Genomic DNA, 72,089 nt, shown 5'->3' with positions numbered 1-72,089 from the left:
TAGCTGTTCATTTATTTTGTTGTTGGATTTGGGTTTTGTTGGTCTGGGTTTTTTTTTTGTGTGTGTGTTTGTTCTTAATTTGATGCAGACTTGTGGTTTTGTTTTGTTGTGGTGTTAGGTTCAATTTGGGTTTTTTTGCTTGTTTGGGGTTGTTTTGTGTGGAGTCATATTTTTGCCTTGGATTTTGGGGTACTTTTGCTTTGGTTTGCAGCTTTTGTTTATTTGGTTTGATTTGGGCTTTTAACAGAAATATATAGAGAATTTTTTTTTAACTTATTTTATTTATGTCTTTGGAAGGACTATGTCTTTTTTCTCCTGGCAGTGTAATAGATTTTGTGAGTCACAGAAGAGTGGGAGGATTTGCTCGTTCATTTCCCTAAAATAAGTAAAAAAAAAAAAAAAATAAGATTGAAAGTCTTAGTGTCAGACAAGAGAAGAGTCATGCAGCTACAGCTACTATTCATGATGGAAAGACTACCTGCTGTAGTGATGCTAAAAGTGTTGGGGTATTAGTTGGGAAGTAGCGATATGTCCCTTAAAGCTAAAGGAAGTCTGGCTTCTCAGTCCGAGGTTGTGACACAGGAGTTGTCAGTATTCTGTAAATTCTGAAGGATTTTTTTAAAATGAAAAATATTTGGCTTTTCACAGCTATGGCAAATCATCCCATCTGTGTCTAACTGTATCAGTTTTATGCCTTGAGAACCTGCCAATTAGGTAGCCTGTGATATCAGGCTTCTGACAGTGGTGTCATGCTTTGTCGTGTTGGTTACAAAAGTGCTGGAGTTTGTATTCCAAGAAATATTTCTTACCTTATATTTTAATATGTAATTGTAAATTTTAAAGCAAAAATAGCTTTTCAAAGTTTTGGGTGGTTTTTCCTAACTTTCCTTACCTCAGTCCTTTCACCTCTCTGATAATCTAGAATACTAGTTTTTCATAACTTCCAAGAGCCCCTGGCTAAATGCAGAGCTAATTATGAAGGTGAATGTATTTTCAAGGTTATATCATCCAGCTGAGTGAAAAATGACTCTTATCTTAGGTTATTTAAAACTCAGGAGGAGTAACAGGAGCAAGTAGTAGCATAGGAATCCAACCAATTTAGTTGAGTACTAGGACCTGTGCTTAAGTACTGTGATTCAAATACCTAATTTCATCTTATACATAATATTTGGGGGACTGGGATCACAGTTCAAGTTTAGAAAAGGAGGGAGAAATAAAAACTGAATGCTTAGTGAAGAACATTATGACAGAAAGTTTTATTTTGTATAAATGACTTGTATTTAAAAGAAAAATGTGGTTTTAGTTTTGATAATGCCTGACCAATGAGAATCTTTTTCAAGTTACTGTGGAGTGGCCTTAATGCTGTAAATAATCCAATTGGCCAAGTCCCAGTACAGTGCCGATGAGAAAAGGATGTAAGAAATTCTGTTGTTTACACATGTGTCTGTTACACTGAGAAGAAAGAGGAGCCCAGCAAATTCAGAGGGTAAGGGGTCTTAAGCTTGTGGGTTTAATGTTTAATTTCTATAAACTCTGTAATTTATAAGGTAGTAAAAAAAGCATGAGTTATTATCATGCTAATGCTAAGGAGGAAAACAATCTGAAATGCCCAGCAAAAGTACTGAAGATCAGAAAACAGTATCTGAAGTATGTGGCTAAGTTATATCTGACTACATTCTTCTCTTTGTTTTTTGCTAGTGTCATGTAGTATTTCTTCTAACATCCCATTAAACATAACTTGTTTTTCAAGGGTACTAGAATGCTTACTTACCAAAACCGGGTAAGTTTTTAAATGTTTCTAAGTGACAGGTTTTTTAAAAATTATTTCTTAGTTTTGATTAGAAATTAGTATAAATGCAGACATTTCACAGATTATACAGTTTTACTATTGAAAACCTTTTTAAACTTAATTTATGAAATGCAGATGTAATGAAATAAGCTACTAAAACATTGGTACCTTTAAATGGGTGTGGTATTATGGACGTAAGTGTTATGAAAGTATTGTTATGAGTTTGCAGAAGTTCGTACTGCATATTTTTGTTGGAAAGCAGTGTTTTCACAGTGTTTCTATTTTCATAACTTATGCAACTCAATAATGAGTTTTATAATTCTAAATTCCTTCAGAAAATAACCAGAGATGGGATAAGAAAAATGTGTTCTTAGCTGTATGGTATTATTCTGATGGAATGAAACATATTTTTTGATACTATGTTTTGTTGATGCTGGAAAAATATATTCAGTCTGTCATTATTTTAAAGGCAAGTATCAGAGATCGTGTGAGACACTGTGGATGATCCTTCAGCAATGAGAACCAAATATCAAAAGCAATATTCATGAGTTTAATAAGCAGATATTGTAAATGGTACTAATGGGCTTCCTAATCCAGATATCTGTATTTTGTTTGTATCAGTTCTCACTGATTCTTACAAACATTTTATGAAGCAGACTCTGATATAAATAATCATATAGCTAGACTCCTAGTTTTTTGTTGAGATTTCCTGTGTTGTCAGAAAAGTTATTTTTGTATTTTTGAATGCATTTTTTGTGTGATGTAATGAATATAAATTAATTTCCAAAATACATTAGGTATCATTCATAGAACTAGTCATATCACTTCCAGAGATGTCTACAAAAAACTGAAATTGAAAAATGTGAAATTAGATGTCTTATCACTTCCAGAGATGTCTACAAAAAACTGAAATTGAAAAAAGTGAAATTAGATGTCTGCATGTAGCCAGCCTTTAACTGGGGCCACTCAAGTATAAAATACTAACAGTAACCTCAGGTAAATCTGGAAAACAAATCACTTGAAAATGAATGTGCTAAAGGAGCTGTAAATGAGCAGGCTTAAATTTCTCTCATTTACTTCAACACAGGAGGGGTAGATATTGAAACCATTTGAAGTGTACAAATTTGATATTTATGGAATCATAGATTCATAGAAAATTTTGGGTAGGAAGGGACATTAAAGATCATCTAGTCCCAATCCCACCACTGTGGACAGGGAAGCCCCCCAGTACAGCAGGTTGCTTAAGGCACCATCCAACCTGGCCTTGAACACTTCTTGGGGAAGCCTGCTCCAATGGCTCACCTAATCTATTCACTCCTATTCCCTTTCTAGTCCATGCAATGATCTTTAATTGACTCGTTTATTATGAAGATGATCCTTCCTGAACAGCTTGATTCTTTGCTCATGCTAATTAAGTAATCTAGGTCTGATTTACACTGGGTTAAATATAACTGGGTTTTTGTCCAAGTTCATTCTTATTTAATGTGAATCACATTACTGGAGGAATACCAGAGAGGATTTTTCATGAAAGCTCCTATTGTTTTGAATGTTTTTTAGTGTATTTTCTGTTGACCTGGATGTGTCTCCATAGCTTTTTTAGGTGTCCATTTTTGCAAAAAGGGTGCCAACTACCCTTCTGCCATGCTGAGTAGTCACCAATTATTGAAATAATTTCTTCTCTTTTACTACATATTAGTAGTAAAAGACTACATATTAGTAGTAGGGACTACATATTAGCCTACAGTGAGTGGGCACCAAGAGAATAAATGGACATGCTTCTCCATGCATTTAAGTGACATCTAGGATACAACAGATGATACTTTGTTTTATTTGACCACTCTAGTAACTATGGAATCCAGGTTAAAGTCACAATGTGGATTATTCATTTTCCTCAAGGATGATTTATTGGAGTTGGGGTCATCACAGGATAATACCTTACAGCATTAAATCACACAAACATTAAATCACACTCTCTGAGCTACTGAAAGACATGAGATGCTGTTAAAATACTAGACTGGTTAGGGAAAAGAAGAATAATTACATACAAATGTCCAAAGAGCAATCTTTTTGTAAGAAACATTCTTAAAATAATTAATTATGGAAGATATGGCTTCTAAATCTGTTCTGATTAAACCAGAAACATCTCTGCACAACAGAATTATTAATTCTGATGCAACTATATCAGAGGAGTTGAACCAGCCAAAGGGATATGCTCTGACCCAGAGAAAAAATATTCATGAGTGTTCTCTCTTGTCTACTTATGTGGGTGGGAAAATCACTTCTTTCTAGACTCTGAGGGGTGTTTTGAAGAAAAATCGTCTTGTGCCCTAATAAGCATTGGAATGTTTTATGTCTTGGTCTGAAACAAATCATTAGATATTTGTGATTAATTTTCCCTTCTCTGTGTTATAAAATTTCTTTTAAAAATAGGTCATGTTTTGAACATGAAAGCATCATAAATGATTTAAACTCTAACAAGACAATTCTTGATCTCTCATATCATAAGGCATATGGTTTTAAGATACTGTTAAGGGTTTTAAAAATTTGAAGAATTTCTCAGAGTATAAGCAGGGGTTAGTAACTTAACTTTTTCAGGGATATGCCATTACATCTTCACACTTTATTGAAAATAAAATAAAATAAAGAAAAGTAAAAAACAAAAAAGTCACAACAGAAAAACCCTCTAAACTAAACACAACCCTCCCCAACTCAGTGAGTGGTTTTTTTTCTAGTAAGAAAAAAAAGCCTATAGATGAAAATGAAGCTATCCAGTTCAAGCTCACTTTCCAAATGAGTAACATAGAAGAAGTTGGAATAGAGGTAGAAACACTAGAAAATAAACTTGTGATGATTTTGTCTAAATAATGAAGCTTCTCTATGTATTTAAATGACCTCTACTGTTTGGATGAACATGTTTTAGCATTTCATGTGACCTAATTCTGTTCAGCAAAGTGCCCTTCAGAATGGTTAGTCTGTCTTCAGTTTCCTTTTTTAAACTTCCTTTTGAGGCTGAAAGAAGCTCAGCTGACCTGACCTGTAGCCCCATCTAAAAATGTGATAAAAATCCCACAGTTATATGAAGTCCTTAGTTGTGTTTGGGAGTAGTTGAGCCTCCTCAACTATATTCAATAAGAAGCTACAGTGGCTCTCCCAAAGAGGTGAATTTGGCTTTTGAACATAAGTAAATGAAACATAAAATAGTAGAATGCATAGTAGAATGCTAATGTTATCAATAGCTGGGAAAGGAATTTAACCCTTGAGAATTCAGTGTGATACAATGGTCTTTTATCCTAATCGTGTGCTGTAAGATTATTTATGGCTTATCTGCAAATATTTATGTTTCATATAGCTTAAATTGTTTAAATAATACCTTGGATGAAAATCACTAGCTGAATTAAATCTTTTTATTTTTCTTATCTTCTTTTGACTTTTAACTTACAGCCAGCTTTAATGCTTGTAAAGACTTCTAAGACCAATTTTGACTTACATGCTCAAAGGCAGGTCTAAGCTTGTGGATGATGCATAGCTTGGGTATTATTTCCCTACATTTCTATAGTCTGCAGAGTTCAGAGGAAATCCATGCAAGATACTCTTTGGTGTCGTGTTAAAGGGCTGCCTGTCAGTGTAAGTGAGACAGTTCATGTGTGCACTGGCAGGGCTCATATCCTATCCAGCACACTGGCATCTCAGATCAAGCTGACTCTTTTGAGATTCTCTGTTGTGGCTGACTACTGGTTCCCTTGTAACTAAGCTGAGTGGTGTAAGGAGCTACCTACTTATCCTACTTGTTCCCAGTAAAGGGAATGACCCTGTTAGCACTGCAGCTCATTTCAATGTGGGTTTAAAAATGTCTGTCATGATAAACACTCTCTGAAACTAACTTACTCTGCTTTCTGTGTAAACAGAGGAGGAAGACTCATGGACTTGGTTATTTTTAGTCATAGCTGTGGAACCACTGAAAACAAACAAACAAACAAACAAAAAACCCCAAACAGATACCATTTTAATGTGATTAAGAGCAAATTTCATTGTGCCTGCAGAACAAGATGCCTATAAGTGTTTCTGTAAATCACAGGAAGAGTTCATTTGTATCTTTAGCTATAAACATTAAAAAAGATAGTGTTTCATTATAGTGAACTAGTATTAATTAATATGAACCCTATTCTTTTGAAGCTATTATCTGCTTCAAGTTTGAATAACAGATTACTATAGTTCTAAAGAAATCTCTGTATGCTATTCAGAAGATACCCAGTAGACCAGACGTTTAGCTGATATGAATTATTTTGTATGAATTAACCATTTGAAGTACATATAATACAAATACATGTAATACAAATACAAATAATGTAAAGCCTTATTTTAAATACACTTTGAATCTGTTCTCAATTGAAGTTATTATTAATATTCTGATTCATAATCTGTTTTTCCTAATAATAATTCAGACAATATATTGCATGGAGATTACAGATATTCACGTAGAATCACTGACATTAGATTAGAATTTAGGGGACTTGGCTACTTGTTTAACTCAGAAGTTTACACTAGATTTTGTAAACCTGTTTGTAAGTTATTTACTCTGAAAGGATGTAAAACTTTGAGAGTTCTTAATTATCCTAACTAGGATAGGTTTATTTTGCCTCTTTTTTCATTGATCATATCCTAGTAAAAAGTGATAATCAAAGGGGAGCTAGCCAAATAAGCTGTCTCAAAAGCCACGGCTAACAATTATGATTGGATTATGACTGGTTTAGCTACTTCTTAGTATTTAGTTCTTTTTGGGACTGTCTGGGAAAGTTGTTTGTGTCACACACAGTCCTGTCCCTCCCTGCATAATCAGATTATACAATGTGTTTTTTCAAGTGTAGTGGCTGAGGAATGTGCATCAGTACTACAGACTTGAATGTATAAAAAATATGGGTGAAATGTTATGAAAGTTTGTAATCAAACAAAACATCCTTGGGGAAATGAAGTTATTGTAAATTATCTTTAAAGCAGTACTTCAGAGCTTCTTTTGGTCTTATGGGTAGTAAATGACAACATCTCTATGTACAAATATTTATCTTACACATATTTAACCCTAAGGATTTGAATACAACTTCAAAGATGTGAAGAAACATCAGCTTGTTGCTGTAAAAGGCTTTGAAAGATATTGCAATGATATGTATTAGGTCTATCTATATACATATACATGAATAGATGTGTTTAGGTCTACCCAGTAGACCTAAATCAGAGTAAGTGTGTAATTCTGGTTCTCATCTGAGGAAATATTATCCAAACTGTTCAGTTTATTAAAATTGGCAGCCAGAAAAAATAAAAAATGAAAGGCTAACATTTGTTCAGTCTTTCAGTTTATTGTAATCTGTGACTACCTTCCAAGTTGTCTTTTTTATAAATGTGTATGTTTATAGTATGTATATATAGTATGTACAGTATGTATGTAGTCTGTATAATATTATACAAGATATATTGTATGCATGTGTTTTAAAAAACAATTGAAATGCTGAATAAGATTTTAATTTAAAATGGATATTTAGACATGCTGAGAAAATGGTAAAAGATAAAAAGGAGACCACAGCAAAGTAGACCATGTCCTTTTTTTGGTGCATCCTTTTTCAGAGAGAATTACAGCATTTCATTCTGAGCAAGCTTTAAGACCAATAATCAAAGAAATAATCACTCAGTTTTTAAAAGGTTTGGGTCATGACAGCTATACCAGTCCTATGGTTAAATTCTCCTATTGTCATGGAAAGTTTCACTGTATTTTACAGAAACAATTCATACACTGAGAGAAATATAATATAATATATAATACCTCATGGTTAGACAAACCGTGGTATAGATAATCATTTCAATAAAAGCATCATTCCAAATGTAAAATTTTGTGAAACTTCATGAAGAAGTAAAGGTTTCCTGCAAGAGACTTACTGTTCCTGTTACCAACGTGTTTTTTCTGGATTGTTTCCACCTATGCTTAGAACTGACCTTCAGCCTGGGAAGTATCTGGAATGCTTGATTATCTTTTTCACCCCTTTCCTTTGTACACAGTGTTCTCATATCTGTAGCCTCTGTTGGCAGAATAGATTTGAGGGATAAAGCCTTTTTTTCTTCTTTTTCCATGTTCCTTACATCTAGTTCCTGACAAGGTGCAGAATTACTGCTTTTAAGTCAGTTAGGTGTTGTTACAAAAGGGGCTTATTTCTTGTGGCTCTTCCCTACTTACGTGGTATTTTGTGACCCATTTGGCTTAAAGTTGCGTATTCTGGGATTCAGAATTTGTGATCTTAATTTTGTCTCATTTCCTGGTTGTTGTGGCAACATTGTTAAAACTGGGAGAAAGAGGCTTCTAAGAAATCACACTGCTCAGAGAATCATGATGGGGGGACCTTTGAGATCATCCCCATTGCTCAGAGCATCATATTTAGGACTTCTACATGGCATGCCTTTGTTTCACAAGAATCTCTGTCACACTAGAGTTTTTTATTTTCTCTAAAATAAGTGGGGTGACTTACACCTAGAATTGTAAATCTTATTTCAAAGGATTGAAATAGGTCATGGAAAAGAATAGCAAATATGGACAAACTGGCAATGTGACTGGAGTGGCCAGCATAAGGGCCACTTAGGGCTACTCCATGGGTTTTTTTTTTGTTTGTTTGTTTTTTGTTTTTTTTTTCTTTTTAAGATATAAATTATATATATATATATATATATATATATATATATATATATATGCAATTTTACCCTACATGCCTTCATGTGAATTATTAAAACCTTCAGGAGAAGCAAACTACTATTAATAATAGAAAGGACTCTTTCTCTGGAGTCTGAGGATTTTGGTTATCGCAATGGATACTGGAATATCAAGAAACAGTATCCTGAATCCTGTTGCATAGTGTAAAATTATTTTTCCAGCATTATAGTGGTTGCTTTATTTTCCTTTAGATTCTGGATAGTCTGAAATAGAAAAAAATTAAGCCATTTCTGAGTCCTTTTGCTTACTGCTTCCTCTGTGGTTTATTGTCTTTCAGTCACTATCTTTACTGTTCATCCTTTACCTCTTCTGGGAATTTAGCTATACGTGGACAACTAATATAATGATGCACTTTCTGGGGTTACTTCAGAAATGCCTTGCATGTCACAATGTTTTGTATTATAGTAAAATGCAATTTCCCCTGCAGAACCACAATTTTCCTGAAGTTACTTTCTAGTTTTTAACTTTTTAGGCCTAATAGAGCAGATGGCAAATTTTGTTTGTGGATTTTGCATAGAAGACCAAGCTGAAACTTGGGTCTCTGCTTTTGCCTTCCCTCTCTGTCATATTATTCCATCTCATGACCTAGTGTTGAACAACTCAGAAGTGAGATCAGACTCCAGTTTTACATCTATTCTACTATCAAGGGCTTGCTTACATTTGGTTTTACGCCTTTTCTGCCTCTGGAGTTTTTTAGTGTCTCCTGAGATTAAATTGATTATTTAGTTTTCAAGGCAAAGGTGTCCATACCATAAAGAAATAATGAGGAAAATAGTGATATTCTGAGTTTCCAAGAATATAAATTTGGTCAGACCTATAAGAAATGTGGAACATTACTTGTCACTTTTCTCTTTACTGTTTCCTCTCAAACCTCTCAAATATTTTGGGCTTATGTTCTTCAGTTATTTTTTATTTATTTTTTTTATTTTTTTTTTTGTAAAGCATTTGAGTCTTTATCCTGTTCTTTAGGAACTTTGACAATTAAAGAACTTGGAAACTAAGATTTTGGCCTGATATTATCTCTTGCACTTAAAATATTCAGGTGGATGGTATGTTATAAATGGAAGATGAGGTTGCATAATTTTAGTCATGTATCGGGACATTAATGAATTGCTACTGTGATTTATTTTTATCTTAAAGAGACACTTAACACATCATACTATCCAAATTGATGTCTTAAGAAGAAAAGTTTTTTTTCAGGCATTTTTTAGATTTCCTAATTGGACAAAAAAAAAGCACAGAACAACAACTATGGCACCTCTCTGAAATAAAACCTAACAAATCCAAAACCACTTCTCTTTGTGAAGTTAAAAATGTAACTTTATACTTTTTCATTTTCATAGCACAACTGTTTTTAGTTATTGGACATGAGAAGGAAATAAATTAGATCTTTATTGATATTTTTATGTTAAAAGGAAACTAGAGAAGTATGGCTAGAGGGAAAAATTATCACATAACTCCTTATAGGAAGTAAACAATTAGCATTATTTGTCTCTTCAGGCCATTTTTTGGCTGATTTTTTGTTATGACACATGTAAGGAATACAGTGTTTGGAAACAGCAGAGCTTAAAATATACCATATGGTTAATATCGTTAGTATTTTTTAAAGCTGTTGAAAAAAAATAAACAGAATCATCTTTGGCTGTGCGTTATAAAGTCTTGAAAGCACTATCTTTTAATTTTCATGAAGTAGGATAATCTTTATATGATGTCATAGTCTGATTGGATCTCTTGAATTTACAGCACAATGTACTTTGTAAATTAAACTTTATTTTATGAGCTTATGAGCTCATGGAAAAAAAAATGAAATAAAATATTATGCCTCAAAGAACACTACCAAAACATAAAGACATCAACAATGGTGGAGTCATTTTTGTACAGACTAGCCAAACATATGAACACACTAATTCATTATTTCCCTAATTCACAAGCTCTCTTATTTACAAGTTCTCTAAATTGTATTTTTTCTGTGAACAAACTAGTTACTGTCTAATGTCAGTCTCATTCTTTCTCCTCTATCAAGGAGTGAATTTCCCCCATACCCCACCAAAAAGCACAAAGGCTTCATCAGTCACCCTACTGTTGTATCTGCTGCAAAAATGCTAGAGGTTATCTTAGGCATTTACACTCTCCAGCTCAGAAGTTTGGTCTGTAGCACTTCCATGAGTTAGTATCACCTGAAGAAGCTGCCAGGTAGTTGCTTTTTGAAGATGCAGAAGTTGTTGGCTGCAGGTAATATCAGCTCGTATCTCTTCCTATCCACTGAGTTCTGTGTATGGGCCCATTGACCACTCACATTGGCACTGCTCTCAGTATGTGTCAGACTCTAGGATCATCTGCTCATTATTGTTATATTTTTATTTTTCTTTCCTCTAAGAGTTTTCCAAGTAATTCTGGTTATCCTAGCTTCAGTGTCTTGTAATATTAAGAAATTTATTTGGAAGGATTTTGGTATCAATTTAATTTAGTTCTTATACCAATTTCACCCAATTGATTTTGAATACATACCTCTTTAACCTCCATGTCCTTTTGGCCAATGACTTTGTAGCTATCATCACAGAGATGGTCACTGTAATCAGTAAGGCTTTCATTCCATGCAGGAGTGTATACATTGGTTATGTTCAATGTATGTTCATTGTAATTAATTTTAGAGCCATAATCATAGGCTGTTGTACGTAATGCAACTGCACTGAGTGAAGGGCACTTTTAGTAAGAAGTAGGCTGGATTGTTTTTAAGATACGCATCAATGAGCTGTGTATCTTAATGGTAGCTTTATTTTTTCCATTTACATTGATTTGCACAGTGATTATTAGGAGTGTTTATGAAATAATTACTGTGTATTTTCTCATTGTGTACATATGATGTAAGTATGCTGTGCCACTAGTATATGATTGGTTTCCTTACATGACTGTAGTACCCCTTTTACTCTGTTGTTGTTGCAACCATGTACAGCTTTATGTCCAGTGTTAACTACATGTAGGTCATTTCAGGTTAACTTTAGATCTTAGTGTAGCATTACTGTCCATTGACAATACGTGTCCTTGTGATGTTGCAGATGATATTCCTTCTGTAACTAGTTTAAAAGTGGGTTGTTATGGTTCTGACAATACCTGAGTTGTTCCAAAATGCAGGATCTATTAAAGATAAGTTCTGGGTATATGTTCCAATTATCAATGTTGCCATGGTGATGCAAGAGGGTCACACTTTGTGTGAGAGAAGACACTCAAGTCTTGGACAGAATTCAAAACTCAGTTGTTTTTAACTTGTTCCCCTTTTTTATTGTAAAAGGAGAGGCACACAGATAACTCCTGAGTTGTATGTTTAACTGCAGCCTGATTATCTGGACTTCAGAAGGCTTTTATTTCTGTTTGAACAGGATTTTGGGCAGCTGCTGATATGAATTCCTTATCTGTTGTTCTTCTTGTGGGAGTTTGTCACTTGTGTAGCCAATTTACAAGTCTCACAGATACCATTCCCACACAGTATTCATAGATCCATTCTTGTGTATTTGCTGGTTTAGTAGTTCATTCCATCGATTTACTGTCCCACTGTTTTGAGCCTGATGCAGTAGCAGGAAAATCCATTGTACAAGATTTGAACTAAACCAAGCTTGTCCTACTTTATTCTTAAAGTGTTATCGATGCTAAGATTATATATCCCTGCATAAGGGAGAAGTAGCAAACCACTGGCTTAAAACACTTGTGAGCCCAGTGATATCTTAGGCAGGGAATATATTCTGACCACCACTATTTCTGTTCCTGTTGGGATTTCTTTTCAGCATCCAGGTGTTTGTGGTAATGCACATGAGAAGTTTCCTAGATTACCTTACCTTTTATTAAGTTGGTAGAATGTTGGAGATGTGCTGTACCATTTTTTTTTAAAAATGACACAAATACACAGTTTGTTTCACCAGAACTGTTGCCACTCCTCTTTTTTGTCATCCTCTCTTATTGCCTGTTGAAATAAATCCTGCACCCCTGTGTGTCAAAGCCACTCCTGTAATCAGGTACTTGTTCAGTTTTGTGCTATATTTTTTCTAACCAAATGATCGTCCTCCTGGCTGCATGTTGCCAGGATTTTTATGGGTTTGGTAGCTAGATACAATTTTTTATGTATATGTTTTTAGTCTGAGCTATATCATGAATTACTTTCCAGTGTGATTTTTTTTCACCATACATTTAAATCATTTACTTGGCAGTATTTTTCCATTTAGCCACTTGGTGGGATCCCTAAAGGTTATTAATTAAAACCAACTTTACAACAGGAACAGACACACAAAATTTATCTCCTCTTCTTGAGTTGATAGCTAGGTAGTAAGCAGCCCTTAATAAACAGCCACGTTTTCAAGGAGTGAGTTAAATCACTTCCTATATTCTTCCTATAACAACCACATCACCCCCGCCCATTTTCTTAAAGCCTTCTCTCTTTGTCAGGGTTTGTTGATGGATGAACTGCAGCAATACCATGGAAAGTTCTGACTTTCTAGTTACACTTACAAAAGAACATGTTCAGTTCTATGATTCATTTTGTCCTATTAAATTTATAGATTAGATAAAACAAAATTAACTGGTTTAATCTAAAGCAGATATTTTCTTTAAAGATAGAATAACTTAAAAAAAGTTTGGCGCTGAGGTCTTAATAATTAAGAGACATGTAACTAAGGATTAAATCATGCAGTTAGTAAAAGGATGTTGAAATTGCATCCTCAAGCACTTCCCTAGCTACTGAACTGACTGAAAAAGCTGAGTTCAGTGAGCAGGTATTAACATGAGGCAAGTGCAATAATTCTTTTATCTTCTGGTGATTTTGCTAATGGTACCACCAAGGGTGTATATACTGCTGTTTACCTAAAACAATAGGTTGCAAAAATAAATCAAGAGCTATTCTCTTTCTTACTGGTGGTCAGGATCATTAGGTAAATAGGAAAGGTTGCAATATAATTTAATATAGTTGAGACCTGTGTTCCTTGTTGTGTTCACCAAATATCTGTGTCTTTTTTTCCTCTGAGAACTATCATCACTCTGTTCTCACTCCTATCATCACACCTCACTCACATGATATAATGAATGTTGCTTCATATACTTTGTTCATACTTATTTTAAATTATTCCGTTAAGAAAAACAACTTTAAAAGGGATGTTGTGTTCCTTCTTATCACTCAGCTGATAAGCTGATAACTTATCACAAGTGGAACTATCAGAAGGCTTCACTGTTCAGAAAACCCACATTTTTATCCAATTCTCTAAGTTTATTTTATCTTTCCATCCAATTATCTTTTTTAAAGTAATTGTGTACACCAAGCTACATATGCTGTGCTAGCTAGTCTGTTGCTGCAAACTCAAGTAGTAGTAGTGACTACTCAAAGTAGTGACTTTAAAACTATCTCCACACAGTATTTTTTTGTTGATTTCAGACTTGTAGGATTTCTGATGTGAAGAGATCTGTCCAATGACAATAACATGGACCTTTCTTCTTTAAATTACCTTTAACATAAAAGTTAAAAATTATTATTGCTCCCTCTAGAACGTATATAGATATTTTATAGATGAGAGTTTTCAGAGTTCAATGTAGATATATGCTGTTTTCTATGAGGTGGTCAAATACCAGAAAAGATTTTTTTTTTTAATATACCACTGTAACTATAGAGATGATTAAAGATTCAGTATCAACAGATTCAATACCACAACAGTCTTCAGTTGGACTGTTGGACTTATTTTCATTATAATTCCATCAGTACAGTATTTTTGAGAACATGAAAGAGTAGATTGATATGAGCTATAAACAAGATAAAAGAGGTCCATCCTAATCATCCCTCTGGAACTGTGAGATTTTTGACAGTTTCAGAACTTTTACAATAAATAGCACACTTTTCTAATTTTTAAATCTTTGCTTCCTTTCAAACTATTTTAGTCCACTTCTTTAAATATGGATACAAGCACAAGTCTTCATAATTCATACTTTTTAAAAAAATCCTGTTACTTGTTTCACTTATCCAGCAAATATTTCTGTTATTTTTTGTTTTTTTCCTGCGTCAGCCAGTCACTGAAATGGGTTGTGCTGAGATCTGTCTCTTTTAATGAAAAAAATTATATTTTATTCTACCTCTTGCAATCTTAAAGAGGGCATCTCAAAACCTTTTTTTATTAGATTTTCTGAAAAGGACATAGGCAAGTCAATACAAATAGAAACACCTCCTTCTCTTTGCCACCTTAGAGTGAGACAGCACTTCTGTTTTCTGGAGGAGGAATGACTCCTTTTAATTTAATTTATTTTTTTTTTAATTTTTAATTTAATTTTTTTGAATTATAGGTACAGAGTTGGAATCACCTATTCATGCTGAAAAATGCAGGCAACATTCAGTCTATCATAAAATGATTAGAAGCTGAAGAGAACACCAGCTTACTGCACAAGGCTATTTCCATTATTATAGCTGTAAGTTTGATCTGACTGGCAGTGCCCCAGCCTCAAGAACACTTGAGCCATCACAGAGGAGGGGAGCAAAAAATCCGTGACCAATGTTTCCTTTTTAGTATCCTGTGATCTGTGACCTTAACATTCCTCCAGCTTTGGAATATCAAAAATGTCACCTCAAACCTGTAATGAAACATCAGCAACAGGCCATTCTGATTAATGAATAACTCAGGTCTTTCAAATTTTCAGTCAAAGAAAAATATTACCATTCTTATTTCTCCATCTTTTAAGATTTATAAACTGTACATCCCTAAGTTCTCTCTTCTTTTAATAAATATTCAAAGAAGATATCAAAATCCACTGAAAAAAACTACTGATTATGAAAAGTGTAATAAAAATTTCTGTAGATAACTACTACTTTGGGTCAGACACAAAATAAATGTAAGAAAAAGTTATTGTATTTTTTAAAAATCCAAAAGTTTCAACTATTTCATTATGTATTCATTACATTATGTAATACATTGTATGTATATATTATAATGCATCTAAAATTTACTGTGGTTTTGTTTGGCTGTTTTTTTTAATTAGAGCTTTAGGAATCAAAGAAATTGCCACAACCTAGCAGTTAAATTAACAACTGACTGCAAGAGTTTAATATTTAGTTACTTTGGCTCTACTGGGCCTCATACAAGTTTGTGGGTGGCAATATCTTTGTATTTTGGATAAGGCTTATTCAAATTAAATTGCTGGAAGAAGGTCAAGAAACAAGAAAGACTCAACCTTGATGAAGCTTTGGCAGCAGCTCTGCTACATCTGCGTAGTGTTGTTGTGGGTTTGATAGTACTACACTAGACAGTGATAATGAAGGGAACCGAGAGTCCTTCATTGTCCTTTTCCTCCTCTCATATCTGTACTCCACTACAACAATTCTCCATTGGCTTCTAACAAATGGCAAAAAAAATGTCTTGAAAATCATGGAAAAGTTGAAAACAGCTGGAAAACTGGAACGAAACCTGCAAAAGCCTCTATTCAGTTGAATTGAGACATAACTTAATCATGCTGCCAAAACTATCTACTCTTCAGTGTTTTGTAAGCAGCATCGGTCTTCTGCATTTCAAATGCAGGTGTTGGCACTAATTGCTGTAACATATAAACATGTTTTTTACAAATTAATATTGCAATATAAAAGCAATTTCTTTTTTACTTCTAACTACTTAGTCGTGTTGAAGTAGCAAGGTTTTTAAGTTTGTTTATTTGTCTGAATTCTGTTTGTTTGGTTGCTCTGTTTGTTCATAACATAATCAAGAGGAAAAAAACCAAGGAGTTATAAGTGTCTAGTCTCTACAGACTGTCCACATCAGCATTTTCTCCGCACTGGGGTAGGGAAGCAATTTCTGAGAAACCGTTTTCCTTCTGGGCCAAATAAGTAATAAATAATCAAAAGATAAATAATGAAAAAGAATGCAGCAGGATTTACTAGCTGAGTCATACCACTATGAGATAGGCTGTACAGTACAGTAGGATAGTGCTACACTTTCAAGAATATTGTAAGAATATACTACCTGTAAATCTTCTGGAATGCAGAGACCAAAATAAAACCCCCTATAAAAAATGCTTCATCTTTCTCTTGATAAAAAGGAAATACAAAAGTCACAGGGGTTTAGATTTTTTTTTTCTTAGGTATGCAAATTATAAGGCAAGTTTTGCCTAGTATGAAACCCCACAATTTAGGAGAGAAGGTGAGTGATTTGTGATTGTAGTTCTAGACAAATAACTTCCTCTTACTAGATAGTTAAAATACATATTAATTTAATTCAATCTTGTCTTGAAGGAAGAAAGCTTTTGTCTGTTTTCTTTAGAGTCAAACATTTTTGAGAGCACTGTGATTATTCAATAACTCTTCCTTTTCAAAAAAATCCTAGCCAAATAATAGGTATGTCTGTTTATGCTGTACTCAAAAAGTATTAAATAAACGATATTTGAATAGCTATTTCTTGTTGATAAAGCACGTTTTTAAAACATGAGCAGCATCATTAACTCATTATTAAAGCAGTAAAAGCTCCAGCATTGAAGGTTATTAATACAATACAATTAATGAAAAGCTAAATTATTGTCTGTCTTTGTCTTTTTTAGGAGTGAAATTAGATGATGAATCAAATAATGAATTTAGACTCCATGGAAGAGATAGAGGTTTTTGGGCCCCAGCGAACACAACCTGATAAATTAGATAGGTGTTGGCCATCTGGTGACCATCGGTGTAATTCAAATCTTCCATCTCAAAGTTTCTACCCAAATTCACCTCATTATGCACCTATGCATACAAATTACAGCAGTGATTGGGAAATTTTTGAAGCAGTAAAAATTCAGGAACTGGAGGAAGTCAAAGCCAGAGCTGCCCAAATGGAGAAGACCATGCGCTGGTGGTCAGATTGCACTGCTAATTGGAGGGAGAAATGGAGCAAAGTTAGAGGAGAAAGAAATAAGGCACGAGAGGAAGCAAGACAATTGAGAATCAAATTAGACAGTGTCATAGAAGAGCTAAGTCTGCTTAAGAAAATAAACCAGGATTTAGTAAGTGAGAAGGAAAATTTAGAAAATGGAACTGCTTGGAAAACCGAATGCTCCTATATTAAAAAAGACCAAAACCTGTTAATGTTTCTGGAACCAGAACCTCCGAAAGACCTTAACAGAATCATCAAAATTCCTGGGGCAGAAGACACAAAGAAGGTAAGAAGGGGAACTATTTTTTATGGTTCATGAAGAAGTGGTGAAGTATGGATATGTATGTGGAAATGGGATTTTTCAAGAATTTTTACCAAAATGCTGCCTGATCCATTCACTAGCAAAACCCTTCATCCCCCTGACCCCTCGTCTGAATATTTCTAATACAGAAAAATACAGAAAACAATTCATACCCTTGCCCTATGACTAGACATTTAAGGAACAGAGGCAGACTGTTATATCCAATAATTTACAATATTGTTTTGAATCTCTCTCATGTTTTACAGTAACAGGTTACCTCTCTTATCTGAATTAACCATATTTTGTATACTTGCATTCTTCCCTCCAAACAAAACAAATTAGGTTCTTGGCTTCTAAAATAAAATATAAATAAAATATTAATAAAATTCTCTCTGAACTTCTAAAGCATGGGAAGAGGTAAGGCAATTCTTTTACAAATTTGCAAGTCTTTTTGTTTGATAAGGAAAGCAATTAAGTCATGATATAGAATTAAAAATTCGGGTATCAGCACTGTTTAAAGAGCTCCTAGCTCTATACAAAAGATCCAGTTATATTCATCAAAAACTGAAGTTTTTGTTCATGTTTAACTATCTTTAATTCTGTACCTTGGAATGCACTATATAGTCTTCACAGACAGCGCCACGTAAAAAGTTTATTTGTTTTCTGATAGGTGGCAGTCATTGTAGGTATAGGCAATTTTTTCACACATTTCAGGAAAATGTTTTTCCCTGCATTGTTGAAAGTAGGAATATTTGTACTTCAAGGAAAATTGCCAAGATCTTAGATCTGAATGTATTCTGTTCAGAAATGTTATTCTCTAATGCATATTAATGACATTATATTCCTCTTAAATCTGAAAAAAAAAATAAAAAGAAGAAAAAGGTTATGTTAGTAACAAAAATAAATTTTGCCAAAAAAGCATGCTTTTCATATTTTCAGGCAGACAAAAGAAACGTGCCATTGGAAGGAAATACCACAAAATCTATTTTAACTATTTTTCCTTAGTATAAAATATTTTCTACTTGAAAACTGAAACTTTATATATCAGTGGGAAACATTCTTATCTTTTCAGAGGTTTCTAGTATTTTCTGATGTGAATTTTGAGCATTCTTCAAAAACCTCAAAAGAACAGAGTGATATAAAAGAGGATTGTCAGTAAACTGCTAAAATGAGATTAGCTTTGAAACAAAATTCCTCAGATATGGTAAAGCAAATACATTTCTAAGGGAAACTTGTTTATAAGTGACATTCAGTTTTCCTCAGAAATGTGTATTTTATTTTTAATTTTTTTCCTATTTTGGTATTAGTTTTTCTTATGTTTTGTATGCAAAACATCTATCTTCAAAATAGACTTCTATATACTTTGTTCCTTATGAAAAAATTGTATAAGCCTGCTTCAGCACACTTTACATAAAAAGTTTGAGAATTTATTGCAGGGTTTCTCAATACATTATTTGTATGGATAAATTGCATTGCTGGTTTTATTAGTTCCAGGATTCTGTCTTCACCAGAGTTACAGCCAACAAAAGAGAAATTGAATATATTTCCTTAGTAAAGACACATTAGAAATATTTTGGATATGAAGCTTATCATAACAGAAGCTGTGAGATATCACAGAATGACAGTATTCAAATGTACTGACATTTTTGTACTAACATTTTTGTACCTTCTACCCCTATACAGTCCAATTGTATAATAAGATATAACCTATTTCCTTTTTTCCTCCTATGTTCCTTAAATGTCTAGAAGAGCCTTGGTAGGCCTTGCTGGAACTATGTTAGACTTTTCCCTTCATTTATATTTTACTCAGGTGTCATATTTTTGTTTTCTCAGGGTGTAAACAAAGATCAAAGCAATGACAATAAAAATTTTACCCCAAAGCCTCCTGATTTCTTCGCCAGTGGACTTCCCAGCATCTATTTGGAGGAAGCTAAAATAAGTTTGGGCACTACAGCTAAGACAACAGAGAATGATTTAATACATGTATCAGTCTTAAATTTCCATTTGGCTGAAATGAGAAAATTCTTACAGAAGGAAAGAGAGTAAGTACAAAATATATCCTACTTGTGGAATTCTCATAGAGGGCTTGAAGGCAGTTTGTAAGATAAATATGGTGATGTTTGCATTTATACCTCGTATGTTCTAAGCTTCATTCACTGCTATTTAAAAAGCTTTAATAAGAATTTAGAGAAACAATTCAGCATAGAGTGTTTTTTGTTTTCTTTGGCTTGTCTGTCATTTAAATAAGAGGTGTTCCATGCAAATATGTACTTATTAGCAATTTGCAATGCAGTGATATCTAATATTTGTTATACCCAGTTATTGAAATGCTTTGTGTATAATAACAAATTTTCATATAAACTATCAGCAGACTTTGAAAGAGGCCAACTGCAGAATGACAAAGGCTGTTTTTGAATTCAAAATGTATGAATCAGCTGCAAAATGCTGTTAATCTTAACCTCTTCACTTCTAGCCAAGTCTGTGATAAAAGCTGGTAACAAAGAGGGAGTAGCACATTTATTATACACTTCCGTAGCATAGAAAACTTGCCTCACATAAATGCTAAATGTACATTTTGGTGGCCTAAGATAAGTTGTATGTTGTATAAATGGTCAATATTGAGAAAGATTGAATCTCAAAGAAAGGCTTTTCAAGGAAACATGCAGCATGTGAGGTATTATGATGTAGTTGCAGACTTCAGGCTATAATGAAAGGTGACCGTAATTTCAAGATGGGTTGAAGTTAATTAGAAAATTAAAAGGAAGAAAATTCCCTGTCTCTTGCAAATATATCAGTTCAGAAATGCAAAGGTAAACTGTGTTGAAGACTTTCCTTCCTGTCAGTTTATTTCACATTTCTTGCCTGTCAGTTTATTTCATATTTGTCGTGTAGATAGTACAAATCTGAGGTAAAAAAATCCTTTCAATTCCTAACTAGTATTTGATGTGGTTTTTTTATATTAAATAGATAGTTGCAGAAAGCATACAATAATTCTCTAGTTGAATCATATAGCAGAAGATGGCCATGCTCTCTCTCCTTAAAAAGTATTTCATTTTTCTGTGGCAGCAAATATGTTTGTGAGTTAGGAGTCTGATGCCTCAAATACCCAGTTTCCTGAGGCTGAAATATTTAGGGGCCTAGGTACTTCATCAGCAATCACAGCATGCATACATATATAATAATTTTCCTTTAGAAAATGGATAATTTTTCAACTCACTTTTAATCACTTCTCAGGCAAAACTTTAAGAGGTTTTGGTTTGTCTTTTTGTTTGCCTGCCTCTCTAACCAATTTTTAGCTGTTCTTCACAGAGACAGATTTTCCCATTTATGCCTAGATATATTCTAACTGTGGTATTAGACAATAAATTTTCTGGTGCACAGTAAGAATTGAGGCGCATCTCTAATATGCCACATGTGGCAATGGCAACCTCAGGCAGCAAAAATGCTCACAGAGCAGTGATTTCCACACAACAGTGGGGATTGCTACAGCAACTCCCTCTCCAGGAGGGCAACATTTCCTGCATGAACAGATGTTGTAAGCAGAATATATGCAACTTCTAAGTATGAAGCAACTGTATTTGGCAATGCAGACAGCAAATAGGAATAATGTTACTAGGGTAAGTAGTATCATAGTTGCCAGTCTCTTGAGACAGCTGATGCAACTTTGTTGGGCAGGCTGTCACCTGCTATCTCAGAAAGGGTTGGTCTCTACCGCTTAATAGAATTGGCTGATTTAGGCAAATTTCCAGTTTTCTCTCCTAGGTTTTATTTTTGCTCATGTCAGTGTTTTTACTCCTGTATTCTGGAGTTATTAGTATGACTATCTCAACAATCTCACCCCTGTTTGCATTTTTACTCCCCTTATCTTGTGTGGTTCTAGCTTAAGTACTTTCTCACAGTTTCTTTCTCACAGCTTAGCAATTTTCTCAGTGAACTCGAGCCAAGGACACACAGCTGTGCTGCATCAAAAGCAAACAGATCATAGACAGCTTGAACCCCAAGGCCAAAAGTTACTTTAGCAGTCAGTATGATCTTACTCATGCAGCACAGGACTTCTCAGCAGTTTCCTGGTTTACATGCAGCACTGAACTCTGACTGCATTTTTTCTAGAGTCAAGTTTGCTTATGCAAATTCAGTGTTTGAACTTTGCCCTAAGTTACCTAACAGTTACCTAACTAGTAACCTTCTTGGTTTCCTAACTAATCTCTCAATAAGATGTTTTGTTTCTTCATCCTGAGAGGACTTCTGCTTATTGCATTCTGCTTAGAGCTATCATCTGTAATGTTGACATAGCCTTATGCACACAGGTCAAGCTTTGTAAAGGACAAAAAAAAGAAAGTCTAAAAAAAATAATAAAAGTAAAGAGATGAAAATTTAAGTTTTGATGTTCAAAAAATATCAGGCTTGGGTTTGCAGTGTAAAATTACACACCAACATCCTCTATTTGGTACTAATAACTCATAGCGATTACACATTTAAGGTCCCATTAACATGACTGGAAATTACAAACCTTATGAGTGGCTCAGCATTTTGCATAATCATTTGCTTAAAATCTTTTTTCATCTTTTGGATCAGTGTTCGCCTCTAAATGTCTTCTAATTTTAAAACAGTAATTTGTTCTGTTTTGAACTTAAAAGTGTTTATTTCCTCTAAAACCAGAAGCCCACAGGCTAGCCCACTGATAGCTAATAATATCAAAGAGGAACTGCTTAAGACTGGCTGGGTAACATAGGTGGTGGATACAAAAGGCTGTGCCTGAACAACAAGAAATCCGTTTTTTTTCTGCAAGGATTACAGAACACTGGAAGCATTTTCCCAGAAAGATTGCTGAATCTACATCATTGGAGTTATTCAAAAGCCATCTGGACATGGTCCTGAGCAAGGCAGGAAATCAGTTCTAGGCAACCCTGCTTGAGCATGGGATTTGTACTAGATGATCTCCTTGGGGTCCTTCTCAACCTCAACCACTGTGTAATCCTGTGATTTAATTAGATAATGAATTAAAATCGCTCGTTACAAGATCCATGAAAAGATCTCTGAACTTGATTCTTTAACCTAGTAGTAAGCTGCTTCTGATGTCTGCTATATTCTTTCTTCCACTCATTGTTTTCTTTATTTAAATAGTAAACTTCATGTAATCAGAGTATTTTCTTTCAATAAGTGGTATCAAAAGGAGCTGATCTCCTTAAGAAGTACTGTAACACAAAAAGACCTAGTGTCTTCTAAATAAACAAAACATACTGTACATTGCTCTTTTACATTTCACATTAGACCATTACTGAGGGCTTTCATTTCATTCAGTACAGTCATTAGGCTAATATTCAAAGTATTGGAATGTCATCTTTCATGCTTTCACTTTCTACTGTATTAAATTTCCCACTAGTAATTCTCTTAGTTCCCCAACGAATTAATGATATAATTCCAACGAAATATCCCATTATTTGAAAGAAAAACTGTTGAGCTGAAATGCATCTTGCTCCACTTTGTTTTGAAAGTAATGGTGTTTATTTGATTTCTGCAATGTTATGGGAGTTCTAGGTGTTTGCTAAGATAAGCTGTGCTATATGCTAAAACTAGGCAGAAAAAGGAGATCCCTGATCCAAGAGCATCAGTTTTAGGTATAAAAGTAGGGAGAAGAAGATATTTCACTATAGTGGATTGCTTCATTAATGTAGCTGACATTGCTTCCAGGACCTAAGTCAATCCAGTCAGTAGCAACTCTTGTTATCTCTGTGCAAGCCTGCAGTCTGCTGCATAGAAATGCTCCAGACAAATCCCATCAATACACTTTGCTTTAAATCAAATTTATTTAATGCACTTTATTTAAACCAAATATTCTCAAAATATAATTCAAGTAAACCTGGCAATAACATCTTTGTTAAAAAGGTTGAAAAATTCTATATTAGAATAGAAAATAACTTCTGTGGCACACAACAGTTTTTTTTTTATGCCAGTATTGGAATTTTCTTTTCAACCATTTAATATTTTTCTCATTGTATAGGCATAGTACTTCTGCCCTATGTGCATTTTCCTAAAATTCTTCTAGAATTTTTTTCTGGGAGCAATTATTTTTTGAAATCTGAAATATACATATTTTAATAATGTTTTTTAACATTTAACATTAATCATCTGGTTTCTGGTCTTTATAGTTACATTTCCCTCTGTATATGTGTGATTAATCTTCTGCCTATACTTAGTATGAGTGTTGTGTATATGTGTGATTAATCTTCTGCCTATACTTAGTATGAGTGTTGTAATACCTTTTCTGTGAGGGTCTTCACTAACTGTGAAGAAGCTTGTGATAAATTGAGTGGCCTGAACCGCTAACTCAAGTCAAATTTCTTCAGTTTATCCCAACATTTTGTTTCATTTAAGTTTTAATTCTGTATACTGGATTTCTGTTTTCTCTTTAGCTATTATTTTTGGTGAATCTTTTGGAATAATTATGCAGTGATAATATAGGTTTTTAGAAAAGTTGAGATATACTATTGAGAAAGGCAGCATAATACAACTCAAACTATAAGAAGGAAATTCAAAATAATTTTTATTCTGTCAGCTTCAAAATTGTGCAATGCTAAATTTTAAAATACTTTTTTAGAATGAATGTTTTTCTGGAGAAAGAAATGGAAAAGATGGAAAATGAATTATTTCTTTGGAAATGGAAATATGAAGAACTGAGACAAACCAAGCTGGAAACTCTGAAACAGGTATGTTAGCAGTACATGGTTACCACATGGAATAAGAAAGAAAATGTAGACTTCTGACTTCTTTGTTGTAACTAAGAGTAAAATTGTGTCCAGGGTTTATGAATGTGATAAATCCACCATTTATCAATTATTATTCTGTGTAGCTAGGTGGGAGGGATATGATGAGGATATGTGGATGCTGCTGTGGCAGTACTGGTGCTTGGGAGCTGTGGGAGTGGCTCTAGGATGGCTCCACAGGCTTCCAGGAAGGGACCAGCCAGAGGAGGCAAGTTCTGGTGCTCCATCCCCATGTGTGGTGAGGCTGGTGCTCCTGATGTACAGGTATGTGTGATCAGGGCCCAACAGGGCTTGTGATCAGAGAGAAAGGGCCCATGTGGGGTAAGGGGGTGTTCAGCCACCCTTCCTGTGAGGCTGGAGCAATAGAACAGTAGAGGTGTAGAAACTGGTGGAAAAAAATGCATTGTTCCCATCGACCTGGGCAAGGAAGTAAGGCTGGGCAGGATCAGAGAAGGCAAAGAGGAGATCACCAGGATCTTCACAGGGACCCAGGGATAAGACAGTCTGAACCACACAGGAGAGGCAGCCAGAGGCTGTGAGTTTCACAGTGAATAGAGTCCCACAGTAGGAGGGCTGGAAAAGTATGTTCTCCAGCAACTGGAGGATGGCTCTTTTTCCAGATCTGCAGTTCAAAAGGTTCAAACACCTGGTAGTAGAATAGGAGAGGAAAGCCATGACTTGTGAGGCATCAGAGCCAGTTTTAACACAAACCACGCAGTAACATCAGGAGGAAGCAGCGAGTGGTGGTAGTAGGAGGCTTGCTCCTGCAGGGGTAGAAATCTCTGTGTTCCACACTTGCTTTTCTGAGGGTTATGTGGCTTGCTGTGGGCTAGGATCCAGAACATTGCAGAGAAATTACCAGGGTCTGTCCAGTCCTTAGTCTGCTATGCTACTGCTCACCCCTATGGGCACCAGCTAGGATCATATTGGGAATGATCACATAGCTCTGGGGTTGAGGTCATGGGGACCCAGATTTTGTCTCCTTGATCCTGCCAGCTGGGTAATGTCATGAGGAGAGCTTTGAACTAGGAAAGGAGTCAATGAGAGATTACAGACCACAGTGAAATGAAGAAGTGATGGTTGACTGGAACGTTAAGGACACAGGTTGATAAGAGCAAGAAAGACTTCAGGAATGATAAAACAATGTGAAGGGACACCTGTCTCAAATGTTAGTAAAGAAATGCACACATCCTAGGAAAGAAGCAGGGAGAATTGGAGCTGTATGTGGTTGCAGAAGTACAATAATGTTGGAATAATTCAAATACTGTGCCAAATCCATGCAACTGGAGTACTGTGAAGGACTTCCAGAAACACTGGTGAGGAAGGGCTGAGGGGATGGAAGTTGCCCTCAGATCTGTAAGCAGCTCAGATGTTTTAATGTCTCCAGAAGGATGGGGGGGTAATCAGACTTGTGACTCTAGGATCAGAGGAGAGGCGAGTAAGGGTGTCATTGTGGTAAGCGTTTGTTACAGACCACCTAATGAGGAAACAAAAAGTGTTTGAAGAACTCAGATCTCAGAGTTGTAAACCCCAGTTCTTATGGGTGACTACAGCTGCTAGAAAGGTAGAATAGTTGCTGCAATCAAAGAGATTTCAGTGTGTTTCAGGAATAAATTCTTGCTGGAGGTATTCAAAGGGCCAACAAGAAGTGATTAATAGCTGTATCTGCTGTTGAATAATATGATGAAAACTAGCTGGGGATGTGACGATGAATAATTTCCTCATCTGTGGAAACTTTGAAATAGCAGTGTTGGTCAACCTGAAAGACAAAAGGTGAGCAGCAGAGTACAGACCCTGAAGCTAAGGAGAGCAGGATATTGGCTTAGTAAGGGAACTGCTGGGAAGGAGGCAACTCTGATAAATAAACAAAGGAGTCAGCCAAAGCTGTCAGGTCTTGGAGTACAACACAGGCTTGTTCTTATACTCAGGAGAACAAGTGGATATACCAGGAGACTGATTTAGCTCAAGACGACACTCATGGTGGAGTTCTGATGACAGAAAGCAATGTACTTTTACAAAGATCAGCCTCGAAGGACAAATTTAGGAACATTGCCTGGTTGTCTCGGATTGGTGTTAGGAAATACATGTTCATTTCAATCTGCCATTTCAATCTAGCCATTTCAGGCTAGAAGAATAAGAAATATTTGTGTTGCAGTTTACAGGTTAAAGCTTTCAGGACGACGGATAGAGGACTTCTTTGATCCAACAAAACTCAAAATGTGTGTCTATGTAACTAAACATAGATAGTGAATTAAAAATGTCCTATGAATTAAACATCTCAGATTTGGAATAATGGAGGGAATTTAATTCATTTTCTTTAATATTCTGGAAAGAATTGCAAGCAGTCTATTAAATCTCAAGTTCTAGTTAATAGGTGATGCGTATGCAACACAGCAACAAACTAACATCTATCTTTCATATTTTAATTCCTTCAGATTTTAGTTCTTTATTTTCTGCTTGCTCATTAGGTAGGATTTTAGTTTGTTATACTTGTGCAAAACAGAGGAAGTGTAGAGCTAGTTGACAGTTTAGCATAAGAAATGTAATCTTTGTGAAAGGTTTTATGGCACTGTCATCAGGAATAGAACAACAGGAAGTACAAATTTTCTGAGAATTCATTGGAGATGATAGATAGATAGATAGATAGATAGATAGATAGATAGATAGATAAACAATATTTATGCATGTTCATGCCTACATACATGTGTTGCTGCTTTTTTCTTGGGAACATGCTCAATTACTTTAATTGCTAACAGGAGGTGATATTTTGAGCATTCTGTTAATCTTCTGATATTTATGGCATAAATCTCATTTTTAAATTACAGGAAAACACTGATCTGAATGAATCTGACTCATGTGAATGAAATTATTTCTATCAGTGTAATTCCTGGGGTTTCTGTAAGTGGAAACTCTCCCTCTAAGTGAAATAAACCAAACCTTGTGTGTTGACAGCACGGATGTGAATACTATTTAGTATATATTACTGCTGAGAAGTGGATGCTTGAACAACAGAGAAGATCTTTGACAGTGAAAAATTTGAAAATGAAAAGTAGGAAAAATTAAATAAAGGAAAGTACAGACATTTACTAGACTAAGCATGGATTCTGATTCCAGTGTACATCTTCAATGTTAAATCACAAAGGAATTTCTAGATTAACAGCAGATAGATCATTGCATCTACATTATTTTCATGTCCTTGACTAAATTAATCTGCTATTTCCTTTGGTATATTGCCTAACAGTCCCACTGTGAATGTGAAAAAAACTGCTTGGTTTGCAAGTGACAGTGCCACTGCAAATTAAACTATTTTTAGGAATGGATAGCTCTTCTAGCCTTTTGGAAGTTGGAGAGATTTTGGGGACTATTACAAGCTTCACAGCTGCCAAGACTTGATTATCAGTTCTCTCAGTAACTAATAACTTCCTTTAATTACTTTCATTAAAAGACAAGTATTTATTCACCTTGGAATAAACTGAATATTGAAAGCCGTGGTGATCTTGCTGATCACAATTTTTAAAAATTATCCATTCAGCATAAATTTGGAAGTTGTAAATAAGTTTTCAAAGAATTGAGTTAATTAAAAAAAAGTAGTAAAGTGACAATTTATGATCATAGTAACCATGAGTATTATAGGCAGCTTTGTGTGACACTAGCACTGATCTTGTCTATTTTGGGTCATAAATTAGATCGTTTAAACAAGTACAAAAGAAAGTTGCATTTGGAATTGAAATTGATAATTTCCCTTTTTTGTTCTAAGAATACTATTTGCCCATTAAAAGATGTAAACCACTGTTATTTTAAAAATAGGAAAGAAATTAGTATAAAATTGCACTTATTGTTGTATTTGCATGAGTATCCACAGAAAGGTAAAAATTGTTTTTTAGACTATTGAGTAAATAAAGGATATTGACATTAGACATAATAATGTTTAAAGTAAACACAACTTTGTTGGAAAGAATAAGAATCTCTAAGTTCTCTGAAGAACATGAGAATTTTAGCATCTGTAACTTTACGTGTTGAATATCCCCAGGAATCAGGTATCCAATTTTTTCAGATACAGTTTAGTTTACAGGCCAATTAACCATCCTTCAGATAAACATAAAAAGTATGTCTAAGTTTGATGAGTTAGGTCTTTGGACTCTAAAAAACAAAGCACATCCTTGGTGTGCTGCTGTAATGTTTGCAAACACAGAATTGGAGCGAGCAAGCCTGTTAAAGTTTTATGTTTTAGAATGATCATTTTATCTTATGTACAATAAAACATACTTGTCTATACTCATTGCAAATTTTCCTCAAAATTTTATATCTTTATAAATCCTGAAAGATGTGCTTTCCTGGTCATTTAAAAAATAAATAAAGTGGAATATTTACAAAACAATTTTACATTACACTGGAAATAGTAGAAAAATGCATGTACTACTGAATTCCACTGGTGTGCACTGTGGACTTACAAATGCCACTATAGGCAGTGACTTCTGTGCTGTTTAAAAGAATTTTCAGTTGGCTGAAGTGCAGAATGTACTCTTACTCTAGATTATCTAGTTCATTTGTAGCTAATGAAGGAAATTCCTATCCTAGTTTGTGGGATATGAGGCAAAAATTATACTAATTGGTACTTAAATATTTTTGGAGCATCAGTGATAAAAAAGTGTACCTGGATAAAAAGGAAATCAATCAGGCTAAATGAGCATTGTGTGTATTTGGCCGAGACATTTCTTCTTTTTTTTTCTTTTTTTTTTTTTTTCCAATTGAAAGTAAATTACCAGCTATTGATTTTGAGACAGAGCCAAAAAAAACCCCCATCTTTACACATTTTTTAAACAAGCCTTTTCTCTCTCTCAGTATATAGATTTTTTTACACTATATTACAATAATATATGTATTGTTACTTAGGACCATTACCTTTTTTAAAAAATTGTGAATGGTTCCCTATCTGTTGTTCCCAGGTGGAGGAAGCTCCACTCATGTGAGTGAAGCTTCTGGATAAATCATGTCTTTTACTATCACTGTAAACATTTAAATGCTCTTTAAAATGGAACAGCCTATTTGGAGGCTCAATTTGTCAACAGGTAGCTCTTGTTAAAGAGTCAGCATGATTTCTACTTTCTCCAGAAATCTTTATTCTGAAATTACCTTATAGTGTGATGGTGTTACACAGCTGTATACTTGAAATTGCTTTTTTCATTTACTTAATACGTATATGAAATAGAAAAAATTATACTCTTACAATCCTGCAGAAAATTTATATATATATATATATACATATATATATATATGTATCTAGTAAGATCATCCATTCTGTCCCAAACTCTTCACCTGAAGAGTATCAATGCTTGAAGTATAAAGCATTCTCATTGTCCCCTAAATCCTGCAGAAAGCATAATAATTATCAGACATAAACCAGTAGCCTGAATGGCTATACTGGCTACTGTGAATTTCTCTGTTTAATTTCTTACCTAATATGACTAGAAATGCTAAGTACTTTGCATGGCTATCATAGGAACAAAATTATGTATAAAAATAATTTTATAATGTTTTATACACTAGAGAATAGGTAGCAGTCTATTTTAGTGTGCTAAAGGAGTTTTTATTGAGCTTGATGTCAGAAACCTCAAGGCTGAGATTTAAAATATCATTAGGCAATTTTCTGTAAACAGCATCTGAATTATTTTAGAATGCAAATGGCTTTATAGAATGGAATCTTGGTGCAGTTAATTTTCCTGTAATAAAATCTCATTATTTTTTTACTAAGTCTAGAATTTTCACTGTTCCTTATTGGTTTCTATGCTTCATTTTTGGGGAGGCTGGTGGAATTTTCAGACTGACTGAAATGGGATGAAAATGTTGCTGCATATCTGACTCCTGGTTTGATAAAAGTACTTTCAATATTACTTTCAATATACACATTTTTCCCCATGTAAATTACAGTAAATGACAGGTGGTTAGAGAGTAAGGAAGTAATTCTGTATTGCTGCTTCAACAATATTGTTGCTTCAGCAGCAATTCTTGCCAAGTTAACTATTATTTCCACTGTTTTCATAAATCAAGTCCCCAGTCATATTTAGTTTTATCTCTGGAAATTACATACTTAATGTTCTTAGTGTCCAGCATGAAGTATAATTTGTCATGCTGCGTAAAATTAAGGCTGCATTTGATGTTTATTTTCCAACAAATCTAATCTGGAAAATGCAGGGTAGGTCTACAGTTTCATTGACTCTGCTCATACTGGCTTCTGACAAGATATTTAAACTCCATTGAGTCTTACTTGTCAATATTTTCTCTGTCTTCATTACACATTTTGCATTGAAAACACCAAGCAAGACCAGGATTATTTTTTTGTTTCTTTTTTATTTAAAGACAACTGAGAGATGAGAAGTTATTTCTGTGAGAAAGTATGTTCAGAAGAAACATGTGTGCATACTGAAACACATGTGTGTGTACACAGATTTTCTGTGAAAGGAACACCATCTGAAGAGGTTTGTTTAGCTTGCTGTTCTGCCACTGGCAGAAAGTAGAACTTGGTGATGAAATGAAGAAGTTGATGGAGCAATGTGCAAATACACACCCTTATAGATATGTGTGTATGTATGTGTTTGTGTGTTTGTGTACATGATCTTGGTCCTGGGGACTACTCAAAGGTGCTTCTTCCCAGAGCAGAGGGGTTGGATCTAAATGATCTTCAAGGTTCCTTCCAATTCAGGTCATTCTATGATTCTATGATTGCATCTTTAACAAAAAGAATTTTTCATAGTTCAGATTGAAAGGTCCAAAATTATGACAAAGTTTCATCTTAATAATGTATTTGTATGGTCAGTTGACCATATGGCTCTCTATATCAGAAATTAATTCTTTGCAGTGTATAGTTAAAAAAATACAACAATATCTGATTTTTAATATATGTTTAACTGTCCTGAATTTACCTTTTGGTATTATATTTTAGCACTCAGTTGTTAAAGTACGTATTTCTGCTAGTGTGCTTACTTGTTATTCATCCACATAAAATCAACTTGGGCTGAAATTACTCGAAAAAAATCACTGAAGAATTAAATGTAATGACAGGTAGAATGTTGAAAATTGATGACAAAGTTATTGAATTAGAAATGCAAGCATTTTGCTCTTAGTGATTCAGTTATTTTTTTTTCTATTCTTACCTGGAAAAGGATAACAATGTGTCACTTAAAAATTAGCCATCTAATTTGGGAGGAGGCTTGATTGAGAAAACAGCCTTAGATAATTTAATTCCACTGTTTTTGAAACAAAACTTTCTATGCTTACATTGGTGAAGTACTGCATATTTCTTCAAGTAACAGCTTGAGTGATACCTTGAAGTCAATGAGAAATCTGCTGATGTGAGTGAACTTTGGGTCAGTTCCTAAGATGTATAGTAACAGGTAATTAGGAATTGTAACAGAAGGTTCTTGAGGGACGCTTGTTACTTCAGAGTACCAGTATGATGTTCTATTGTGGGGGATGCTCAGATGAAAAAGAAGACATGCCATGTAAACTGCAAGCAGTCGAACCATTGCTACTGGCACTTGCCACCAGACCACTGCTCTATAGAAATTATTTTATGTAATTGCTTATCTAGGTCAGGTGACTAAAACTGCAAATTTCAGGCTCTTACTCTGCAAGGATAGCTGTTTAGAGAAATGTCCTATGCTATCTTTACCCAAACTCTAAGCAGCACATCACTTTTAAATTTGTTTGAAAGAAGTCATCTCTATTTCTTGAATCCTGTTGAACTTAAGTTCAGAAAACAAGCTTGAATACTTGTTTAATCTTTCCCTTTTAGCATAGGTTGTTAATGCTTAAGGATAAAGCTCACTGAATCAGAACATGACAGCTTTTGGAATTTGGTGTATTATAGCACCATTTATCTGAATTTTAAGTAACATTGAGTCCAGTACTAATCAAGGAGCCTTGATGCCATTTTGATTTTCCTGAATACCTCACACTATGTCAAATCAGACTTGCAAATTTTAATTAAATATGTTTGTATGGATGCCTTTCCAACAGGAAAGTAATGGTTACAAATTCTAGTGTGGTTTCACACTATTTAGTAGTCTAGTAATCTGACATGTATTTATTTGTAGAGACCTACAGTTATGGAAAACATCCTATTCCCAGCATCCCTTGACCATTAATCTGAGAAGTCAACAGTCCTCATCTGTAAGATAAGTGAACTTGTGTAGTCCCGAAGTTAAATGTAGAGGCTTTGACTGCTGCTGTCATTTTGATATATTTTTGTTATGATTCATTGGCAGTTACATTAAAAAAATTACTGTAAGTTAAGTTTAGTTAGTATTTTATTTTCCAATCTATCAATTAGCATTCCTATTATATCTTTAATATAATTAATTTAATAATTTCATATTAAAAGTAAAATTGGGAGAAACAGTGTTATGATCTGCTACATGTCATACCCATGCAATTTAGGAAATTTATGAGACAGAGGACAATTTGGACTTGTTTTGAATGTGTCCTAGTCATGCTGACTATTACTGAATTTTCTGTTTCCTTACAGTCCTTTATTTAGCTATACATTTTTCTCAATTCAATAATACTGAGGATGGAATGTTGGCTAAGAAATTGGTTGTAAGCAAAAGAGTTATTGACCTTCTTTACGGCAAATAAAACTTAAAACAAACAAACAAACAAAAGAATATTAACCATTGCACTATTTACTCTTTTTTTTTTAAGATTATTTTCTGCATGTCTTCATTCATATTTTTATGAAAAATCCCTGTATTTTTTGAGGTTATCATTGTCCTTTTACAGTACTTATTAGAGTAACTTGTGACATATTCTAGTTCCTAAATAAATTAATAATAATAACTACCTAAACACACAGTAGTAGATAACTATTTGAAGTAACAGGAGTCAAGCTTTTATAGTCTGGACTGCAATTAAGTCTGTAGGCTGCTTATTTGTAAAAATACCAAATTCAAAAATTATCTTCTGCAAATGATATATACATTTTTATTGCACTAGGAGTTGAGAATGAAAATTTAATTGGTCTGGTCATTTATTTCCATAGAATAGAAGCTCATTTTTGCTTCCATTAAAGTCTGTGCATGTATTTCTACTCATAGGCATAAAATTCTATTTTTTATCTTGCTATTAAAAGGTGGTTTTGAATTTGTCAGTCTCAGGTCTCCTAGGACTTAGTCTGTGCTCCTTGTTTCAGGAAGAAGCTTCTTGTATTAGGTTTGAGTAGAAAAAAGCAACCAAAAATCCACATACATACATGGTCCCCTCCTGCTGATAAGGATACTAGTAACAGAAGTGAGCTAAATGCAGATCATAAAAACTCTTAAACCGAAAAACTTCAGTCTTGCAACAATGTTTGGATGGAAATTGAATTAAGCAGACTTTAATAAAAAGTTTCAGGTATCATTAAAAAAAATTATTCTCAGCAGGGGCCTATTCTACATTCATTTGAAATATAAACCAGAATGTCTTGAATTGAACTTTTCTGCACACAGTGAGGAGTCTGCCCCTCCTCCTTCCCCTCTCATAAAGTTAAGAGGTCAGTGTGGAAGATTAAGGGGTCAAAGTTCCTTCTTTGCTTCATATTTTTTTGCTTAAGAATGCCCAAAATCATCTTATCTTTGAAAATTCAAATTAGGAAAATATTTACTGTAATCGTATGCCTAAAACAATCTTTGCCATTTACTCAGGATTTTTTACACTTTTTGTTTATTCTATTACCACTGTCACCCCTGTGGTGTTCTGTCATAATCCAGTCAGCTACAAGAAAAACATGCTACTGTTTGTAAAGTAAACAAATCAAACTCTTCATTGTAAGCATCAAGAGCTCAAATTTAATCTTTGTTAGTGAAACATAAGTATTAAAGTATGATTTTTTTTACTTTTGTTTTTTTAATTGACTTGAGCTACAGTTAATAGATCAGTTGGTTATTAGTTAATATGGGAATTTTTTGCTTTTTTTATTCTCTGGATTAAAAATTTGACCTCTCCTTGCACAGTAGCAAAAGGAAATAGTAATTTGTTAGTTCATTGGAGTTCTCACTCTACATGAGTGATGGCTTGTCAAGCTTTCAGAGTTTTGGTTGGCATGTATCCCTTATAAATTTCAAGTAGTATTCTCCAGGGGATTAGCTGAAATGTGAATTATTTCCTTGAATGAGATCAAAGAACATTTTAAATTCACCTAAACCACTATATAATGTTTGTGTAGGCTAATCTTGGTTAGAACTCTGATTACTATATTCATCTCTAGTCAAAGAAGGAATAGTAGTTTGCTAATTTAGTCACGTTAGTCCCACGTCAAATATAATTTCCATTTAGGAATATAGAAAACAGCATCTTGTACATGCCATTTTTATGTGATGTCATGATTATCTAAGTACCAATATTTTGCTAAACACAACAGCAAAAACAAGAAGATAATTTGAAGAGCCTGCAGTAAAAGGTATGCTGCAAAATGATGCCCAATGCTTTCAAATGACTTTTGATTCAATCTCTGTTTCTAATTATGGGAAGTACAGAAACCACTTGAATCTGACTGGTTTTGTCATTATTTAAAATAAATAGCCTTCAAGTCAAAGGCTAATTAAAGGATGCCTAATATTAAAGTTAGGAGTAAATAGTACTTGAATTATGTTGGAGCCAATGCTTCAACATTTGTTTCTGCAGTCAGAAATTACTCTGAAAGCCACTCTCTCAAGATGTACAGGAAAGAATGAAAAGTATTTGACATATGGGCAATTTCCAGAAACTGGGAAAACTTTTGGAAGCGGTTAGTATGAAATAGGTTGGAAAGGAAGCCAAATGGAAAGCTAATATTGGATAGTCTGAAAGATCATAGTGGAAGGGGACATTTAGTAAATTTCTAGAGTCAAATTAATGAGGTAAGATAAGGAAGCATCTTTTTGGTGCCGCTGAATAAGATACTTTTGATGTAGATGTTGTTACATTTCATACCATGACAGTTATTTTTGAAATACATCAAGCCACAGAAGTAGGAGGGGAATAGAGCTGAACAGAAGCTAAAATAAAAAATACAGAGCAGTAGAAGTGAGTGATGCTGACAGAAATTCTGGAGATGAGGTTCTTTGCCCCAGAGACAGAAATTTGTCTTAGGGTTGAGCAAAAGAGAATACTTAGAGGTGCTGTTGGAGTGGGACTAGAATTGGGGTGGTCCAGGGAAGGTTAGGACAGCCAAGTGGTCTGTACTGTCAGGGCCTTTGTGGTGTGAGCTACAGGTGAGGGTCGTAGTCCCAGACAGAGGTGGAAAATAAAGTCCTTCTACTGTTGCCCATATTATATTGGCATAAGGTCTGCATGAAATTATCAATGGCTTGGCTATATATAAAATAAGGGAATATGACTATTCATTTCTAAACTACAGTGAAGTTTTTAAAGGAAGAATGACTTGATGGACAATTTATTATTGGTAATTTAATTTTTTTTTTTTTCAAAGAGTAAATAGCTCTCACTTACTGCATTCATCTTATGAAGGAAGTGAGGATAAATTCAGGGAAATTCTGGAAAATTCCCAGTATCTTGATAGGATATTTGTAACTGAGAGATAATCTGAAACTGCTGTAGGAAAAAAAAAAAAGAAAAAAGCACTAGTTATTATGGCAAATTTTTAATTTTTTTTTAAATATAGGAAGAGGAGCAGATTACAGATTTCATATCTCTTTCTCTAAGTTAGAAATCTAGGTCTTCATTTTTCCTCAAGGGGCATTTATTCTCTCTAAGATGCAGTAAAGAAGATTCTGGTGGTGAAGGGGCAGTTATTTCCATGGCTCCTTATGTGGCAGCAGCAGATACCCACAAGTATGTCACAGGGCTCCCCTGAGTCCATCAATGATCTCTGAGAGGATTCCCAGAAAGTCAGGAAGAAACTTAAACCAGAACACTTTCAACTTCAACCTGGAGAATGTACCCACAGTGATTTTATCTAGGCTACTTTGAAATTCAGTCAATACAAATATAATTGACAAAACTGAGGAATGGTTCTTACCCAAATATTTTATTTTGAGGTATGCAAATGTATGGCCTGCTACCTTTTGGACAATATGAAGGCTTCCAAAGCAGAAATGGTGGCATAATATTGATATATTTATATTAGCAAATATGACACAAAGCTGCATCAAGAATAAACACTGAGATAAGGCTGATAGTCTGTTTTAACTTGAAAAGTAGGTGAAGGTATTGATGCTTAGTTTTTATAAGTTTTACTATTTTCACTAATTAAATTTGCATTTAGAATATACATTACCTCTCATAATTATCAAGTGTACATTTCACAGTGAAAAATGAAGGAATCTTTTTTTTCTGTGTTTCTCTCAGCAGAAACACGCTAGATTCATTACAAAAATAACAGATATTTGTATGGACTGGTAATGTAGGAGGTTTTCATTTTCTGAGCTACAGACTGTTGAATTTGGTTCTGGAAGATAATAAAGTACATGGTTCATCTTTCATGTGCATTAATGATTTGGCTGATCAGGACATGTGGATATGTTTAATATATTGCCTGGCTATAAAAATGAAAACAACATTTTTGTATTTGTTTATTTTAAACAATGGGTGAAAGTCCCTTAGTTTCCAAGAGAACCTACAAATAGTTTAACATTTGTCTTACCTATCAGTACAACACTGAGACTAGTAGAACAGCACACAATGTATGAGAAAAAAAAAATCACACTCTCATTTGTTTTTAAATATTCATGACAACATTCATGCTTTTCTGGCAAGCCTACAGGAATGTCTACTTGACAAAATTGTCCTTACATCTTATGGCTATTATATACTTTATTTATAGCATGTGATTTTGTATCTTCATTATAACAGTCTTTTCTAGATTTAACTTTTTTCTTATATAGTCTTCAAAATTGTTTTTGATTCATTGAAGCGTTGACTAAATAAGCAGCACTGTACAGCTTGATAGACACTGGTAGTTTGGACATTCCTCTGGTCTCAATCTTGTTATGAATTTTGATTGCAATGAAGGTTAACATACCCTTCTTGAGCAGGGATGTTGGCCCAGATGGCCCACTTTGGTCTTTCCTACCTTATCCATTCTGTGATACTGCAGCGAAATTCCAGTATTTGTTTGGTCATCTTCTTTAGTTTTCCCACATGAAAAATGTAAATATCTCTTGTTTAAAATTAGATCAAACACAAAACCCCTTTATAATTTTAAAGCAGAAACGAGTGCATGATGTGTTGGTATTCTCTTTACTGATCTCAAATCTTTAGAGAGGTAAAGGTAGTTCCTCAGAAGTATTCAATTATTTACAAATAATTGGTGAAAGTAGAATTTTGGATAGGCATTATGGATAATTTTCTATGGTAGACATTGATAGAAAATGTGTTTTCCTTGAATGAATAGTAGTTTCTCCTCAACAGGAGGTGTTAATTTTAATGTAATACTTAGTCCATATGAAATTGAACTCACAAGAAACTTCAGAAGCAGTGCCAGATTCAGATGGAAAGAAAGATCTGTAAGATCAAAAGTAATTTTCTCCACCTGACAACATCCCTATTTCTGAACTTATTTATGCCTCTCGGAATATATTATTTCTTACTGTTGTAAAAGTTTCATGCTTAAAGCCTTTTATATATCTACAGGCAACTTATATTCCTGCATAAATCAAATATGTTACATTAGACATACACACAAAAGAGTGTGCAGACAAGGGGAGAGGAAAAAAAGAACTGGTAAATCAGCAACTTTACATTTAATATCAGCATAGTGCAATGATATCAGCTTGCAGCAGACTTAAGCATTTGAGTAGAACCAGGATGAAGAAATATTTGATTACTAAATATGCTGGTGCTAGGCATTGTTATGAATATAAGCATTCATTAAAAAGTTCAATTTCTTTCAGGGCTTGGTGTCTCAAGATATTGTCAGGCACAATAACATTTATCAAGCTTTCAGTATAGTTGTTGATGGACTAAATTTTGTTCTTGGCATACTTGCATACAATAAGAAAAAAAAAAACGAGTAAATTTTTTTTATTGTATTGAAGCATTTGTCAAATAAAAAGGTAGCCAACATTTGTCTTCCCTTTCCTGTGGATGAAGTGCTATGGATTCTGGTAGTCTTTGATTAGTCTTTTAGGTGAAAAAATAAAAGAATTCTAGAAAGTGTCTGACATACTGGAAATAACATTGCAAAATTGCCCAGTGTCACACATGCTAAGTTGTAATTTTGCTTGCCAGGAAACATCACACCTGCATACAGCAGTGCTGATCTTGGAAGCAGGAAAATTGATGAGTTTTCGTTAAGACCCTAGGAGCTTTGGCAGTCTTCCTTATGCTCTTACAGACTTTAGCATTAGAAATCTCAAAAAAACAAACAAACAAAACAACAACAACAACCAAACAAACAAACAAAAACAAACAAACAAAAAATCCACCATTCTCCCTCTCCTATACCCCAACAAAATAGGGGTTACTTTGCAAGTAAGAAAGATTCTTGGAATTGTTTTCCATCCAGTTGCGCATGATTGTCTTCTTATGTGAAATCCATCTTTCTCATATACCTTTCTCAAAGGGGGGTGAGCAGTGGAGTGGAACCACAGTCATCTTCCAAGTTCTGTAGACACAGCTGAACTAAAACTGGACATGATTTAAGAGAACCGGATTCATCAGTGTAACTATTTTCTTCTCTTGTGTATCTCTTTGAAGGTTCTTCTGGCAGTATGAGTTTTCTCCTGATCCTACAACACAGAAATTTTTTCCCAACTGTACTGAGAGACTATCTTTAGGCATTTGATACCATTACTTTTATGCCATTGATAAAATATCTTCCGATTTGGTACAATATTTCACAATGAATTCAATGAAGGAGTGTGATGCTTTTGCTTGATGTTTGCTTGATCTTTAGGCAGATCTTGGTTTCAGTTCATTTGATCCAATCTGCCTCGGTGCCACATTTAAAGAAGCTGGATGTTTGCCATTCCTTCTAGCAGCTGAAGCACATTCCGTACTTTGGAAGTCGATGACACCTCAAAACCTACCACTGTGAAAGGGCAGAATCTCTGTCCTTGCATTTCTTATCAATGTGCAATAATTTGGAAAATGGTTGGTAAATCTGCACAACTGTTGAGTTCTTGGCCCTGGCTTTGAAAAGACTTTTGGATATGACATTTTTTGAGAGACAATATTCCTGTGTGAGTTGCAGAAAACGAAAATTTACTTCTTGTGCTGAGTTTTCTGAGTAACTGGAGGGAAGAAGTCTGTATTCATTTGTGACTTTATGAAGATTTATGGTTATTTCAATAGGTTTTCTTTATTAAGTGGGTGTCATGCTGCTTATTTCATAATCAACCTGTGGCTTATTAAATTTTCAGTTTAATATACCTCTTGCTTAAATTCTGTAGAATAATTTGTAGCATAGATGAATGGAAATTGCCTCCATGCACACAATACAGTGAGGATATCAAGAATCCTGAAAATATGTGTTCACTTATCTTGCTTTGGGACATGAAAAAAAAGCCCTGCATAATCATTTTAAGGACAAAAAAAATCATATTGATTTTAAATTTTCATTTTTGATCTGCACAAACTGAAGCAGGTGTTTTGCATTTGTACTTGAGTGAGGCTGCCTGAGGTCACTAGTTTAAACAGGAATTCCTGCATCTCTGGGTCATAAGTCTGTTGGCCTCATTTGGCTTGCCTATAGATTCCAAGTATAAATAGCATTAGATAGCATATAGCATCAGAGGCTAATGATTTGCTGTGGTTGTGAAAGATTCAGATAAGAAATTAAAAAAAAATAAAACTCTTCTATTCTCAGTCAAATTAGCTTTTATTTGAGATATGTAGATATTCTTTCATAGAGCATGCTTTTGGTAAAGAAAATGCAAGTTTTGTAGAAGAAAAATTTTATAGGAAGAATTTCTTGTTGATTGGCAGTTTTTTATTTCTGACACTGTCAAGTGAGATCAGATCAAAACTGCAGGGTTTTCTTGATATAAGGCTTGTGTTCTGTCCAGCTTCATTTTAAATACTTCTTTTAAAAAGCTGAAGATCATAATTCTCTAAATGCAATTTCCTACCTTTTCCAAGTTTTATAGAAAGCTTTGCACAAAAAAAAAAAAGCTGAAAGGTGCATGAAATGTCTTCTCTTTTCTGTCTGAAATCATGTTGACTGCTACATTTCATCTTCATAATCTTTATTTTTGCATTCATTGCACCTTAATTGTTGCCTTCATCCTATTCTCTCTTTTCTTGACCAAGGGGAAAGAGAAAAAATTTGTTTCAATAAAATTTTTGGAACCTCAACCACTGTTATATTGTCTAAAACTGAACAAGAGCATTAAGATTTTCCTGCTAATGTACTGTACAAGGTGAAGTTCCTTTCTCTGTGTCTGTTTTCTTCAGGGTTCTGCCTTTCATGTTAGTCATAAAATGGTGTAGGCTCTAAGATGTAATTATCCAGTTTCAAAAGGTCAGTGCATTGTACTTAATTTCCACTATTCTCCTTTGCAATTATCCACTTCATTGACACTATCTTGACCTCATTCTATGCTTCCACCATTATTCTTGTCTTCCTATTAAAAAGTAAAATTCACTGCAAGTTTGCACATATGTTTTATGAAGAGAAAATATGCACATTTTAAAGGAAAAATTAAAGATCTCAAGGTTTTTTCCCATGTTGCAAATTTCTTCTTAAGCTTTCTCTTTTCTTCATAAATCAGAATCTGGAGTTCCACACAGGAGCATCATATAGAATGGAATATCCCTGTGGCTGCTTTGGGTTAGCTATCCACTCCCAGCTTCTTGTGCTTCCTGAGCCTCTTTGCTCCCTGGGCAGTACAAGAAGCTGAAACCACCTTGACAGTAAGCACTGCTCAGTAACAGTGAAAATTTCCCTCTGTTATCAACATCATTCTCATACTAAATTCAGCACATAGCACTGTACCAGCTACTAGGAAGAAAATGAGCTCCTATCCCAGCTGAAATCAGGACTGTTAAATATGTAAATTTATCAAAATTGCATCTTGGGTGTGATAATTGAAATTTTACAGAAAGAGATAAATAAATTTATCTTTGACATGAGATCTTCATATGATAATAATCTTCTGCTTAATTTCTTGACTGAAATTCAAGCTTGGATGTTTTTGTGATTTCTCTCTATTTGATGTCTGACAAAAATAAATTTGTATTGATTAGTGTCAACACTGTGGAAAGGTGAACTTTCAGGCTTAGAATTTCAGCTGTGTATTTTGGCAGGTTTCCCATATTCCAGAACCTTTATGGATACTTTTAATAATAATTATACCTGCATATTTATTTAGGAAAAAAAATATGGGGCTTGTGATTGTAGTCCAGCAGACAGTATTCAAACAACTTGCATAACTTTAGTGAGGAAGAAATAATATTTTCTGCTAAAGAGGGGAATGTGATTCCTTAATTTCCAACTATTGTTCAGAAATTCAGTGGTTAGATTTTAAAGAACTCATTAGGAACATGTGAATATTAAACATTTACTTGTGCATTGGAGTTAGCAACATGTAGTCTGTCAATATGGACCTGCTCTAACAGTTTGATGATTCATGCCCAAAACTGCAGACAGTGCTTGAGGTGAGGCCATACCAATACAGAGCAGAGTGGAACAATCACTTTTAATGTCCTCTGAAAATTGGAATGACCCTCTTTATTTTGTTTCTAATTGCTTTTATTTACTCAGAAATAAGGTGGGAACAGAGCAATTTGCAATTAGATTTAGCTAGATAATGACGTTGCTACTATTCATGGGATCAGAATTACATTTCTTTTGGGCTGTAACAGCTTATTCTCTTTTCTCCAAATTCAGTACCTTTTCATTATTCTCCAGAAATTGATTTTAGAATAAAAATAACCAATAGAACTGAAAAAAATATACCTCTGTGGCTCTTTCTTAAGCCTTGTTAGCACAGATATCCTGTTTCTTCAATGAAGAAGTGTCTCCAATATTTTCAGTCTCCATTTTTATCAAACCATTGATTTTAGTGATCACAGAACTGAAAATTGTAAAAGGTTCTTAAAATTTTGCCATTTAAAAATATATTAGCAATTATCTTCTCTTATTTTTCACCTCAATTAAAAGAACTGGAATCTTTTATTTTCACAGTTTTTAATCTGTGTGAATGCCTTTTAATCTCCTGTTAAGAACTGGTTAATAATAACTTGTTGACATTAAGTACTTGTCAATAATAATCTTGTGATAAATTTCCATTAGTACCTGATCACTTTACCATTTTTTCATTTGAAGTCTGAGAAGTATTTAATGCAGCCTTGTCAAAAACCTCTATGTCATTGTCTCTGAAGAAAAAATCAGTTCTTTGTTAATTACTCTATATGACTTAGTAATGTGTATTTTTGTTTAATTTAATTCTCCTTATATGTGGATTTGATAAACAAATTCATAAAGTTATCTTAAAATAAGGTTACAACATTTGCCATAAAAGATATTTCCTTTAAGAGTATTAATTGTGATCACAAGAAAAAGATTAGCATGAAAACTTAAAAATCTTTCCTCTAATTATGAGGACAACTGTATTTAGCACTGAAGATATACTTCAGAATTTCTTCAGTTTAATGAACATTTATTACAATCCTTCTAAATTGTAAACAGAATAAAAACCTGTTTATTTTTTGTGAAAGTGAACTTTGACATTGTCAAGCCAAAACCAGTCTCAGTGTTATTTAAAACATTTTATTATTTTTCAAATACTGTTTTGCCATAAACAGCAGGAAAAGAATAAGACTTTGTTACCAGTTGCTGTATAAAAAATTATCTATGATTTACTTATTTGAAGGTACATTTGATGGAATATTGATTGTCTTGGTTATTTTCAAATTAAAATATTTAACTTTATGAAACATAGGAAACTTACACCTTGGGCTGAGGTGAAGCCATTAGCCTCACCCAGTGAGAAGCAGGGGGTTTTAATCAGATTATTCCTCCTTTTTTTTTTTTTTTTTTTTTCGGTTATTCATTCTCGTACCCTCAACCTTCCCAGCTGGAAAGAATGCAGTGCAAGAATGCTTCTGAATGGGGAGAGAGAAAGCAACTAGGAGCAGAAATACAAAGTTTGGAAGAAGAAACCAGAAAACTAAAAATGCAGGTAAAAGAAATTCAGGAACCTCTGGAGATGAAAAAAAATTAAGCAATGCTAACTGAATTGAGTTGTGACCGTTAAAATGCACAAAGTAGGCTTTTCATTAAAAACAAGCTTATTTTTACTTAGTTTAGTGGTATTACTTAGTTGGATTATTTGGGGAGCATTCACACCCAAAATTACTATTTCAAAATGTCAGAAGGTGTCCCTAAAACAAAGATTATACAAGACAAATCAGCGCTTACTGCACCCCAGACCTGAACAATTGGACCTCGTTGGCTTAAAATTTCTTTAGGGTACAGAAACAGAAAATAATATCTGTTAATTTTTAAAAGGAGGCAGGAGAAATGATGAGTATAACAAGATTAGGAAGCAAAAGTGAAGGCTGAGAGGAACAGAAGAGATTAAGTAAGCTTTGGTTGGAAGCTACAGAGTCCTGATGAAGGTCAAAGCAAAAAAAAAAAAAATTAATTTCCCTGTCTTGTTGAATATCAGATCTCTTCTTTGGAGAGGGAGAACTCAAGGAAGCACCTATTCCTTATTTTCTTGTTCCTCCAAAGATCTGTTTATTGTCGTTCTAAAAATGACTTGATAATTTATTCAGAGACGCTTGGACTTCATTTTATGGTTTTCTATGCTGATAACTAAATAATAATCCAGAAGGCTTCCACTTCCATTGAGACTCTGAAAGTTCAAAAAAGAGAAAGTGAAAAGGCCCCCAAACTCACTGACCAATCACTAAATGTACATATCTCATGCTATGAATTGGGTAATGGGAAACAGTAACTTTTTCTTTCTTTGCCTAAATAACCAATAATTTAATCTAATTTGTGTGCATTTGCTGTTAAATAATGACATTCTAAGTAACTAGATTTGGGGATTAGTAACTAGGTAATTTCTCTTGGGAAAGACTGAGAGAGAAGTTGTATATTTGATGTCTTCTGTTAAATGTAATAATAAGATTTTTCTGTTTTCAACATGACTGAGTAATAACAAAAGGAAGCTCATGCATATAAGCCAATCTTTCTAACACATCTCACATAACAAACAACGGGTTTTGACTTTTCTTTACTACTATTTATTTTATGATAACATATACATATCACATTATACCATATCACATCAGTATTTTCTTGATTTATTTGCAATGCAAGTAACTTGAGGTTGGAGATATAGCCAGAAAGAGGCTCATCTGCTTAGGCATATTACTATATTTCAAATCTCTTTTGCTTATATGTCTGTGCTGGCTTGTTTATTTGCTTACTTTTCTTTTAAAAAACAGTTGCATAGACTTAGATGTCTGTGACCAACTGTCTCTGTTAGTATCAGCTGTCTCTGTTACTAAAGCACCTGTATATTTGATTTACAATAACTGCAAAACATGGAATCACAGGACAAGTCAGACTGGAATGGACCTCATGAGATCTTCAGTCCTACCTCCTGCTCAAAGCAATATCAGATCCAAAGTCAGACTGAGTTATTCAAGGTTTTGTCCCGTGAAGTCTCAAAAGCATCCAGGACTTACTCTGGGCAGCTGGTTTGTGATGGCTCAACCCCAGCTGGTAGTTAATCTCCCACCCAGCCTCATTCACTCCACAGCAGTGGGTTGTGGGAAAGAATTAGAGGGTAAAATCAAGGAAAAAAACTTGTGAATTGAGATAAAGACAGATTAATAACTGGGAAGGGGGAGAAGGAAAAGGAAGGGGAAAAAAAACCAGTGATGAAGAAGTGATCAACACCACCAGCAGATTGCTTGCCTAGCCAGTCTCTAAGCAACAGCTGCTATGGAAAAAGCTTCACCATGTCACTGCAAGGGACTCTTCCCAGGTGTAGGACTTTGTCATTGCTTAATTTCACAAAGTTCTTGTTGGCCCCATCTTTCAGCTTAACCTTAGAACTCCTTGATCCCACCTACAGGCAAGGACATTGCCTCTGCCAGCCCCAGCCTCAGAGGGAGACAGCAAGACCTTGAGGGGAACATTTTCCCTCCAAAGCTGTGAAGTGGGCACGTGCTGTGTTTCTCCATTTTGGGCTGGGAACCATGCCCTGTGGTGCATCATCCCCAAGGCTGAGCTGTCTCGTAGTCTTCAGCAGTGTTTCCAGCCAGACCTCCTTGCCAGAGTCTGCCATAGTATCCTGAGCATTCTTCTCAGGGTGTCCAGGGCTCCTGGCCTCTGCCCGCAGAGAGCGAGTGGTACCACCAGAAATGGTCTTCTGTGACACCAAACACCCACTGACAACCTGAGTAAAATTAAAGATCAACAGGATTACATTTCTTTGGCAAATTCTTAATGAGAAAGTTAACCCTTCACAGCTGGAAAAAGTATGGAAACAGTCTTAAGAGGAAAATTACCTTTCAACAAGGTCATCTCCAAGTCAGTCATGGCATTGGAGACCTGGTTGGCCACGTGAGGAGAAGGCAGTGGTTTGTAGAGTTAGTTGGCATATTTCTTAACCTTGCTGCTGCCATTAAATGCAAAACAGGTGTTAAAAAAGGAAAGAGTTTCTTTTTCAAGGATTCCAGTCTAACTCAATTTAGATGGAACATGTCTACTCCTTTATAGACACATTCTAATGTCTTTGTTGAACCTTGCTAAATTCTGAGACTGTTTCTGATTTTCTCTGATACTATGAATAACCTGAAAACAATTGCTTTGACTTCTGGTTCAAGACCCTTTTATTTCCGGGATGGTAGTTTCAAGTTAAATAAAATAGCATTATAAGCAGGTTTAGAGCAGTAAAAAAGAATGACTCCTTTAATGTGGGTGATGGTTTGATGTCTAAGTCAACAAAAATTGAAATTACAGTTATTTAAAGGTCTTCGTGCATCTTGATCCTATGATTATGGCTTTATTTAGCAAGTAGACACAAGACATATAGGTAAATTTCTTATAGAATGAATCCCAAAGCAAAACACAGTTGGCTAGTATCTTACTTTTTTTTCCAAAACCTATTTGTGAGGTTACTTGGGGCATCCATTGTAGTTGCTCAAAACAATATTCAGTGTTATTAATTGATATATGGCTGATTCATACTTGTAGAGGGTATAAGCAAACAATGTCAACATTTTTTTTGTTTAGTAACAGTTACAGTAGTGTTAAAAACATGATATTAATATACAGAAATTAAATCCTTACATCCTTGTCTAAACTATTTCATGTTGTCAGTTATCTTGCTCTTTAATATGTATCCATACCTTCATAGGACATAGAATTTGTACAATCTCTTGCCACTCATAGTAGTAAACCATGTAGCTTGAAGTGTGACCATAAAATTAATATTAATTATGCCTTTCACAAAGTGTGAGTCCTCAATATTATTCTTAGCTGGCAGTATGTTAGTTTAAAATGTTTCCACGTGCAGTTTTTAAAATGTTAATTTCTGTTGTACAAGATGAGCGTAATTGATGAAACAATTGGGATCAGATATTGTTACTGTGCAGTTTTATTGATTGTACTTCCTGAAATGAAAAAAAACCCATTTAAATTAATATATATTCTTTTTAAAATATCATTTTAACAAATATTAAATGGATCTAACTGCTTCATCTAGGAAGGGATAACATGAAGAAAAATAACACCTTCTTGATGGTATAGAACAAAATCCAAAACATGATATTTATGGAAAAATATTTTCTCTTTCATCTGTGAATATGACCTTGAAACAAACTTATAAATTAATTTTGATGAATAGTAACTGTTCTTTTGTGTTGTCTCTAATGCTTATGGTAAATAGCTGGTTATGAAATAGTAAATGAATGGAATATGTTTTGCAGTGGACCTGAATATTGAACTGTGGAGCTTGTGGATGCATAAACTATTTTTTATGTTACATTTGAATTCTGTCAGTAATATGATAAGGTTTTCATGTTAGCAAAACAAAATCTATACATCCATGGTCTTTGTGAGAAGAGCTTAGGAGCTTCCCCATGCCAGACACAAGCAGCCCCAAGTGGATCCGAGAGAAAACTACCAGCCAAAATTGAGTCAATGTGAGAGAAACAACCCTGCAGACACCAAGGTCGGTGAAGCAGGAAGGGGAGAAGGTGCTCTGGGAGCCAGAGGACTGATTCCTCAGCAGAGCATGGTGCAGGCCAAGGTGAGGCAGCTGTGCCCCTGCAGCCCGTGGAGGTCCATGGTGGAGCAAATGGCCATCTTACTGCCCATGGATGACTCTATGCTGGAGCAAGTGGACTTGCTCTGAAGGAAAGTGCACTCTGATAGCGCATGCAGGAGCAGGCTCGTGGCAGGAATCTCAGACCATGGAAGACCCACTCTGGAACTCCGTTCCTAAAAGACTTAGTGCATGGAAAGCTCCCATCCTTGACCAATTCTTGGAGAACTGTGGCCTGCAGGAAGAAGCCATGCTTGAGCAGTTCATGAAGGATTGTACCCCATGGGAGTGACACTCCTCACTCTGATACAAGGGAGCAGTGTGAGGAGGAAGGAGAAGCAGAGAGAAGCTGTTGTGGATGATCCACATCCTGACATTCCCCTTCTGTGCATAGAGGGAAGAGGTAGCAGAGAAAATGAGTGAAGAAATGATATTGAGCCTAAGAGGAAGAGCGTGAAGGAATGAAGATGATTTTAGTTTTGTCTTTGTTTTTAAGTATCTTGCTCTATTTTTAACTGGTAATATATTTAATTTCCCCCTAATCAAGTATATTTATTCTTGTGAGGTAAATTTATCTCAATCCATGAAACCTTTCCACTCCTGTCCTGTAGAAGAGAGGTGTGAGAGAGCAGCTGGGTGGGCATCTGAAATTCAGCCAAGGTCCTCCCATAATAATGTCAGAGGTGGGTGTGTTCCTCACATTTCACAGGCAAAAGTTACTTTTTGTGATGCAACTTCAATGAGGTTGTTTGTGGGTTTTTTTTGTATTTTTAAAATATAGGAACATTATTCACTGTCTTCTCTCCCTTAGACACTTTCCTCCCTTAGAAGTGAAATAATTAATCTGCTGTGGCCATGAAGTCTTCCTAACAGGTATCTCTGTATAAACTCTAATTTTTATGGATACAAAGTTTTGGTGTGGGAATAGGTACAATGTGAATTACATTCTTCCTTCCTTTAACTAAAAAACCAAAACAAAACTAGTAAAGGCTATAAGTTTAAATTTCTTCTCCCTAAATCTTTTTAGTTGAATAAGAAATCAAAGTTCAAATATTTCCTTTTCCAAGAGCTAGAAAAATCAAATTAACAAAAATTCCAAAACAAAAATCCTCTGTCTCTGCACATCTCTAAAGAAGATGCTATAACTCAACTGTACTCACTTCCAGATTTATTTTTTAATATAGGGCAGACCACTACCGTGGCATGATTTTGATGAGAGACAGCCTTATTACTCTGAGCTCCACAGAAATGTATCACAAGTTATAAATTAGAAAGGTTTTTGCAAGCACAGTTGAGAAATCAAATTAAGAGGTGGTCAAGAAAAATAAATGGAGGAAGATAAGGTAAAAACTGCTGCAGCTGCATAAACATACCTTTATAATTTGGTTAAAAGACATAATAGATACATAAAAGATAATGTGGCTTTAAGGCAAATTCTTTCATCATCCCCACTTGAATTGGTATTGCTTTAATTCAGAGTGATTTTGTGCACATTAATTCTTTCTAAAGGAGACCATGTAGGAAGTTCTTCAGGTGTTAACAGTCCTCGCTCTAAGCCCTGAGAGGGTGGATATGGCTGGAGCATTGACAGTTTTTGGGACAGCCTAATGCCACATGTGGATTAAGGGCCACAGGAGCAGGAAAAATCTTGACTCCTGTGCTTGTGTGTGGGGCTCAACATTTGCTGCTCTGGTCTGTTTACCAAGGTCTGCTGTGCTGAATTTGGGGTGTGAGTAGGGCCAAATGTGAAAGGAGTTGCAAACTGCTTCCTTGTCAACAGTGAGCACATTCAGAGTGTGTAGGCAGTGATCTGTCTGCACGCTCTCTGATCACTGGGGAGTGCCAGATGTGTTGTGAGAAGGCACCACAGAACAGAGGAGGAGTTTTATAATTTGCCTGGATGATAAGAGAGGAATTTGAATAGTAAGGGCTTATATTAATTGCCATCTGTTTCATTGCTGGTTTTGTGTCACAGACCTCTAGGACAAAGTTTTTTTGTATATTTTTTGCTCTTCATCAGAACAAAACTCAAGAGGAGATGTAATCATGTTAATACTGTTAAACCCTTCGATATTCATCTAGCACTGTTCATCACAAATATATTTGTTCCAACAAAAACCACTGGGGTTGGTTTTTGCAATGATGCAACAGTACAGGCTGCACAGTTTGCTCTCTTAATGGCTTTCTAAAGCACAATATATTTTGTCAGAACTACAACATAGAGTACAGTTGTTTTAATATGTTTGTTTTCTAATTACTTTCTGGTGAAATTCTCATTTCAATTCCACAGAAAATTGACTTAATTGTAGAGCTAAATCTAATAAAAATAGAGTTTTACAGATGTTTCCTCTAGCAAATTATGCTGATGTTTAATAAAAGAAAGAGAAAAAATACTGTATTACAAACTGTTATGGATCAACACTCAGCACATTTCTCAGCAATTTGTTTCCAGTTTCAAAGATTTAACTCAGAATTCCTGACAAGAAAAGCTGAAAGCCCAAGAATACATTTAAAAATCAATCTCTCGTTTGCATCTGACTAGTGGTATAACTTTAAGAACATTATTATGCTTCAAATTTTTAAGTTAATTTTATTATTTTATCACCTATTTTTTAACTTCTTGAATGGGCCTGTAAATTGTAATGATACATTTTTCAAAGATCTTATAAATAATCTTTAATTACACATTTATTGTGATGATGGAAACCAGAAAAACTGTAAGTTTTTTGATGCATGTGTATAATTAGCTATTCAATATTGTATTTTTTTCTTTTAAAAGCAATATTTTTATTTCACTTAAGGATACATATTTAGTATTGTTCTGTAGTTTCCCTACTCTACTGCACCACCTCCCTCCCTGTTTTTTCCAGCCAGCTGGGAAAGCTTGCTTTAAAAAACCCAGTTACCATTTTTTTTTTGCAGAGTAGCATGAGAGTATTTGCATGCCATCAGAATAAAAGTTCATCTAGTCCTATATCCCATTTCTGACATTGACCAAGAATGGGTATGTATAGAATACTTACTAAGACCAGCACAGGAATACTTTCTCAGAAAACTGTCATGGTTTCTTAGCAATTCACCTCTTAGAAGTTTCCAGAATGAAATCAGTGTTTTGCAACTATAATACTTCTTAATGAATATTTTCTTGGTAATTTTTAAAAATTATTTTTGTGCATATGTGAATTTTTAACATCCGCTATGTCCTGCCATGAAAAATTATAATTTAGCTGCACATAAGTAAAACATTTGCACTGTTTGCTTTACACTTACTTTTACATTTTCATGGTAAGGAAACAGAAAATTAATTCAGTTCCCTCTTTCTTCACACCACCACTGATATGATCTTCCAACACCATGGAAACTGCTCTATTATTCCTCTCTTCTTTCCCTTCTCACTCAGTTTTTTCCTAATTTAGTAACTAGGCATTCCTGTATGTAAGGGCCTTTTTTATGTCAGCTAATTTTCTCTAAGAATCACTGTAGAAGACCTTTGTTAAATGTCTTTAGAAGGCCTGTCTAGACCACTTATCTAGCTGAGTCAATTCATTGACTCATTCAGAAAACTGACATAAGTTAGTAAGACCTAAGATTTTTTAAATAAAAATTGTTTTGATTCTTCAATAAAACGTATTTACCCGTGCCTCATCTTATCTGTAATTAAGAGCGTTAATATCAGTTCTTTCTGGGCTTTTTTATACCCTCTTGAAGCACTTTAAAAATTGTCCTTGTGTTAGCTGTTTTCTAGGCTTTTTGAATTCTTTAATGTCTGGTATCTACTCCCAGGACTTTTTAACTATCCATTTTATCTCCTTGATTTATGACAATATTCCATTTGAGAGAGATCCTCTGACATACCCATATATATATATAAAATACGGGCACAGAATTATTTATTTCCATGCTTCTCTGATGTGAATACAGAGAAAACTCAAGTAACTTTCTTGTTTCCTTAATTTTTGTTATTGTTTATGTAATTGTCAATAGACTATGAGGTTTCTTGCTGTTGATTTGTTGGGAAAAGCATTAATGATACTTTTTATAATTACTGCAAGATGTTCCTCACATCCTGTTTGGCCTCTCATAGTTATCTTTATAAAAGTACTGCCAGATCTTAAGATCTATTTTTCCCCCTTGTAAAAAGATAGTTACACTATTCATGTGATGTAATATTTTATCTAGTTCCCTTATGAAATAACCACAGGAGACCCTACCCCAGAATATATGTATGAGAAACTGATTAAAATTTCTTCTGCTCTGTTCTCAGACTTTAATATATTTTCAGATTGTTCCCAAAATCTGTAATAAGATAAAATTCCAGTCTTTAATTCCCCTTTTCCCCATTTTATTAATTCCTAAACTATTTCCTTAACATTATTGCTGTTGATAGAAGGTTATGAATTTTACTTTTTTTTCTTTTGTCTCATGATTAAGTTGTCATTTGGTAAAGGGAAAATGTGCATCGAAGTGTGCCAATGCTCTGTTCAAGTTTCTTTCCTTTGAATTCAGCCTGTCAAATCTGATTAATCAGTGATTAATCATTTCAGTTATATAGAAATTTTATGTGAAATATCTGAAAGCTTGTCACAGTTGGAAAGGTACTTGCTACAGTTACTGAATATTTTAAAATACTTTCTCTGATTAAATTTCAACTTCTTTGAAGTAGCAGACTTTCGAATTCACTTGTTTCAGGAAAAGGAGTTGGACTTATCTTTGTGGGGGATAGGATATTCTGGATAACTCAGGATATTCTGTGATTTAAATTACTTTTTAAGATTTTTTTTAAAAAAATTAAGTAAGTAAGCAAGTAAGTACTTAAGTAAGTAAGGAGAGGTTAATTGAGTAAAGAGAGTAAAAGTAAGTAAGGAGAGGTTTAAAAAAAATGTAAGGAGAGGTTAATTGTGCCTTCAATGTGGGATGTCTTTCAACATTCTTGGAAAAAGAACAAAAGCAATTGTTCCTCAGCAGTATCTCTCTTAAAAATGAATGCTAATGGATTTGAACATTTTTGACATTTGGAAATTTCAGTTCTTTAAACAGTCAGCAGTAAATGTTTGGAACCTCTTGTCCTTTGCCTTGCTATGCTATGCATAGCCCATTGCTTTCAGAACAGCAATCTTGGGTTACAATATTCATTGAAGAGATTATGGCTGTTGTCCCTGATCTTCCTTCACACTTTCTAGCCCTTTAAGCCAAGTTTGTGCAAAGATATATATCTAGGTAAACCTTCATGTTGTTTCTTATTCCGTCTTTCTTTCCTTTTCCTTCTTTTGATCTCTCCTTTTCTCCCTTTCTTTCTCCCTTCCTCTCTTACTTACTTATCCATTCCTCTTTTACTTATTTATTCCGGTATATTCAGCTCAAGAAGTGAGACAACACAAACCTCATGAGGTTTAACAAGACCAAGTGCAAGGGGCTGCACCTGGGTCAGCCCAACCCCAGTATCAACACAGGCTGGGAGATGAACAGATTGAGAGCAGCCCTGCCAAGGATGACTTGGGTGTGCTGGTGGTGAGAGGCTGGGAATGACCCAGCCGTGTGCTTTTGCATTCCAGAAAGCCAGATGTGTCCTGGGCTGCATCCAAAGCAGCATGCCCAGCGCAGCAAGGGAGGGAATGCTGCCCCTGTGCTCTGCTCTGCTCTGCTCTGCTCTGCTCAGGTGAGACCCCACCTGGAATGCTGCAACCAGCTCTGGGGTCCTCAATATGATAAAGACATTGACCTATTGGAGCAAGTCCCGGGAAGGCCACCAAGATGATCAGAGGGGTGGAGTTCGCTTCTACAAGGCATGGCTGAGAGAACTGAGTTTGTTTAGACTTGGAAAGGAGTAGGCTCAGGGGTACCTATTTTCAGCCTTCCTGTACCTAAGGTGGGCCTATAACAAAGATGAAAAGGGACTATCTACAAGGATGTGTAGTGACAAAAAGAAAGAGAATGGCTTCAAACTGGAAGAGAGTAGGTTTGGATTAGATACTAGGAAGTAATTCTTCATTATGAGAGTGGCAAGGCACTGGAACAGGTTGCCCAAAGAAGTTGTGGTTGTCTCATCCCCAGAAGCATTCAAAGCCAGATTGGATGGGGCTCTGAGCAACCTGGTCTAATGAAGGATATCTCTGTCTATGGCAGGGGTTTGGAATCACACGATGTTTAAGGTCCCTTCCAACCTAAACCATTCTGTGATTCTATGACTCTGTGGAAAGAGTAATCTAAATCTAATTGGAAATACTTGGGTGTTTCTTCATTGGACTTTACTAAAAAACAAACAAACAAACAAAACATGGAGCACAATACTTTGAAGCTTAAGAATTTCATAAAAATTTAGTCCTTTTTTTCTGATTTGATGATGATGCTAAAGATGTTCTTTTGTTGCAATCTAAAACTGTACTTCTTACTGCAAAAACATTGTGAAAGAAATTCTTTTACTTTTTGGTAAGAGAATAACATCTAATATTTCTAGTATCTTTGTTCAAATATAGTTGGGAGGTGAATATGTTAAAAACAATTTCAAGACATTCTCAAGCTGTTTTGACATATCATGTAATTGCAAAGGAAAAGAAATAATCTTCAACATAATTTTACCTATTATCTACAAGCAGAAATATCAGTCATGAAGTCATTTAGCAGCAACTCTTTGATACCATAATCAATCCTTGCTGCCAACCCTACATCTTACCAAGGATATTTATTTTCACATTACCAAATGTGTAATACAAATGAGTTGCAACTGTGTTGGAAGATGCAATTTCTTTAGTGCCAGATGGTATGCTATATTTAATACACTGTTGTACACCTTGCTTAAGCAGGTTGTAGAAATCCTTACAAATGTTATCTTAGAAAACATTTTTTTTTTCCTAGATCTTGCAAGAAGTCCTTGTAATTTTGCAAGTGATTAGTCTGTGGAGACTGGATTTTTTTGCCAGTGTTGTATAGAAATGTAATGGCAGTAAGTATTTAAAATCCAGAATTCTTCTTATGTTGCACTACTGCAGTTTTGGTGTCATCATCAAAACCAGTATGTTAACCTCTGCCCCAGTATGTCAGAGGGGCACCCTTTCCCCAAGGGAAGCAAAGCCAGGGGCTGGGCAGCACTTACTTTTGGTTTCCAGCAGAGCATTTTGTCCAAGCTTTATTTAAGGTCCTTTCTAAAAGAGGAACAGGGACATGCCCTCACCTATACTGCCTCTAAATTGGCCCAAAGCCCAGGCAGCCCAATCTCTGCCCTTAGAGTCCCACTGTCCATCACTTAGTACCAAAGGACTGTATCTAAATTAGAACTCAACTAAGAGGCTATAAAACTATTGAACAGGGATAGCTTCGGCCCAACCTAATCCACCAAAATATTTTCTGTTCAGATTGATTAAATGTGAGCTTGTTTTCATGGGTTTTTTTGTTTGTTTGTTTGTTTTTGGTTTTTATGGTTTTTTTCCACAGGATTTTTGTTTTGTGGGTTTATTTTGTAGGTGTGTTTTTTTTGTTTGGTTTGTTTTGGCAGTTTGTTTGTTGGTTTGTTGTGGTTTTTTTGGGGGGGGGGGGAGTGTGCTTTTTTGTTATTGTTTTGTGGTTGTTTGTTGTTCTGGTAAACTAATCAATTGATAACTTTTATGTCATGTTGAAGGTCAACGCTGGTGATTGCTGACCTTCAAATGGAAATTACTGTAATGGTCTCCTGTATAGTTGAGTGGAAATACCTTTTACCAAGTCTAATGGCCTAGAACTGATAAGTTTAAATCAATTACTCTACATTCACACTCTTGTGGTTTTATGATTACTAGGTGCAAAGGTATCTGCAGTTCTGAGTTGTCTTAGACATTTACAACTCATCACAGGACACATCATGATTGAAGGAGGTGCTTTTTAGTGAGAAGTAATATTTCCAGCTAACTAAGTGGAAGTGAATGCTTTTGGCAGTTCTGCATCCCTGGCTCCCATGGCAGAAGGCAGATCAATTTACATGAAGAATATTGTTGGTAAAATCTGAAAGGTCATGGTACTCAGACATACATAATAGTCTGCCTTCTGAAAAATCAATCTGTCTGCATTGATTAGATGAAGAACGCTATTGATGTTTCTGTTTGTTTCAGAAACTGATGGTTGTGCTGAGAATAAACTTTATTTCTATTGACCTTACTGGGACTTCTTAAGTCTAATAAATAAATAATTTTATATACTAGAATAATCTCGATTATTTAGAAAATATCAACTCCATAAATTCAAAAATTTTAGGAAAATGTGCTATGGAGACAAAGAACATAAGGTCCTAGAGTAAAGTAATGAGGCATTTTAAATTTTTTTAATTCTCAACAAAACTATATCTGACTCTACTCTTTTCTGTTTTCACAACACTCCACAAAAAACTTGTAGCTTATAAACTGTTCACATTGTTTCTATCAATATGGAATAAAATATTCAATAATGTAAAAAAAATGGTGGTGATCTCACTAAAAGATGAAGGATAGTAAAGATAATAAAAAGCCTTGAATGCTTATGTTTTTGGGGTTTTTTGATGAATGTATGCATTTCCTGAAATAGGAAGAGAGATATGTTAAAGAAATTACATGCCCTGACACCACTGTGACTACAATATAATATTCTGTTACTATTTGATTAGGTAACGAAGGATTAAAAAATACATTTTCTGAATTTCTAGTAATTTTTTTCACTATATTAGTTAGTTCTTATACAAGAACAAATTATTTTCTTCCAAGTGCTTATTTTTCTGAAATGTTTCAGGTCATGAGATTTAGCCACTAATTTATCTATAGTGAATTTATTACTTGTGACCCAAATATATGATGAAAAGACACAAGAGATTTTCAAGGAGACCTTTCTGAGTGCATGGTGCTTATTAGCTTCTAGATGCAGGTAAGTTAATTTCACTGAACAGTGGATGCAACTCACACAGAAATGTTAAATCAAATACTTCAGGATATGCTTATATTAAATTTCATAAGAACCAATCAGGATCATGTTTTGCATCAAAGTTTTACACTTTGGAATGCTGAAGGGCAGATGCCAATCAAACAGATGTCGTGAAAACTGGAGTTTATAAGGACAAATGTCTAGAAATAGTTTCAAATTCTTCTTATTCCTCGCATGGGAAAAAAAACAAACAAACCTCTGTTTTTCCTTTGTAATGAAAACAAGATTTATCTCCAAATCTTGGATATGATTCCCTAACTTGCATACAGTACTTTGGAATAAAAAAGTATGTTCTATATAATTTTCCATAATTTTCTGAATAGGTACATTTATACTATGCATTTGGGTTTTTTTCCGTTATAAAGATATGTTCACATACTGAAAAAATAAAATGGAATCAATTGATAAAAAATGTAAAATATCGGTAACAAAGCAATGCAATATTTAAAAAGGAGTTTTAAAAATATTGGTGTCCAATCTTGTAAGCCAAGACTTCACTTGTTCTTTGTATTCTCTAAATTATTAAGTGTTTAAATCCAGGACATTAATGTCTTTTCCTTGTCCTGAAAGGGAAATAAAAATTAAACTAATTATGTTAGGATCATTTGTCATTACTTCTATAAAGGGTCATACAAAACTAGACACAGTAAAAATTTTAACTTATTTGGTGCTTCTTGCTTTGAGTCAAGAAGAAGAAGAAAATAGAACTTCACTTTAAAATCACACAACCCTAAAAAAGATTGTAAACATGTTTGGATTGAAAGCACATTCCACTTTGGGCTATTTTATGAAAATGAAAGAGTTGTTAGCTGGTGTGTTGTAAATGCACATTGTATTTTAAATAAACTTCTTTGGGTTTAGAATTGTTCCTACATAGAAGGTAAAAATAACTTTTATGAAGAGGGGTGAGACAAGGAGGGAACAAAATTTAGGATTTTTTAAAATCTAAAATACTGATATGAATGACAAAGCAATTAAAAAAATATAGCTATGTTACATACTCCCAAGAAGCATATATGGAATAATAGGATCAGGGAATCATAGAATGGTTTATGGTGGAAGGGACCTTAATGACGGTTTAGTTCCAACCCCACTGCCATGTGCAGGGACAATTTCCAATAGACCAGTTTATTTAGAGCTCCATCAGTCCTGGCTGTGAACACTTCCACGGATGGGACCTTCACAGCTTCTCTGGGCAACCTGTTCCAGTGCCTCATCACTGCCACAGTAAAGAATTTCTTCATAATACCTAATGTAAACCTACCCTCCTTCAGTTTGAAGTTTTGTCTTGTTACTACACATCCTTGTAAAAAAGTCCCTCTCCATTTTCCGTGTAGGTTCCCTTCAGGTACTGGAAGGTTGCAATTAGGTCACCCCAAAGCCCTCTCTTTTCCAGGTTAAACAAACACAATTCTCTCAACTTTTTCTCATAGGACAGATTCTCCTTTCCTCTAATCAGCTTGGTGGCCTCCTCTGGACTGACTCCAGCATGTGCACGTCTTTCTCATATCGAGGACCCCAGAGCTGGATGCAGAACTGCAGGTGGGGTGTCACCTGAGCAGAGCGGAAGAGCAGCATCCCCTCCCTGGTCCTGCTGCCCACACTGCTTTGGATGCAGCACAGGACACATTTGACTTTCTGGGCTCCAAACACACATGGCTGGGTCATTCCCAGCCTCTCACCCACCAGCACTCCCAAGTTATCCTTGGCAGGGCTGCTCTCAATCTGTTCAAGCTGTGCTGATACTGGGGTTGGGCTGACCCAGGTGCAGCCCCTTGCACTTGGTCTTGTTAAACCTCATGAGATTTGCTTACTTCTTTAGCTTGTCTAGGTCCCTCTGGATGGCATCTCAGACTTCAGGTGAGTTAACTGCACCACTCAGCATGGTGGCATCTGCAAATTTGCAGAGGCTGGACTCAATTCCTCCATCTTTGTCATTAATGAAGATATTAAATTACTCTGGTCACAATACAGACCAGTACAGAAAATATAGTTTGATTTTATAAATACTAGTACTAGAAATAGAAACAAGAATGTTTTCTAGAGGTGGAGAATCATAGGAAAATTGTGAACCATACAGTTCATGGCATGTTCCAAAACTCAGGCACATTGAAGTGAACTCAATATTCTTATGCCTTCAAGCAGTAAATCAGCATAACAGAATTGGAAGTATTTACAGATGCTATTTATGAACACTAAAATAGATATTATACAATCACTTGTCTACCTGTTGTGTTCTCTTATATACCTGATGTATTGTTCTTTTAGCACAATAATTATTAAAAGTTAAGATATTCAGTATCTTAAATTAAATGAGTTGTCTGTGTATAAACTACTGAGCTGTGGATTTGGACTAGTAAAAGCAGGCTGAAAGAGTCCAGCTTAGATGTGCATGTTTGCTGCAGTATTTCCTATCTGCCTTTGAACTGTGGACAAAATATATGAATTTGTATTTTTCTTATTTTTAAACAGTGCTGCTGGGCTAAGAAACTTGCACTTGAGTATATTTTTCAGTTTGGCTCCAGAGAAAGAGGAGTTGTTTCATAAGATCAGCTAAATTGATATTTATAAATGTCACCCATTATGTGGTGGCCTTTTCTAATATATCCCAAGGTAAATATAACCTTTCACTCAAAATTTTTGTTGTTTAAATTATGTAGTAGTATACTCAGTTTCTTATTTGGAGTCTTTAATATTTAAATGATTTTACAAAACAAACAAACAATTTTTAAGCAGATCTAACTTTATTTTTTGCCTCTCAACATCATTGATTTTTATTTATATATATGGTAAAAAGCATGTCATTAACAATGTAGGAAATAGTTGAGCAGAATTTGAATGTTTGATTGAAAAATTCCCACTGGGAGGGGGAAAACAGGTCGTGTTAGATTGGGCAAAAAGGAATTTTTGGTGTGAGAAACATACGGGAAATGGCGGAAAGCACACATACTAAATCAAAATTTTTATTATATGGTGCTATCTTTCTATGCATTGTCCTCACAAGCCAAGAGAAATACTGTAAAAATTTCATCTTTAAACCTTTTTACTTTTTTGTGTCCTCTTTGTGTATTGTGTCCTCTTACCTTTCACCATGGCCTGCTGCAAAATCAGGCATAACTCCCCTGATGACACCAACAAATGTTGACAGGAAAATTATGCTGTTTTAGAATAGTCCTCAGGTAAATTGCTCAGGAGACCTGTCAAAAATACCTTACAGTTCTCATAGCAGACATATTAGAGTTACCTTCTGGGTTATCTGAGGGAAGAATAGTGCTTTATACTTTCTTTTCAAGATCAGCAATAGAAATATTACTGTGGCTTTGGATTTGCTCTGAAAATTGCTTATGGTGAATTCTTTTCACCACACTGTACTAACCCAATAGCTTCTGGGACCATATCAAAATTATACAGTTTTGAGGTGTTTTATTTAACCTTTTGTGCCAGGTAGCATTTCCATGTGGTTACTGCAGAGATCTATTGTTCACAAAAAAACTTTCTTATGAATCAGCAAGACAGAAAAGCTTAATATGTGAAAAAAAAGTTTAATAAGTAAGAATATATTAATATATTGTGCTAATATGATATGCTAATATGTATTTAGGACAACCAAATGAAATTGCTTACACAAGTCAGTAAAATAATCTAGGTGTAAATGTTGCTTTCAACTTTTTCATTTTTATTAAATGTACAGCAGCTGTGTGGAATTGGTAAACTGAGCTAGATTAATGTATGCATTAGATACATATGATGACATATGAAGGACTATTTACAGAAGGACTGTTACTGGCAAAACTATTGGTTTTGTCAGTGTGATAGCACCCATCTCAAGATGTAGTACAAAGCTACAATAAAAAACAAGTAAGCAAAAACCATACTGATGTTTTATGTTAAGGTGTTCATATCTCTTCTCTCCCCCACCCACAGAAATTATATTCAAGTAGCAGTCAGAGATCTTGTTCACAGATGTTTGGTAGTGGTCTTGTAAATCTCAAATTGATTACAAAACTTCCTAATTGAAAACCTGAGGATCCAGGGCAGGTCCATTATGCAGATTAGCTTCTTAAGGTTTGTACAGTGGTGGCCTGATTTTGAGAAAAGCAGAAGTTGTGTTGCAGTGCTCTGCATTGTTGGTTTGACCACATACTCTAAATCTGAGAAAAATGTATTTCCTAAACTGAATGTGCTCCTATCATCTGTTGACTTGTTGTACTCATTTGCCAAGTAGGGAATCTGTACGTGCTGCTACGCTAGGGCAGTAGGTCTACCTGAGAAAGGTAAATGGTCACAAAACCAGATTTTTGCTATGTAGCTCTCCTACCCTGAATGCCCTGCCCTCCCTTTCTTCCTCCAGCTTTATATGCTGAGCATGACATGGTATGGGATATCTCTTTGTCCTGTTGGGCTCAACTGTCCAGCTGTGTCCCCTCATAGCCTCTTGCCCATCCCCAGTCCCCTCGCTCTCAAGGCAACAACAGAAGCAGAAAAGGCTGGGATTTTGTACAGGTACTGCTCAGTAATAGCTGAAACAGCTAATGTTACAGAACTGTTTCATTCAGTAATTCAAAATACAGCATTGTAGGAGCTGCTATAAAGAAAATCGACTCTGTCCCAACAAAATAAATATAACCATGGAAGATTCCTTCAATGGCTACATTGGTCTCTTTATTTAAGGATGATTTAATGCAATATTACTTTGCTTAAAATGAGACATCACTTGTCTATTTAAGCATCTCTTTCAAGAATTTATTTTACTTCTTTATGTTGATAGAATGTAGGTAATAAACAGAAAGAGTTGATGAAACTAAACTATGTGAATGAAATATACATATTTAAATATGTTTATAGAAAAACTATAATTATGCATTTCTAATTGGACATTTGCTTCTAATAGTTTTGTCAGATATAGATTCATGGCCTTTAGAACAATACCTTTTAGCTATAATCTGGAGGCGGGCTAGGGTACCTGTACCCATATTTATTAAAAAATAAATGCTCCATCTGCTCTTTTTTGTACATAACATATGGTGACAATAACAAAGTAATAACACCTAGGGGGGAAAGTACCATCTCTCTGTGCAGCTAGGGATGGCTGCATAATACTGTGAGATTCTGTAGCTATCATTCCATTACAATGTGTTACAGAGGCAAAAACCATACTTTATTGGTCTGTATCTATGGTGTTTGTTGTAATATCATGATCATGTTGTAGTAACATGAGAAATTTTGTAATTTGAACAGGATTGCATTAGAAAATGGCTAGTATAATAGTTCTAATTGATTCAGTCTTAGTAAGGGAAAAATAAAGGAAATAGAGACCAGTAAATGAATTTATTACTATTTAAATAGAAAAATGCATACTTGTTTAACATATTTATTTTAATTTATTTGAAGAATAATTCTATCATGGGGTTCCTGATTCACCCAAGAACCCTTTTACACCACATTAAAAATTCCATGTTCCTAATACATAATTATATGGGGCATCTCCATTGTCACTTCAGTATTTTGTGTTCAAGAGTATAGCACAATAAAAGTTGGAAATACTGATTAAATGAGCCTGATACTGGGGGTGGAAGACAGAAGGGGAACTGAAATCTTACTTTTAAATCAGTAAAAATTACATATTTTTGGTTTCTGTCTAAATGTTGTATTTTGAAAGTCTAACAAACTGGAGAGAGTAATGACAAAATTTACAGTATAAGTTAAAACAAGCTTCTTGGCTTGCTCTTAATTGTCTTCCTTTCCTATTTAGCAATTCCTCTGTGATAAAATTTGTCTTTTTAAAATTATCATTGTCTCTAATTACTTGACCATATTTGAAGGTTCACATTTTCAACCTAATTCCTTTGTTGGCTGTAGTTCTGTCTTAGTTGCAATGTCAGCATTTCCTTTCAGGCACTTACATCTAAAAGTAAGATTGTATCTTCTGTTGTCAGGATCAAGAAGAAGAAAAAACCCCTTCCAGTTACTGTCCTTTTGTGGTATTTTAGATCTTTAGAATATTTTTATTCTTGGTCTGTCTACCATCAACATAAACAGATTCTGTGAAATACTGGAGTAGTTCTATGAAATAGTAGAATTCGGCTTGTTATTTCAGTTGTTATTTCACTATGTACCAAGAACATTCAGAACACTTAATGGGCTATTTGTTTTTTTTATTCTTAACAACTGAGTTCTGGAAAGACATTAAATCCCATCTCTTCCTGTTTTTTGAGGGACATGCAGTTGTCATGCAGTGCACTTTTTCTGTAGGTGTGCAAAATTCTTTTTCACATCTTAAAATCAGAAGACTGGAATAAACAAAAATATCTGGTTAGATGTGCAATATCTGTCATTTTGCCAAATTATTGGCTTAATAATAGAATATTCATCAAAAGTAAAGAAAGAAAAAGTATTGGTTTTTTTATAAAGAAAAAGTATTGGTTTTTTTATGTTTGTGTACCATAAATGGGTATTTATGTTAAAACCAGTGAGGACATTAATTTTCAGACTTCATTTACTTCTTGAGCCACAGCAATAAATGCTTCATTTGAATTTTTCTGGGTTCTCTGATTTTCCTTTTCGTCTAAGGGGGATTAGAAGCACAATAAAAAGTAAAGCGAAAACAGGTCTTCACAAACCTGTTCCTTTTTGGTTTTTGTTTTACTAGCATAGTGATAGACATTAGAGAGGAAATAATTAATTAAATGCTGTTTAATCATATTCTTAATTGAAAATTAACTGTCACTCTGTTTAAGATTTGGACTTCACTACTGTGAGTAAACCATAGTTTGTTGGAATTATTTTAGGCGTAGTAAACTTTGAAGTTGTTCCTGATTTTTTGCTTTTTCTTTCTTAGTAATTGATGAATGTTGTGGAGTGGTTGCAGTATCATACTAAGACAAAGAAAGAAAACAGAAAATAAATTTAGGCATTCGTAATGAGGATATCTTGAAATTAGAAGGATCATAATGAGGTTGATATGAATTCAGGAAGCACATCCACAGTTTGAATTATGTTATAAAACCAATAGAAATTAAAATTAGTTTATTTAAGGTCTAATTGTATAATCCAAATAGTCAGTTACAATCTCAGTTACAGTGACGTTGAAATTTAATGAAATATCTAATATAAAGATAAACTTCAGTAGAAATACAATTAAATTTTTGGTGAGTAAATTACTCAAGTTTTCCTCTTCTCTGATGTTTTGTTCGTCCGCGTGGTGTCAGCCCAGTATTTTAGGGTGATACACATCCTCAGGAGGAATGGAGTAAGGGAGGAGATTACAAGAAGCTATCTGTCCTGATTTTTTAAAATGAAGAATTTTATGATTGGTGGTGGCCATTTCTTTCTTTTCAGATTTGAGTCTGTCATGGGATATTTTTTAATGTTTTCAAACACCCTGTCATTGTTTGACTTCTGTTTGTTGGTTTCTACCTAAACTGTGTTTGTCCCTTTGTGAAGGCACTTTGCAGCTATTACTTTAGATTCTGTGATAGCCTCCTCCGACCCAGTGTAACATATAGGGGTAAAGTTTGATACTTATCAGCTTTATAGATTTGTCAGACCTTTGCCATAAATCATATTCACATTGCTAAGCTCAGTTCTGGTCAAGACAAGACATGAGATGTTTCACTGCCAAGTTAATAGAAATTCTGTGGCCTTTCATGAGTAAAGTCAAATCACTACATGGACTGGCATCACCACCACCATACTCTCAGTTTAAACTTTTAAATATGTGCTCTATGGACAACCTTTACTGTGTAGACTTTTAAATTTGGGGTTTGATCTCTTGTTTGGCTTAGGGTTTTCTAGTGTGGTTTTGTGGGGGGAGTGGTTCTGCTTTTAAGGCTAATCAATGAAATTAGTTGGAAAGCTACTTGCTTATGCTCTGACAGGTAGCTATAGCAAAGATACACTGTAATTTTTATTATATTTAGCTGGGTTGGATTGATGATCTTAAAGGTCTCTTCCAGCCTAGTGGTTCTATGAAACTGTTAAATGTTCCAAATCAAGTTGCATTAGACATCAGATTTGCTGCTGCTGTCAATATATTAAAAGTATTTGGGAGAAGATTAATAAAAATTTAATCTTTGAACAACTGAAAGTTAAATATAACTCAATATAAATACCAGAAGATACCCTTTGGGCTTATCCATGCTCCTGTCCTTTAGAATATGAAAATTTGATGTTCTACAGCCTTACTTAATGACCAGTTTTGCTTTTTTAACTTTTTATTCAAGGAGAGTGACGGAAAGCGATGTCTCTAGAGATATATTATGAAACTAAACAGCTTCAGTGGAACAGTTTGCCTTTCTTGCATTTTGCTTTTCCAGCTCCTGCCTAATAACAAAACAAACAAAAAACAAATTATCTCTCCCTTTGCTCTAAAATGCTTTCTTTCAGAGTGCTTTCTTTATGTACCTTGTCCTACACTCCTGTTTCTAAAAATTCTGCTTCCTGAGGAACATGGGGTTTAAAACAAAAAAAAATTGCTACAGTGCAACAAATCTCTATAATTGAACGGCCCGAGGTACATGATTCTTTAGAAGAAAGCTTGTTTAAACCCATACTTTACTATTTATAATACACACCCCAGCAGAGTCTGATCACATAGTGACCAAGAAAGGCTGTGAAGTGGTTCAGCTCATGCCCATAAGAGAAAGTAATTGACCTGGGAGTACAAGCAAAGGTTCATCTGGCCACAAATAACTCATGTTCCAAGATATTGCGAAGATACTGACTGAAAAGGAATTTACCTTTACTGAAGTTGGAGAAAAGAAGTCAAAGGGACAAGTTTGTCTTGAAAGTTTGAGTGCTCATTGATAAATGTGGGAAACAAACAAAGAAAAATTTTTAGGAAGAAACCTTGCCAACTAATTTTGGCTCTATTCCTATGGATTTCAATGGATTTAAACCTTTGAGCAATATTTACTGTTTTGAAGACATAAATGTGAGAAAAAATAAGAAAATAAGGTTGTAATTTCAGAGTATGTGCTCTATTAGGTGTAAAAGTTCTTTTTTAATTGCTTTTTCATACTATTTCCATATAGAGCAATTGTAGAAATTGCAGTTTCATTCCCCAGTTTCTCTTTCCAATTCATTAATATTCAATAATTTGTTTTGATTCAATAACTGATAGTTATTTATGTCCTCTGAGCAGAAAGGATAATAAATCTTTTACCTTGAAAGTCTTGGTGCTTGATGCATCAAACTGCTGTGGGTACAAAAACTAAGACAATGCTGTGACTTAGGTTATGTATGATGGATTCTGCTTGTTCATTTTTACAGGTGTGCATCACTGTACACCATAAATGTCTGTACTGAAGTCTTAAAAGCTACATTAGCTGTTGAATTTTATTTTCTTTTTCTGTGTATTGGAGGATTGAATAAGTATTTTTGTTGTTTCTTCCTCTGACAATTTTGTTGCAACAGACTTGAAGTTAAATGAAACATAATTATCAGTTCTGTAACATCTAAAAAGAAAAGGAGACTCATAATTTTACAGTATTTGCACCAGCAAATGTGGTAGAAGTGTAATGGTACTGTCAGGGTGTACTTTGTGCATTTCTTATTTGGCATTTTAAATCTGTGGAGACCTGCTCTATTTTAGTAAAAGTTACATGTAAAACTAGGAATGTCTTAGCTTGAATTCAATCCCTATGTATTTCCTAAAATAAAAGTAATACAGGCAACTGCTTTTTGACCCAGATTTAAGGTATGTGAATGTGTTCAGAGATTTTATTTTATGCAAAGAAAGGTGGTAACATCAATTTCTTACATTCCTTTGTAGATAGAAAATCATACTGAATAATTTTCCTTTCTTACTTTTGACATATCTGTTAATGATGTTGAAAACACCTCTAGGGATTATGAGAAGTAATTAGTAGAATTGATTAATAATACCTTAAAGAGAAATTTCAGTGCCTTAAGAGCAGTAAATTATATGATGATATGAGATTTTTATTTGCTGCATCTACCAAGCTGGCAGTCAATAAGGATGGAAGGTCTGGATGTATGCTGTATTTTATACCTTTTATACCTGCCCTGAAGAATTTTTGATCCTTGTGAGTGGAATGAACATAAGTTATGTCAACAGATAGACTATTTGCAGTGCTTTGATTTTATAAAACTTCTTATTGCAAAACTCTAAAAGTTCACTATTCTTTTTTTTTTGCTCCAGACCAAGCATGAAAACAATGATAATCCTCAACAGGGGGCATTAGAAGGAGGCCACAACAGTATTTGCCCTAAGTGTCTGCATGGCATAAATGTGACATAACATATTATGTATAATTTTCAAAGACATAACCATATTGCAGAGATGTTTCCAAACTTCTGAAAATAAGAGAAGTTAAAGAGGAAAACTAGGTGACCTCTGTAATGGTACATCTCCTTTGCTTCCCCTACATAATGATCTCCTTGAAGGAATAGATCCTTAAAGCTTTTGCCATTTGAATATCATTCCTTGTCAAACGTTAATGAGGTGGTAATTTAGGAAAAAAGTGCTGGATTAAGCCTGAATAACACGTAAATCCTAATTATATGTATTTCTGTGAAAGTTCATGAATGGCCTGAAGGATCAACACAGACTGCTTGCTCTATCTCTAGCACAGTATTCAATCAGCACAACTTTGTATTTTGTGTTACCTCAAATTCTGGTGATTGGATATTTGTATCTCATAAAATTAACTGCAAAGTCAAAAAATTCAGTCTTCCCAACTTTGTATATGAATGCAATATGCCTAAGAGAAACACGTAGAAGATAAAATATTCGGTTAATTGCTACTCAGAAGTTGATCCTAATCAGTAATTACTAATAGCCAACATAAGTGTATTAGATGAGTACTGCTAAATAATTTAAACAGGCTGTTTCCTGTATCTACTGTAACTCGATAATATAATATGTGAATAAAGATTTTAAACTATCCAAATATAGCTATATATTTACTATACAAACTATACAAATAAAGCTTAGCTTTGAAATTATGATTAGTTCTCTGTGTATTAGGGGTGTTAATATTGATTTATATTTACACAGCCTGTCAACTGTAGCTGATAAATCATTCAAAGGTAAAAAATTACAAAGAAGAGATGACTATGAGTGAAATATGATTAAAAGTGAAAGAAAGATTTTTGGCTTGCTTTGGTGTTGTTGTGCTGTACTGTCAGTAACTGCAGGAATCAGCAGGTCTCTGCAAGGCAGTGATTTTTTAAGCATTAAAATTCTGCTAGTGCAGATAGTTTCAGGTGCTTCTACAATTGCTTTAATGATGGGGAATTTTTTTTAATTTCCATGTTTATTTTGAGAGTGTTGCTGCAAAAACTCAAAGACAAATAGGATAAAAGAAAAGAGGATTTTTGGTGTAACTACCATATGTATGTATATATTTATGTTCTACCAAAGTAAAAAATGAGGACTTTTACTTTAAGAACTTTAATCATGCTGGGTTATATTCAGTAAAACTTAAATTCAGCTTTCTCTATTTCAATAGAAGAAACTTAGATTCAGCGTCTCTAGATTTTCAGTGAATTTTTCTTTCTTAAGAAAACAAAGTCTTCCTGAATAATATTATAACAATAATTAGCAGGAAATTCCCCACTATCTGAATAGAATAGGTTCTGAAATTACTTTATTTTGGTTTTGCCTAGCCTGCTTCCACTGATGGTTCTCCTAGGTAGAGAGCAATTTTTAATATCTTGATTCTTAAAATAATCTTATTTGCAACAATGGCTTCTTATTTTTATTGTTTTGACTCGAAAACCATCTTTACATCAAGTGAGTTGATATAAAAATAATTGAAGTATTGATAAAGCTGTAAATCTGTAGGTTTTAAATTGTAAGAAACGGTTCCTTTGGTTTCTGCATGTTGATCACGCTGAGAATATAAAAACCTTGATAAAGTGGCAAAGATTGCAATTTAAACAAAAGGAAATTAAGCTTAAAAATTAAGCAAGTCTTTGAATTAACATCAGCAAATGAATTTTTCCACGTTCTGAATATTTCGGGCTTCTTCATATAAACTGTGAAACACCAAATTTGGAAATTCATCTACTCTATTGTGAACATTAAGAATATACTGTTCATATTTAAGAATATTCCAGACCAAAGTATAGCTGCTAAAATCAAAGAACATGAGGAGTCTATAAATTTTTATATAATATTAATTTAAAAAGAAATGGGGAAAGAGTAGTGACATCATCCTCCTGTGGTGTTTAGCTTGGATACCGTTCAGAGAACACAGACATTTTCAGGTGCCATTCAAAGCAGTCCTACAACAAACTGTTGATTAGAAAAATGAAAGATAAAATTGTTAAAGTTGTGGAAACTTGAGGTATTGGCCTACTAACAGGTGTCTCGGGCATTTTGGTCACAACTATATTTTTGGTTTTTGACAAATAGCAGCAGGGCTACTGCTGATTAGCTAACAATGGCTATCCTGAAAGAAGATAAATGGTTCCATGCTGCTCTACCATCACCATTTCCATGATTACTGTGGAAACAATCAAATATGAGATATTGCTGACAAAACTGCAAACTGCAGCAGCAATCATTAACTTCAAAAAGGCTGAGCTTTGCACTTGATCAGCCTCAGACTTAACTGCGGGTTATTTTCCCTTGTATTTGGTGATCTGTCCTTTTTCAATTGGGTAAGCAGGGGCTAAAAAAAAGGCTTGAAGTGTGGATTGTTGGATATTCAGGCTCTGGCTATTGGTTTATATCTTGCTTTTTTATGCTGGTGCATTTATGTTTGCACATGGTCAAGTTTACTTGTCAGAAGCTCAATGGAATGTAATGGTGCAATAGTTTATATGTGAGAAGAAATGAAAATGAGATTTCGCCACGGTTCTCATGATTGATGAGATTTGTAAAATAAGAGGGAGTCCAATTACTAAACGGTGTTTCAGGCAAAAAGATCACTGAGTTTCTCAGTCACTCCTGACTGCTAATCAATTTGTTGAGTGATGATTAAAATGTTTTGCTTTGACCTAAAATGACTTAGCAGTTTGAGACCTAGCTAAATGGTTCTTTTTGATAAGGAACTGCATTCCTATTCTGTATATAAGCTGCAGTTTCCTGTTTTAAAATGAAAAATTGTGAGTAGCTCTTTCAGGATTTTATAATTCCTTCCATTTTTTACTTACTTGAACCTGGAATTTGTCATTTAAACAGCAACTAAATAACTTCTTCATGGATGTGGGAAAACAGGTGGGATGAAATATGTCAGAGATGAAGAAGATATTAGTGTTCTCAGAATGTTTTTTTCAAGATATTCATCCTTAACATTTTGCAATATTAATTTTCTGTTTTATAAAGGGCTGTTGAGACAATGGTGCCAAAACTACATTTGTAAATGTAGTTGCCATCATATTTGATGCCAGATAGTAAACCCATCTTATATAAGTGAAGAAAAAAAAAAGTTAAAAATCACTAAATTGTGATGCAAAATATTTTGGAATCTTTTTTTCTGGAAGAAAGATTTAATGCAAGAGTGCCAGCATATTTCTGGTTTTTTGCCTGTATTTCCAAAGTTTTATTAAAAGAATATATGTTTGTATATTGTTTGTATTATTATGTTACCAATGAAGAATTTCAAGAAAAAATATTCTGATAGACTGTATCCCATCTACGGGTAGACCAAATTTCCGTCCAAACTCTTCAGATGTATAAAGGTGATGCTTGGGCACAATCCAAATAACATTTTTTAGAACTGAGCCATCATTCGCAATAGCCTCCGTAATCCTTTTGCAAGATTTGTCTAACAGTCAGATAAGAACATTAAAAAGTTGAATTTGTTTGGACTGGGAAAAAAGAAATGCTGGTGCATCAAAATGTCAAAGTACCTGATAAAATCAAAGTAAGTAAACTTTTTCCTCATACTAACATGTGAAACTCTTGAACCCATCATTTTCCAAAATAGATTTATGATATAAAAGCTTTGTGCAGAAGTCAGGTATTATTCAAACACACATTTCTGGCCAAATTCCCAGATTAGATAGTGTAACATTAAGTCTGTTACTAGCCTAAAATCCAGACTTCTTGTAAGTGTCTGTATAGTTTGTGAAGTGATTCAAAACCAAAGTGGTCTTAATACCCTTAGGCAGCTTTATTTAGGCAAAAGCTAAATTTTCTTGAATTTTTATTTTTCCTATCTTAAACAAACTAGGAGATATGCTAATTAGAGAATTAATATATGTCATCTTAGAGAGTTGCAATGTCTTTGGAGATCTCTAAACAAACTTCTGTATTTTTTTACTAGTTTTTATTTCACTGTTAAAATTGCAGAGAATACAACTGTAAATAGAGCTATTTTAGAATTTATTTTCTTTTGTATTGTTCATATTTAAGAGGCTTAGTACTCTAGTTCAGGGCATATGGAAATCTATGAGTGTAATGTTTGTAAATTAAGAGGAAAAATTCATATTCCCTATGTAGGGCTGTTTTTTATTCACTCTTTCTGAAATTTTACTGAATTCTTTAAGTGCCATAAGAAAATACAGAAAGTCAAATGCAGAAAGCAGTATCGTGTCTTCAAATATATAGGGATGTCTATAAGAGCACAACATATAATACACAGACTTTCTTGAAAAGTGCAAATGTGGGGGAGAGCTGAATTAGTTTATCCACTAATAATAGTTTATCCTCCTAGCAGCAGAGCCAAGCTGTTCTTTGGAATTATTTTTTTTTTGCCCCCAGGCACAAGTGGTGCCAGTGTTCCCTCTCCACATTTACTCCAGGTAGCAGAGCTTTTTGGGAAACCGCTCTAGGCAGTGCTAAGTAGGAATTTGGAAATGCAGAGCAAGCAGACTGCTTGTGAGGAAAAGACAATCTGTCTGTGCTCAGAGGAGTAACATCTCACTTTAGCAAGATTTATTGCAACTTCAAGCTGAAACCAGTTTCCTGATATATATATAAAGAGGATGTGGTTGTCTTGATCAAAGCACTGCTTTAAAGATTAATTGATCTGTGCTCCATGTTCGGTTCTGTACAGACTTGAAGAGGACAGATAGCAGTTCCCTGCTTCAAATTTCTCATCAATCAAAACAGATGATACTTTCCTACTTTTTGAGCTTGCTATGAGCAAAAATATTTTTTCATAAGGGCTCTGGTACTGTGGGTCCATAGTTCTGGAGAGAAACTTTAAATGTTAATATTCAGTACTTCTACATAGTTTCATACTAATGTCTCTTCAGTGTTTTGTGTCTTGTACCATGTGGTTGTGTCCTGGCTTGTTTGAATCTAGAACAATTCACCTGTGACACATAATTGGCTGTCAGTATCTTTGCCTTTCATCTCTATGTGCACACATGGAAATGAATTTTTTTTTTCAGGTTAATTTTAGGGATAAATCATTCATATATGTAATTATATGAAAGCTGGTGACTTTTTGAAACTTTAAGTTATTTTTTTAAAAAATCATAAAATGTATCTAGATATATCTGACAACAGATAAACACTTAATAAACATTGGGAATATTTGTGTATTGCATGATCAAATGAGGTACATAAAAATTCTCTATATTCACTACAT

The 72,089-nt window shown here is 34.5% G+C and overlaps 1 protein-coding gene across 1 annotated transcript; it reads left to right on the top strand.

The window, feature by feature from the left end:
- Window positions 1-17,096: 17,096 nt before the first annotated feature.
- On the top strand, window positions 17,097-43,596 carry CCDC102B (coiled-coil domain containing 102B). The gene is made up of 4 exons (XM_062500795.1): window positions 17,097-17,675; window positions 19,524-19,732; window positions 24,289-24,397; window positions 43,450-43,596. The coding sequence occupies exons 1-4, from the start codon at window positions 17,097-17,099 to the stop codon at window positions 43,594-43,596; spliced, it is 1,044 nt and encodes a 347-aa protein (XP_062356779.1).
- The last annotated feature ends 28,493 nt before the right edge of the window (window positions 43,597-72,089 follow it).

Source organism: Cinclus cinclus, chromosome 1 (assembly GCF_963662255.1).
Source record: "Cinclus cinclus chromosome 1, bCinCin1.1, whole genome shotgun sequence".
Lineage (NCBI taxonomy): Eukaryota > Metazoa > Chordata > Aves > Passeriformes > Cinclidae > Cinclus > Cinclus cinclus.
This window is presented reverse-complemented; position numbering and strand designations above follow the sequence as displayed.

What these genes read in the sequence shown, in the direction of transcription:
- CCDC102B (XM_062500795.1), top strand. Translation starts at nt 17,097, where the DNA reads ATGAATCAAATAATGAATTTAGACTCCATGGAAGAGATAGAGGTTTTT. An exon ending in GGGCAGAAGACACAAAGAAG is followed by an intron (nt 17,676 to 19,523) that starts GTAAGAAGGGGA and finishes TTGTTTTCTCAG; the next exon opens with GGTGTAAACAAAGATCAAAG. An exon ending in AGCTGGAAACTCTGAAACAG is followed by an intron (nt 24,398 to 43,449) that starts GTATGTTAGCAG and finishes CAACCTTCCCAG; the next exon opens with CTGGAAAGAATGCAGTGCAA.